The sequence below is a fragment of the Benincasa hispida genome, chromosome 11 (genome assembly GCF_009727055.1).
Source record: "Benincasa hispida cultivar B227 chromosome 11, ASM972705v1, whole genome shotgun sequence".
In the NCBI taxonomy this organism is placed as follows: Eukaryota; Viridiplantae; Streptophyta; class Magnoliopsida; order Cucurbitales; family Cucurbitaceae; genus Benincasa; species Benincasa hispida.
In genome coordinates this window covers 67,278,951-67,351,039 of record NC_052359.1, presented here as the reverse complement: position 1 = coordinate 67,351,039, position 72,089 = coordinate 67,278,951, and the positions used below count along the sequence as shown (strand labels likewise).

General features: G+C 34.9%; 3 protein-coding genes across 6 annotated transcripts; 1 reads left to right on the top strand and 2 right to left on the bottom strand.

The window, feature by feature from the left end:
- The first annotated feature begins 12,806 nt into the window (after positions 1-12,806).
- LOC120090822 lies at positions 12,807-13,813 on the top strand. The gene is made up of 3 exons (XM_039048530.1): positions 12,807-13,016; positions 13,080-13,394; positions 13,493-13,813. Exons 1-3 carry the CDS (start codon positions 12,807-12,809, stop codon positions 13,811-13,813), a joined length of 846 nt encoding a protein of 281 aa, XP_038904458.1.
- Positions 13,814-17,485: 3,672 nt separating this feature from the next.
- On the bottom strand, positions 17,486-19,527 carry LOC120091354 (strigolactone esterase D14-like). Its single transcript, XM_039049352.1, has 2 exons — positions 19,032-19,527; positions 17,486-18,253 (listed from the first exon to the last, which is right to left on the bottom strand). Exons 1-2 carry the CDS (start codon positions 19,424-19,426, stop codon positions 17,785-17,787), a joined length of 864 nt encoding a protein of 287 aa, XP_038905280.1. The 5' UTR covers positions 19,427-19,527; the 3' UTR covers positions 17,486-17,784.
- A 13,615-nt stretch (positions 19,528-33,142) lies between these two features.
- On the bottom strand, positions 33,143-59,596 carry LOC120091066 (splicing factor 3B subunit 3). 4 transcript variants are annotated; one of them, XR_005485646.1, is made up of 16 exons: positions 59,204-59,596; positions 58,019-58,153; positions 57,688-57,767; positions 57,451-57,534; positions 51,972-52,059; positions 51,699-51,859; positions 49,583-51,554; positions 49,060-49,370; positions 43,801-44,116; positions 43,518-43,673; positions 41,507-41,648; positions 40,448-40,524; positions 39,945-40,084; positions 36,705-36,845; positions 35,632-35,740; positions 33,896-33,927 (listed from the first exon to the last, which is right to left on the bottom strand). XR_005485646.1 is itself a non-coding variant. In XM_039048875.1 (15 exons), exons 1-15 carry the CDS (start codon positions 59,366-59,368, stop codon positions 33,730-33,732), a joined length of 4,134 nt encoding a protein of 1,377 aa, XP_038904803.1. In that variant the 5' UTR covers positions 59,369-59,596; the 3' UTR covers positions 33,143-33,729. The 4 variants fall into 4 exon arrangements, 2 of the variants coding, with proteins under 2 accessions (XP_038904803.1, XP_038904804.1); XR_005485645.1 differs by having other exon boundaries at positions 36,705-36,834; XM_039048875.1 differs by lacking the exon at positions 36,705-36,845 and having other exon boundaries at positions 33,143-33,927.
- Between the last annotated feature and the right edge of the window lie 12,493 nt (positions 59,597-72,089).

Genomic DNA, 72,089 nt, shown 5'->3' with positions numbered 1-72,089 from the left:
GTACTGTTGATTGGTTATATCCAATGGACACAAAAATATATCTATAGTGTGAAAAGTGCAACTGTTGGTCTTTATGGAGTGTTCGATAGTTAACGGATGGTGGATAATGTAATTAAAGAGTCTAATTAATTATTCACATACCGTTGGAGCTTCAAGCTACATATCCATAAGGTCTCATTGGTAACTCAAAAGGATTTTGTTGAGAATCAGTTTTTGGGTTAATTTGAATTGTTCAAATTAATAAGAGAGAATTTAATTATATATGATTAATTAAATTGATTCAATTATATATGATATAATTATAATGTATTTGATACATTATAGTTTAATTGGAGGAAATAAATATTTGAATGGGATTCAAATATATTTTCTATGAATCAGATTCATAGTTGTTAAATTTAATATAAATATGATTTATATTAAATGCAATAAAATAGAGAAAATGAACTATAGTTTATATTGTATATGATACAACATTAAAACTATAGGTTATGTGTTATATTTGATATAACATATAGTTTAATATAAGATATGATAAATTAATTATCATATTTATTTATATTATTTTTATTATTTTGGATAATATTTCCTAATTTCTCCCTAATCACCTCAGTGGGTGGTTAATTGGTTTTGTGGCAAAAAGGAATTAAAAGAAAAATTAGTTTTCTTCTTCTTCTAGAGAAACATCTACACGATCGAAGAATTAACTATACCATAGTGTGAACAGAAGAGATCTGTCTTCTTCAATCTTCATCTTCCTCTAAACTCAAAACAAACCCTCCAAACCAAAATAGTCAGAGCCCACCACTCCAAGATTCTCACCCTATGAATACCAAAGGCTCCCAGTGGTTGTGTCTCTTGTTGGTTCGAGAATTCTTGAAGAGGATCTTCAAGGTTTGCTGAGTTTGAGGTTTGTGACCGATCGAGGGATTTACAAGAAGAAGAGTTCTTTAAAAGTAGTATCTCTTGAACTCTATTTCTTTACAAAACATATTGTAATTTGTTTAGAATGCATATCTTGTATATTTATTGTAAATTTGTTTTTCAATCAAAATGGAATGTGGACGATCCGCTTCCACTCACTCAAGGATCTCTTTAATATGAGTTCCTTCACTACCATGCATCCAAAGAAGCCTTAGAAAGAGTAAAATTGATGCACCATGCATTGAGTAAAGGAACCTAAGGAGTAAGGCCAAGTAGAACATGCAAGACACCTTAAACAAGTCTCATACGTTGAGAATTATGCAACAATCATGCGTTGAAAGGAAAAGAATGGCCAATGAAATAAACTATGTAACAACCATACTTTGAAGGTTTTGGCTTGAGGAGAGGCAAACCATGCGTTGGTTGGCTTGCCATAGAGGTTATATGGGCTTGGAGACACGTCATATATTGAGAAGCTTGAAACCTAATGATGGGTTGGGAGCAAAGAAACATCCATGCATTAAAGCAAGTTCCCATGTGTTGAAAGTAAAATGTTGGCTAGTCAAAGAAAAATATTATGGCTGAAGCAGGAGGTGGCATGATAACGGGAAGCCAGATAAGAGAAAATTGACAACTAGGGAGGCTACTTGGCAAAATTGAGGAAGTTGGAATTCATGCAGAATTCTCTATAAATATGGGTTGTGGAAAGAGGATCGGATTGGCCCTTTTTACTCAGCCAAAAGAGGTCATCTCTAAGGCATCTAAAAGCTGAATGAGTGAGGAAGAAAGTATGGCGCTTCTGAAAGAAAACTCCCACGAATTGGTGCTTAAAATAAAAGAAGATTCAAGGTAGTGCAAATTCTAAGTTCAATCGGGCAGCCCATGATTTTTGATGAATTCCGAGCGTTTCAAGAAGACATAAGAGCTCCAATTTTGTGGTAAGTTAGTTATAATAATATGTAAGAGTTTAATAGAAGGAACTTTTGGATTTTAATGAATATATTTTGAGTTATATGTTCTGAAATTTGAACCTAGGATTTAGAGCGGGAGCGGGAGTGGGAGCGAGAGCGAGAGCGAGAATCACGAGAGCCAAACCAGTGAGAAAGCTGGAGAGAGCGAGATTCTGAGAACAAAGAGAGCGAGATTTGGACAGAAGCATGGATTATGCGTTGAATTTGGCCACAATCTTATAGATTATACATGGAGAACCCTAAAATTGAATACAAACAAAGGTTGAAGACGTAAGGGCAAACGTTAGCCAAAATTAGGTGTCTTATTAAGAGAAATTCTTAAACCTAAATAATTTTAAAGAAGACATTTGTAGGATAAGTTGTCACATAGAGAAGAGCTAAAAACCACTATAAATAGGACCCTTTGCCTGAAGATTTAACCCATTCTCAAACAAATCTCAGTAACAAATAATCGTATGAAAGAGTAAGTGTGAGTGAGAAAATTCTGTGAGGTTAGAAGAGATAAAGCTCGGGTGAGGTGCTACCCAAATTTCCTTTTAGTTTAAAAGGGAAAGCTCTACTGATCAAACCATAAGGAATAATAATGAATAACTAGGATCATAGTCAAGGTAAGTAGTTATCTCACCAGTGTTTCATGGTAGTGTACCTTTAATATGTTGCATAATTATGTTATTGTTATGTTGCATTACATATTTAAAATACGTTTATCAACAAGGGACCCCATGCATTATGTTTGTTCATAAGATTAAATTTTAATTAGATAAAGGTTATGCTTCTAGGGGTAGCAGGGCATGTATGGTTGCACCCCTCTAGACCCAATTCTATGTCAAGATTATGCTAGGGACTAACAGGGTATGTATGGTTGCACCCCTCTAGACCCAATTCTATGTCAAGATTATTCTAGGGCTAACAGAGCATATATGGTTGCACCCCTCTAGACCCAATTCTATGTCAAGTTTATGCTAGGGACTAACAGGGTATGTATGGTTGCACCCCTCTAGTCCAATCTTACATTTATATTAATGGTTGATGTTGGATGCGACTCTGGCCCTACTGACTGCATAACCCACTAATCATCAGATGGGCTAGTTTCCGCCTAAGTCCTCATCTTCCTATCAGGGCAGAGAAATTTACGTTAGTGATGTTGGATGCGACTCTGGCTCTACTGACTGCATGACCCAATAATCATCAGATGGGTTAGTTCCCGCCTAAGTCCTCATCTTTCTATCAGGGCGGAGAAATTTACTTTAGAAGCATAACTGACCACCACATGTTATTATATGTTTTCGATCCCAATCATATGTTTTCAGGACATGTTGCATGTGATTGTGCATTTGGTCACTACCTTATGTGAGAACTACTTACTGGGTATATTATATACTCATCCTATTTTTACAGACTTTGTAGGTAAGGACCCAGCTTAGGTGGCAGAACTGGACGTCGCTCAAATAGCCAACCATTAAACTCACTATTATAGGCATATGCATTTTTTGTATCACTACGCTAGTGTTTTATGGATCCTGGTGTTTTGTAAAATAAACTTTTTATATAGTTTTCTACCTAATTAATAAAATCTTAGATATGTTCTTTTGAAATTTTTACCAAAACTCATCCCATGATAGAAAAATCTAAGTATGCATGTCGTAGCGGTCGAATCATAATATGTAAGGATCCGGTCGTTACAATAATGGTGATGTAGAATTATTATCGACACGTATGAGGATGTTTTCAGTTGATATTTGAATTATGAATCTTCCAGTTTAGCATATTATGTTCTAAGTCTGGAGATCTATGATTTAAGTGAACTCTGGTTTTCACTAAATTAGTTGAAAGTACGATGTTTTTATTTAATATATGTTTTAAAAGAGTTTTCTAAGTCAAAGCTAGAAGAACATGCTAATGATTTAAAGAGTTCTTTGGAAAATGGATTTTCCATAGTAAAAGCTTATGTTTTTAATTATGCCACTCACCGAGCTCCCTAGCTCAAGTTTTCCAATATTTTTGTTCCCCCCTCCCCCCAAGTAGTAGAAGAGTTCTAGGATTCTAAGATTTCGGGTTGCTTGACAAGGAAGGTCTAGCCTGCCACTATCGTAAAGTGTTTTTTAATCAAGTATTGATATAGAAGTGGTCGATAATTTAATAGTCATTACAGATTTAAAGTCGGGGTTTGGACTGTAATAAGATATCTCATGAATGATGATGTTGTAATCAGATTATTGTTATGTTGAATTCTGTGACAATTATGATGTTTTACAAGTTCAAATGGCAGAAGATGTCATAAGAGAGTTTGCATCTGCTGTCTCACACCTCCTCTTAGGTTAAAAACATAATCTGGGAGGGGATGTGACAAATTTCCTTTTTGCTATCAATTACTAAATATTCTCTATAGACCCACCTATTCTAGATGTGCTCCCTACTTCTCATAGAACCTAAAAGCAGACAAGAGTCAAATAGGCACGGAGAGAGAAAAATGTTCAAAACAAATGTAATGCCGTTTTAACTTCGCTCATATCTTCTACTAAAGGTAACTAGTATTTTAATAGTGGAAGCTCTAGACACATGACTGATGAAAATAGTTATTTGTTCGATCTCAAATCTGTCAGTTTCAAAAAGGTCACATTTGGTGATGGTGCTTGTGAAAAAATCATTGGGAAAGGAAAACTGAATTATCTGGGACTTCCTCCATTGAAAGATGTAATGCTGGTTGAAGGACTTACTACCAATCTCATTAGCATGAGCCAGTTGTGTGACTAAGGATTGAATCTTAACTTTACCAAAGATAAATTTTTTGTCACTGACAATGTCAAAGCTCTTGTTATGTCAGGTTTGCATTTTTCTGATAATTATTGTCTATGGAGTTCTGATCATACTTCGTAGGTTTTTCATGTCTCTAGACAAGTTGAAGCGAGCCTATGACATAAACACCTTGGGCATGTAAGTATGAAAACTATTCAAAAGGCTCTTGCAACCAACGTTGTATCTGGTCTCTCCTCTTTATCATCTTCTCTTGGAAATATATATGGCGATTGTCAATCTGGTAAAAAAAAACTCATACTTATCATAAGCAATCAGGCCACTCAAGCACTTCTCGTGTTCTGAAACTTCTTCATATGGATCTGATGGAACCCATGCAATCTGAGAGTCTGGATGGAAAATGGCATGTTCTAGTTGTTGTTGATGACTTCTTCGGATACACCTGAGTGTGTTTTCTTCGTGAAAAATTAGATACCTTTTCTATTTTTCGTACTCACTGTCTTCAATTACAACGTGAGAAAAATCTGAATGTGATACATATTCAAAGTGATCATGCTAAGGAGTTTGAAAACTTTCAATTTACTAAGTTCTATTAGTCTGCTAAAATTAACCATGAATTTTCAACTCCTATTACACCATAGTAAAACAGAATTTTGGAAAGGAAAAACAAAACTCTTCAGGAGTTAAAGCATTTACCATTTTACTTCTGGGCAGAAGCACTAAACACGGCTTGTCATATACATAACAGAGTTGTCATACAACCAGAAACCTCGAGCACTATTTATGAAATATAGAAAGGTAGAAAACTAAATTTGAAATACTTTCATATCTTCAAAAGTATATGTTACATTCTTGTTGATAGAGAAACTAGAAGAAAATGGAATACCAAGTCTGATGAAGGGATATTTCTTGAATATTCCACCAATAGTCGAGCTTGTTGTGTCTACAACAAACGAACTTATACTATAATGGAGTCTATTTGTTGGGGTTGATGCCCTAAATCTTATGGGTCCTGTAGTTTGTAATTGTATTGTACAAATAGTTTATTTATTTAATAAAATCTAAGGTATTTTATTTGACATTTAGTAACATTAACCCACAAAACCAATAAACAAACATCCAAGATTATCTTTCGTAGCTTAAACATGTATGTGGAGACATACAGATGGATTTTATTTAAGTGATAACCTAAATGGTCTGTAGCAAATGGATAAGGCTGGATATCTTACCCTGGTGACACTATGAATACAACCCATTTTATAGATGGTACAATTGTTGTAAAGTTCTACAAATGATCTGATCCTAATTATTCATGTAGAGACATGTAAGCGGGGCTGTTCTATACAAAAAAGGATTGTATAAGATCGAACCATGAAATGAGTAGTCTCATTATATAACACCATTAATACTAGAGACCTTTATTTCACCAAAATGACCATAGGTGGCATGACCTAAATCCTGAGTGAGTTGTGAACTCTTTGCCTATGAAGACAGTCCTTTGATATACATGGGTGAGAGTGGCCAGTTCGCCGACTCAATATGCCTACCATTTTAGGTATTCGTTTAATTGATGATCTAGGAACATAGCTACACAAGATGGAACTCACAATCCCTAATATCGGGGTAAGTAGATAAATTGCTCCCTTAAGGGCTGATTCCAGGGCTTGAACAATGTGGCGCCACACCCTCTCTTGGCCCGAGTGGGATTTGGTCATAGTTGAACTATGACTTATTGTTCATTAGAAGGATTAGTGGTACTTAAGGAGTTAGATGTAACTACAAAAGCAAAACAATAATTTTGACCCAACTATACTTACGAGCAATTTATGAAAGGTCATTACTGTTGACTAGTTATATCCAATGGACACAAAATATATCTGTAGTGCGAAGAGTGCAACTATCGATCTTTAGTGGAGTGACTGACAGTTAATGGATGTTGGATAATTTAATTAAAATAATTTAATTAATTATTCAAGTACCATTGGAGCTTCAATCTATAAGTCTGTAAAGTCCCATCGGTAGCTCAATTGGGATAATTGAGTGTCAAATTAATTTTAGGTTAATTTGAATTGTTCAGATTAATTGAAGAAATTAATTATATGTGATATAATTAGTATAATGTATTCGATACATTATTTTGAGAGGAAAAGAACAGTTGAATATGATTCAAATATTAATTATATGAATTAGTTTCATATAATTAAATTTGATATAAATTTGATTTATATTAAATACAACAAGTTATTAAGAGAAGTACAAATTATAGGTTATATTGTATTAAATATAATATAAACTATATGTTATATGTTATATTCGATATAACATAAGGTTAGTTATATTTATAAATATATATAAATATATAACTTTATAATATTTTTTAAAAAATTAGAATTGAGAGGGAGTTATGTAACTTCCTACATGAGATGTAGGTGATTTTAATTTTTTTTTTTTTTTTTTTTTAAAAAAAATCCTTGTTTAGATTTGTTACAGAAAGTTTTTTTTTTAAATAGTGATCTCTCAAAATTGACTACTCTCTGCCAAGAAAATTCTCAGAGAAATTCTCTTAAAATTTTTCCTCTCAATCTCTCTCAAAATTAAGATCACAGAGCCCCACACATTCCTGTGATTCTGAACCCCTATGGAGAATATGGAGGTCTCACTTTTAGTGGCGTTCCAAATTGGAATTGAGTTTTGATCTTGATTCATAAGGAGGAAGATTTGTTCATGACCGATTGAGAGAAAATTTGTGATGAATTATTTGGCTTCAAAGGTAAGTGTGACTAACCTTAAATTTCTTCGATTCTCTATTTTTTTGAAGCATGTTATAACTTTTGTCTTGAGTGCATATTTTATATTTTCTGTACTTTACATTCTGTGAAAAACTAAAATTGGAACCAATCCCACTTCCGCTTCGGACTTCATAGTCCTTCACTATTAACGTTGTAATTCATGATGATGTTGCATTCCTCGGTTCTCCTTCTATTGAAGAAGAAAATCTCAACATCACTCTAGTTGTTAATACTAATGTGCCTAACATCTTGTCTGACATGCTTTCAAACATGAACTCAGAAATTCCAGTGGAGATTACCCAGAATACCTCAAAGCTGGCAGAAGCTAGTAACAAACAACCTTCCAGTAGGGTTCGTAAAAATCATCCCTCTAGTAACATTATTAGGGACCTTGAAGAAGAAGTGACGACCAAAAGGAAGGATAAAATCAATTACCTTGACATGATAATCAATATTTGCTTCACTTCCCCTCTTGAACCAAAAAGTGCCAAAGAAGCTCTTGAAGATGAACGTTGGGTCAATATCATGCAAGAGGAGCTTGGACAATTTGTGAGGAATGACGTATGGACTCTTGTCCTCAGGCCTGAATATGTGAATGTTATTGGTAGAAAGTTGGTTTTCAAGAATAAGACTGATGAGAATTGAAATGTAACAAAAAATAAAATAAAACCAGATTAATGGCTCAAGGATACACTCAAGTTGAAGGTATGGATTTTAATGAAACCTTCGCTTTTATTGCAAGATTAGATGCCATCAGACTCTTGCTCAACATTGCTTGTTTTTTTAAGTTTAAATTATATCAGATGGAAGTGAAGAGTGCCTTCTTGAATGGATTTCTAAATGAGGAAGTGTATGTTGCTCAACACAAAGAATTTGTAGATCCTTCTCACCCTGAGCCTGTGTATAAACTCAACAAAGCCCTCTATGCCCTTAAACAGGCTCCTAGAGTATGGTAAGAGCATTTAACTCAATTTCTTGTCAACAATGGGTATAGACGATGAGGAGTTGATAAAACACTCTTTGTGAAGAGATCTCATGAAAACTTTGTGATTTTTCAAATTTATGTAGATGACATTATTTTTGGAGAAATGTCTCAAGAGATGGTTGAGCTCTTTATGAAATAGATGCAGGATGAATTTGAGATGAGTATGGTAGGAGAATTGTCTTATTTTCTGGGATTTCAAATAAAACAACTAAATGAGAAAATTTTTATCTCTCACAACAAATATGTCAAGAATTTAGTGAAGAAATATGGCCTTGAAAGTGCCCGTGCTAAAAGAACACCAGCTCCAACTCATGTAAAAATGTCAAAAGACTCCGGGGGAACTAATATTGATGAAAGTCTCTATAGGAGTATCATTGGGAGTTTGCTTTATTTGACTACCAGTAGACTTGACATTGCCTTTGTCGTTGGTGTATGTGCTAGATATCAGTTCTGTCCTAAAAACAGTCATTTACTCAATGTAAAGAGAATCATCAAATACATAAATGGCATTAGCGAATATGGCTTGTTGTATACCCTTGATACTAGTAGCTCTCTAGTTGGCTACTATGATGCTGATTGGGTAGGTAGCTTAAAGGATAGAAAGAGTACACCCGAAGGTTGCTTTTTCTTAAGGAAAAACTTGATTTCATGGTTTAGCAAGAAACAAAATTGTGTTTTCTTGTCTACAACTAAAGTAGAATATATTGCAGCAGGGAGCAGTTGTACTCAATTACTTTGGATAAAGCAGATGTTGATGGAGTATGATGTCTCACAAGATGCCATGACACTTTTCTGTGACAATATAAGTGCGACTAATATATCCAAAAACCCAATTCAACACAATCGTATTGAGCATATAGACATCAGACACCATTTTATTCGTGACCTTGTTGAAAGTAAATAGACTGTTTTAGAGCACGTTAACACAAAAAATCAAATAGATGACATTTTTACTAAGGCTCTTGATGTTGATTGTTTTGAGGCCCTGAGGGCAACCTTGGGCCTTTATGTTTTTAAAGCATAGAAATTAAAGTCATGGGTCATACAGCAGAAAATATGGCCCATTGAACGTGGAAGTCATAAAGTAGATCACCCAATTAACCACCTTAATTATGGTTGTTGAGAACTCAGGGAAGTCTAACAGATTTTATTTTCAAAGTATTGTTTGAAATTAAATTGCAGGAGATTCAAACGTGATAGGTTTCCTTATTGCATCGTGGGTTTCTTTCTCCCCCAACTGTCTCTATTCAAAAATTGTGTTTTTAATTATCTTACATAATCTTTTATAATAGTGAGTACTCGTCAAAGGGCTCACACTTCTGATAGCAAAATGGTGAGATATAAAGAAAAAGTCAAGTGCAAGATGCATGTTGTAGATAATGTTCCACCGACCTCTATAAACAAATACGGTGTTCGTGTGCGGGGTTTTCCTGTTGAAAATAAGGAAGTTGGAGTTCCACCTCCCTTAGCAAAAAGAAGACGATCAAGAGCTAGCCAACCATTTGAATCTAAAGAGAAAGAAAATAAACCTTAAGGAATTTGTTGAACTTTTTGTCAAAACTCACGTAGATGCTGAAGGAAATCAAATACGAGGATTTCCACAAGCAGCGGAAAGGATCTTTCCAAATTCCATTCGAATTAAACACAACAATTACAGTCTAAATGGAAACTAACGGGTCATGCAAAAAATGAAATTACAGCATGCTAAACGATGATACAAGGGATAGAGGATGCATACCTTTGAAGAACCATTCTTCAAGAATCCCTCGAACAATCTACAATGTGTCCAAAGACAATAACTCTCGAATGCAACAATCGGAACAACATGACCACGAACACAATGAACACAACCAATAGCTCCTCAACCCCAATCGAATCTAACTCGATCCACGAACTGAGTGAGGACATTACCACAATCGTTACCTTGGTATTCTCGGTGTGAGAATCCAAGAGTTGTGGGCTCTGTATGATCTTGGCTTGAGGAAGAGACTGAAGGTCTATGATCGAACAAGTAGGAGATAAGAAGCTGGTCTATCTTATAGACGACGTGCTCGATTGTTTAGTAAATAGCACCCTATCGTATAGACTTAGCCACTCGATCATGTATCAACGATCAACTAAATGACTATCGTATAGTCAAAGGTAAGCGATCACTTAGCTGATCGTGTGGTCTCTCAATGCTATTGCTTAGTGAAACTCTTTCACTTGATAGTTTATCTCCGTGAGTACTTTCCGAACGAGGCAACCTCTAAAATTAGGAAAATAAATTACATTTTATCTCACGGTTACCATAAACTTTCAATAACCTCCCACTCAATCGGTTATTAGAGAAAAAGAATTTAATTATCATATAATTAATATATTATAAATAAATATGATAACCAACTTATCATATTATATTTATAACCTACAGTTTTAATATTTCATCTCATAAAACATACAAACCATAGTTCTTTTTCTATTTTATGGTACTTAATGTTAATCATATTTACATTAATTCCTCCACTTGATGTATCTTATACATCACACCAATTATATCATATCTAATTGAATTTTCTCTTGTTAATTTGAACACTTCAAATCAACCCCAAAATCTGATTCTCAACTTGAATCCATTGAGCTACCACGGAGACCTTATGGACCTGTAGCTTGAAGCTCCAGCGGTACGTGAAAAACTGGTTAAACTCTTTAGTCACGAGATCCACCATCCATTAACTGTCGGACACTCCACTAAAGACCGATAACTGCACTCTTCTCACTACAGATATATTTCTGTGTCATATTAACCAATCAACAGTGCGATAACCCTTCATAGATCGCTCGTAAGTATAACTGGGCCAATTTACCGTTTTGCCTCTATAGTTACATCTAACTTCTTAAGTACCACAGATTTCTCTAATGAATAATAAGTCATGGTCCTACTAAAACTAGGTCCTCTCTTCCAAAAAGAAAGTGTGGCCACTATGCTCAAGACTCGAATTCAGCCCTTAAGAGAGCAGTCTATCTACTTACCCCTGCTTCGGGGAAGGAGTAATTCCATCTTGTGGATTGAGTTCTCAACTCTCCAATCAGACAAATCCCCAAAAAGGTAGGCTTGTTGAGTTGGCAATCTGGCCACTCTCACCCATACTAATCAAAGGACCGCCCTCATAAGCAGTGTTATACTAATCACCTATGATCATTTTAATGAGATGTAAGTCTCAATTATCAACATATAAAAAAACGAATCATCTCATAATCCGGTCTTATACAAACTCTTTGTATAGGACACCCCTACTCGCATGTCTCCACATGAATGGTCAGGATCGGACTATCTATAGTAGTTCACAACACTTGTAAACCTCTACAAAGCGAATCGTATCCGTAGTGTCACTAGGATAAGGTATCCCTCGTTTATCCTTATACTACAGACTTTTTAGGTTATTACTTAAGGCACGATCCACTTGTATATCTCATATACATGCTTAGTTTACATAAAATAACCACGGATCTTCATTTATTGGATATGAGTAAATGAAAATAAAATAACTCTTATTTTATTAATTACAATGTGTACAATGTTTACAAACTATGAGATTCTGGGAGAATTAAGACATCAATTCCAACAAATGCTAGGGTTTCCGAGGGTAGTTTAGTTGTTGCTGATAATCTTGAATCTGGTTCTGGTTTTGTTGATGCTTCTGTTCATACTTCTACCTCTGATTTGGGTTCTAATGTTACTATTCTGGGTTGTTATGAGTCTGAAAAAATGTTTGTTCTTACTTCAACTGTAATGTCAGTACTTGGTAATGTTGAGACTACTGTTGAGTTAGAAGGAATTGAAGGTATGAATGCTTCTTATGAAATTATTTTAAAGTATATCGTTGAGAATATCGTTTTTACCTCCTTTGTTCTCAATGTTATTGATTCGTAATGTGCTCCTATGGTTTTGGCTATCATTGGTAATGGGCCTAGTGACGAGGCTCAAACTATTGAAGAAAATGTCAAGACTCCGTATGAGTCTTCCACTTTACCAAATCAAAATCTTGATAATGCTGATTTGCTCTACGACTCCTGAGAATTTGAAAAATATTGTTGAATCTAAAGTTGCCACTGAATCTAACTATCCGAGTCATGAGAATTCTCTCCACTCCACTCATTCTAATGATGAAGACAATATCAATTGCTGCTCTTTGATCTAAGAAAGCTGTTGTTGGTGCTAGTATTTCTAGCGTTGTTAATGTTAGTGTTGATACCTCCTCTGAGTCATCTAATAATGATACTGAGCAAACTGCTTCTGAGGAAGCCTTTGACTAGGGTTTCAAGAGTAGCTCAAACAATGAAGCTACAAGTTTTGCTCGAGTCACTAGGTTCACGACTCAGACCAAAAGAAAATAGCCATCCATGTCTAATGTTCCCTTTGTGCCTTTAGATGGGGTCTCTTTTCACACTGAAGAAAGTGCAAGCCTATGGAAGTATGTAGTTAAACGTAATATTGTGCATGAGAAAGAATTATCTGATTGTACTCAAAAGTGTGTTAAGTCTATGGAGTTGATTCAAACTGCTAGTCTTGAAAGAACTGTTTTGAACTTAGGACCCTACTATCCCCCACTGGTGCGTGAATTCATTGTGAATCTTTTTTCAAATTTTTTTGATTCAGCTAGCCCAGATTTTTAGAGGGTACACATTAGGCGCCATTCGTTTGTTTTCTCTGCTACCGTGATCAACCAATTTCTTTGTCGAAATGTGCCTGAAAATGTGAGGAAACAACATCCTTCTCTAAGAGATTTGGTGTTTGAATTGATTGGAGAAGCTCGTTCCACTTGGCCACGAAGGGGTCAATTGCCTACAGCTGGTTTAAATGTTAAATATACTCTTCTGCATAGGATTGGGATTTATAGCTGGTGCCCTTCTTCGCATAAATCTAGTTTATCCATTGCTCTTGCTACTTTGATGTATCAAGTTGGGACTAGAGCACAGTTCAATTATGATGTATTTGTACTCAACCAGATTAAATGACACATGGGTCCACAACTCTTGAATTGTCTATTTGTTTTCCTTGCCTTATATGTGGTATCCTATTATCCCAGAAGCCTGATCTTTTCACTGCTTTAGAAGTTATTGGACCATTTTCAAGTCTTTTCTCCATCGACCCTAAGCTCCTACAGGGCCACTATGTTCTTGATCTAAATACTACCACGATAACTTATCATCTTGATGGCTCAAGTCAAATAATGGCTTCTTCGTTTAGTGGTCATATTCTCCAACTGCTTTCTGTTGAATCTCATGACCTTGAGTCTTTGGTGCACCAGCTTCAGGAGAGAAAAGCTGAAGTGGATAAGGTTTTATTGATTATGTGGTTTGTCTTGTCTAGGGATGTAGAAGCTTCCTCTTCTCAACCACGGAGTTAATGTTTTTGGTTTTTTTTACAGCTAGAAAGGGGGAGTGGTTGGTCAGTTTCAATTATATCTGAATGTTGTTCTTAGTTGGTTATGGTTCTAAATTTTGTTCATGATTTTGGTTTGTTTTTTGTTTGCTCTGGGGACTGATATGTTTTGGCTTATTTTTTGTTTTACTATTGATGTTATTATTTTTGTCAGGACGCTTATTGTTGAATAGTAGTTTGTTTTGTCCTGCCTATAAAAAGAATATAAGCCAAAGGGGGAGTTTTGTTGGAGATATAGTTTATTGGCTTTATAATTTTCTCTAAGATAATGGTTCTGCAGATGTCTCACAAAAAGCCTTAAAATCTAGTTGTGACATCAGAATATTTTTCTTACCTGAAAATATCCGATTGTGATATTTAATCCGATATGTTCTTTTTTTGAAGCATGACTTTTTATTCCAAATGAGGACTCGTTTCCTTTATTTGGATTCCATCTTTTAAAGAAAGTTTTGCATACTATTTAGAGTCGTCACATTTGTTTAATTAAGCAAGATGATTTCTATACTTCGGCCACACTATTCTACATCTTGTTCTTGTTCATTTGCTCACTATTCCGTTGTGCAAGTTGTTCATCCGTTGAGTGCAACACATCGAAGATTTTCAATGTCGTAGAGGGAGCCTAAGCCACAACTGCCATAGAAGGGATTCTCAGTTTTAGGGGGAGCTTAAGTCTCAGCTTCGGAGGAGGAGTTCTCCATCTTAGAGAGATCCTAAGATTCATCAGTGAAGGGAGTTCGCTAACGTGAGGAAAGATATCGTCGTGATTGGAGTCTCAGACACTGCCAAGTGCCAAAGTGTTTATCACCGAACTAGGTTACCAACTAATGTGTGCCTTTACTTGTTTACTTGTTGTTGGTATTTTTCTTGTTATAGTTATTGACAGTGCTTTCTGTTTAACATCCGCATATCGAGTGACGAGTCATCCTATCGTTTTTTCAAATTTTGATTCTATGTAATTTCTATGTTTCAAAATTTATATTTTTGACTACGATTTTGTTTTACATTTTCTATTTATAGTGTTAAAAAATTATAGTTAATTAAGTTTTTTACTATCTTTTATTTCTATTAAAATTAATTACAAAAATGTCATTCTATTATATATTTCAAAATGTATTATGGGAGTACCACTAGCCTGCTTTTACACCTACAACATGTTTCTCTTTTCTTACTATGTTTTCCCCACTATTACAATCTGTCTCGCGTTTATTAACAAAATCAGGTCGAGCATATTTGGAAGTGATTTTAAATGATTGTTATGTTAAAATGATTGTTATTGTTCATTAACAAAATCAAGTCGATCATCTTTTATTTCTATCAAGTCGAGCTTGTTTATTATGTTGAAAATTACTTCAAAACACACTTTTAATCACTCAAAAATAATTTATTTTTAAATTTTATATTTTTAAATGATTAAAGTGATTTTAATCATTTCAGAGTTATCTCCAAAATGCTATAATTTAATCTTTCCAAATTTATATGATCAAATCCACAAGAATAATTAGAAGTTTTGGGAGGAATTCCAAGAGATGAATATAAGGAAATGAGATGCTCTCCTGTAATAATTCAGTTCTTTGGAATAAAAATTACTTTAAATACTGACCAGTAAGGATTAGAAATGTCATCAACTCAAATGACTTGTTATTCAATCTCTTCTAATTAAATGGTAGGAAAAATTACCTTTTTGGACTCAGAATTTTAAATTATAAGTACATTTGATCCCTCATGTTTCATATTGGTCACTTTTAGTGAAATTTCTTATCTTGAGAGAGAATAATGAAGGATTAAAAAATATAATTTTTTTGTTCAATGTGATCTTGCCACACCAGCTTGTGTAGTTAAATTTCTGATTAAGTGTAATAGTTTTATTAGTAGAATGACCTTCTTGAAAACTCATGCACTAAAATGACTAATTTAAAACACGAGAAAATAAATGTATCTATACTTTCAAAACTCAAAGACCAAAAAAGTAATGTTACCTAGATTATATATTCCTTAAAAACATTCAATTAAGCATCAAACTTACAAAGTGTTTCAACTTTTGATTGAGGACGAGTTCTCTCTATTCAAAGCTTTGACCATCAAGATTTAGTCCTTTCTTATTTTCCCTAAGTCGCTTCATGTCTACTATATAGGTGTAAAAAATTTTGTATGGATGACCCTTTTTTAGGATCCAAATAAAAAGGACGAACTAATTAGTTTTTTTTACCTTCTGCGTGTTTCATTATATGGTGAAATTATCGTATAACAACCCTGTGAAATATGTGTAGTGACCCTTGACACTCAATCTCGCTGCACTCTTACTCTCGTTGACTCGACACTTGCTTCCGCTATCGCACTCGTTACTCATTCTCGATTCTTGCTCTATATATTTTAAATTTGAACAGAAACATAACTTATTTACTCATCTGTACTCTATCTCTATAATGAAACAAGAATCGAAAACAAGTAAAAGAGATCGAGCGAGAGTAGAATCAAGTGTCGAGTTAATTAGAGTAATTTGCGAAAAGTGTCTATCAAGGGCCACCATTCGAAAGTTTGCTATAATTTCACCAACAATGACGCAAGTAGATGCTCATTCTAAAAAGAGAGTAATTTTTCATTTGGGCATTGATACCAAATTCCCATATGTGGGGAGGAGTTGTCATGTGTGTTCAAAAGGTGTTTGTTCTTACAAATGTTTTCCAAGTCATTTCTAGTACCAGAGCTTTTCTCAGTTTCTTTGATTTCATATCATTTGGGGTATATTAGAACTCTCTCAATGCCTTTAATTTCATATCATAAATTGATCTTATAGCATTTTTTTATAAATGCTTTTTATTATTTGCAACTTTTTTTTCTATTTGCAAATTTAAAATGAAACCTTGCTCTTTATCCTCCATAGTCTATTTTCCCATCTTGGCAACAATATCTCTCTTAGAATGCTTTCAATCTATTTATCTAGTGCTATGAACGATCAACTACAGATTTTAAGGGTGATATGCTCTTGGTGGGGTTGCTCTCCAAACCTAAGTTATTTTCGTATTTGGCATGTTTACATTATTTATGATTTTTACCATAGGGTCTAGAGAAACTCTCTAATCCTAGAGCAGCATATGTTCTGTAATCTGAATTATTCTTGTTACGAAAATCGACAATTAAAGAACACAAAAAAGAACGTAGAGATAGAGAAGATCGACACATAGATATACATAGTTCACTTACGGTATGTTAGCTACGTCCACGGGAAGGAGAACGGTATTATTAGAGAGAATGTTTTCAGAAAATTACATCAAAACGACGCCTTTAGGGTTAGAGAGTTTATATAGCGCACTATTCTAAACCTTGGGGTCATAATCATAAATAATTACAAATAAATAAATATGCTAAATACGAATTTTGAATAGGTTTGCTAAATACGGTCAGCGAGACCCCTGTACTTGGTTGTTCGAAGCACTAACAAACAAATTCAAGGCATTCCAACAATTCTCTTTAATAAAATTGTTAGTGACCAAATAAATTTGTGTGTCAATTATTCTTTATTGTTTTATATTTTATGTTTTTTTATTTGTCTATATTTTGAAACTCCATTTTGAAGTCATTTCTTTCATAGCATCAACTGTTTAATAACTCCCGGTGGTTGGTTGGTGTAGATCTAGAGTGATTTCAAATTATATTGACTAAAGCATTTTAAAATAATACATTCAATTCATCCCCTTTTTTAGACATCTCTTTTTGTAATAAATATATAGCTGAGAGTCCAAGAAAGCTATGGTCAAACATAATGATGTTTACATTACACAACCAACATGAAAATAAATTTAATGAAAAACCAAAGATAACTTGATCAATTTAATAATTCTCTTCAAACAACAAACACACATATGATAGAAATTCAACTGAATTTTCAAGTGAGATCCCCTGTTCGGTCGATTATTGATATCACGAACGATAACGAGCTCAATCCGTTGTCTCGTCTCGAGAATAATTCTTGTACTCCTTGAGTTTAAGAACTTTACTCAGAACTTTCAAAAGCTGAGGATAAGCTGTTAGTTGAGGGAAATGGCCTTCAGATTTCAATATTTTCACATTTGAATTGCCACCCATATTTGATTTCATGAAAAATGCAACTGATTTTGGGACAATATTGTCCTTTTCTGTAAGAATAATGGATGTGGGAGTCCTTACTTTTGGTAGAAGCTTTCTTAAGTCACTTAAAAACACCATTTTTGCAACATTAAGAGCAATTTTTGGGTTCATTCTTCCCAAAGAATGCTCAAACTCTGCCATTGCTTTAGAATCATTTACTCTCACTGCAAATGGAGCAAATTCTTTGACCCATTTTGTGAAGTTATTATCCATTTGTTTGAAAATTTCATCAACTTGTGGCCTTTTAAATCCCCCAAAATATCCTTCAGCATTGAGATACCTAAGGTAAAAAAAAAATGACAGTAGAATAATCAAAATCATAAAGATTAAAAATTGTTTTCAAATATAGGAAAATGAGTCAACTTATTTACAAAAAAAAAATATAACAAAATGTCACTGTTTATTCGTGATAGACACTAATTGATGTCATCACGGATAGATAGTAACATTTTACTATATTTAAAAATATTTTTAATAGTTTTACCATTTAAAACAATAACTCAAGATTTAAACCTCTTTAGATGTTTTATATTTTGGTATAAAATGGAAAATTTGATGATGAGAAGTTTGGCATACTTTTTATAGTGCTCATGGAGATTATTAAAATTGTTTTCCTTTTTCATCCAAAATTTTAATATTTGGTTAAAAGTTTTAGAAAGTGATTTTACCCATTAAAAGCAGTTTTTAATAAACAAAATTTTTACAAATTTAAGAAAAATAAAAATGAAGTGCTTTTGAGGGAAATATTTTTCACTTAAAAACAAAATATCCAACAATGGAGAAGTAAAGAGGTCGAATAAGGAAAATTCGTACATCTTCTCATATTAAGTGAGAAGGAAAAATAAATTGTCTTAATATTTTATGATCTTGATTTCATTATCCAACAAAAATAGAAAAATTAAAGAGGATCAAACCAATACAAGACCTCCTTTAATCTTGATTCTTTATCCAACGAAACAAAGTAGCGAAAAAAAGATCCTTTAAGTACACCTTAATAACCACTTTAATTCTTTATCCAACAAAACAAAAACAAAATAAAGTTTTAGAGAGGTAATTACCTTGGTGAGGCATTCAACAATATAAGATGGTGAAAGAGTTGAGGCCTATAGGTTGCAGCAACACATCCAACCATAGCAGACATGGAATGTCCGACATAAATAGTTCTCTTAACATGGAGATGATCAAGAACACACACCAAATCTTTGGCATATCCATCAAAACTTGAGTACTTCCTCTCATCATAAAGCTCAAGCTTCACATTTGGAGAAAAAACCAAGTCAAAAACCACCACTTTGAAGAAGCAAGCAAGATAGGGAATCATGTAGTGCCAAGCGCTTTGATCCGAGCCAAACCCGTGCGCCAACACGAGCGTCTCGGTGCCATTGCCATACACATTGACCTTAAGAGCTTCAGCAAAGGCTGATCCAGCTCCACAGTTGAATCCACCATACATTTTGATTTTGTCTTTTGTCTTTTGCTTTTTCAAGGAGAATATGTTTGAGGAAATGGAGATTGAATGGAATGTAGATATAAAGCTTTAGAGTTGGATGTACTAGTTGTATTAGTTATGTATTTATATTATAGTAGAAAAAGGGTTTACTCGAGATATTTTTGTATCATATTTTTAATTGAGTTTGTTGTTAAAAGAAGGCAAATCTTGGAAATTTTAAATAAATTGATTTTTTAGGTTGTTTTTAAGGGGAAAAAAATCATTTGGATCTCCAACCTAGCATTTAAAACTTATTTAGATTAGTCCTTGATAACAATTTTTTAATCCCTAGGTATAATTTGTACATTTCATAAATGAATGGACCGAATTAAGTTCAATAATCTTTATAATTATAAATTGTGTCTTTAGTTTGTACATTTTCATCAATAAATAGTGGTTAGATATCAAAGTAAACTTAACTCAACGATAATTGACATGATCTTTCACTCTACAAGTTGGAAGTTCGATCTCTCACCTCTATAATTATACTAAAAAAATTTTTGGTAGATACCTTCATGGCCCTTAAAGTTGAACCACACACGCTACAATTGTAATTATGATGAAAAGCTTAAAATGAGAATAAAAACAAATCTAAAAAATAGGCATTGATCTATATTGTTCTCTCTAACTCAAGAACACAAAGCATGACATTAGAAACGTGTCATTAATTACACATCAACTTGTTATAAACTCGAACCTTACATTCATTTCCCATCAAAATGGGGAATCACTTTACTCACATAAGAAAACAGAAAACAATGGACAAGAGTATTTGGAACCACAAAAAGGGTTAAACTTGTTTTTTTTTGCTTGTGAGTTGTGTTTTTATGTAATTTTGTATTTAGTTTTGTTCCTCAAGGGAAGATACATTCTTATTGGACTGGTCCGGTTTGGTTAAAGACAGAAAGTGCAAATAACATCATAAATACAGTCCAACAAAGTTGCCCATCTATTTACTAAAGTTTATTGCAATCCACTTTTTGAATTTAATGCTTATTGGCCCATTGATAGTGAAAGAAAGCTGTTTCAACTTCTCTACTTATCCTTCCCTGCTGTGCTCATTTAATGCTTCTCTTGAGGCAAATGAAATTTACACAATTACAGTTGAATCAACATGTAGTATGTATTAACCATTGAGATATTATAGAAGAGACTGATCTCTATTCAATTTCTTTCGAAGTGAATTTCAACCAAACCATTCGAAATAGTGATGTGGACATCAATACCATTGTTCGTGATAAGGATGATGATGTTATATACTTGTTTTGGAGAATCACTTTTCTATGACGGGTCCTGGATGGAGCTCATTAAGGTCATTATCATATTTAATGGTCTTTCTAGAGTGCTTGAAGCTGACATTTTCCCGCTTTGGATAGAAACTGATTCTAAAATACTTTAGAACCTTCTGGTTGGGAATACTAGACAAGCGAATGATATTTAGATTTTCGCTAATGCTATTCGAGATATCTATTTTCGTGGCTCTATTCCTAATTTTCTTTGGGTAAATCGTAGAGTAATGTAGCTCTTGATTTAGCTTCTTATGCTTGTAGATTTCAACATTTGGTTATGTGGCTTGATGATTGCCCTCTATGGGCGATTACATTTGTCTTTAAGCTCTATTGTTCTTTGTTGTTATACTTAGGGAAAAAAATCTCTATGGTATTAAAAGAATTATGAATTTAGCCTATAATGGGATACTAATTTTTTAATTTTGTATCAAATAGGTCTTTATTATATTTTAAGAAAGTGACTAATAGATTTACAAATTTTCAACTTTAAGTCTATTAAGTTTCTAAACTTTAAAAAATATGATAGATGCTAAAACTTCTAATTTTAACCAATAGGCTTCTAATATTTTTCAATTTTGTATCGATATATTCTTAACGTACTCTTTTTTGAATTCACATGTCTATAAATACATAAATTTGAAATTCTAAGGTTTCATTACGCATAAAATTCATGTTGTACCAAATAGATCAATTATCAATTACTTTGAATATATTAATTGAAAGCTTAGAACATACTAGACACAAAATATAAGGTTCAAAAACCATTAAACACTTTTGAAAGTCTACAAACTAAATAAATAAATTTTCAAAGATCAAACTTGGTTAATTGCAATAAATTGATTTGAGTTAATATGGTCTTTACTCAATTTAGTTTAGAGATTAAGGTGGCTCAATGAGCTATGTCAATAAATTGAAGATCTTCTAGAGACCGTACGTGCTACAATTGAAAGCCTGGATGAGAATATTATAATTAGGGGTGTTCAAATAAACTCAATTACCTGAAAAAATCGATCAATCCAACCCAACTCATTCAGTTTGGGTTGGGTTGGATTCAAATAAATGAAAATTTTATGGGTTGGGTTGGTTCATGAGTCACCTAAAATAACTCAAACCAACCCGAACTTATTATTAACTTTAAAATGTAATTTATTTTTTTTTGTTTATGTACAATTAGATATACATATATTTATTTTAGTTTTTTTTTTTAATTTTATCAGTTTTTTGGATAATTTATTTTTCAACAACTCTTAAAAATATATATATTTTTTTTTTGCACTTTGAAAAAAGATTATACATTGTATAAATTTAAATTAAGTTGTTAATCTTAATTCATATATGAAAATAGTTAAATCGAACTTTTACATATTAACCTTTCACTTATTTTTATAAAACCAACCCAACCCAAATATATTTCATGATTATGATTGGGTTGGGTTGGGTTCATTTTTTAACGAGTATTATTTAGGTTGAAAAAAATTTACAATCGAACAATTAGGTCAGATCTAAAAAGTCATTCAATCCAACCCACGAATACCCCTAATTGCAAGAATTTGTACATCAAACCAATGGAAAGGGTTACTGATATTTTGATCAACACGCTTAATAATTTAATATCATGCTTAACTTTCACAAATCAAGTAAAAATTTCTCAATCCATGAGAAGCCTTATTTGGATAATTTGATTACTACATTTTATTTATTTATTACTTGCAGTATCTAAAAGCAACTCTTCAGCCATGAACCATTCAATTTCTGCCACATTTCTTTTTACTATTGAGGGAGGGTCCATGTATTAACTCCAGAAAGTCGATGCTTTTTGTTTCTTATTGCGGATTCTATTGCTCGGATTCTGTTTTATGTTTTCAAATTCATTAAATTTGATAAATATGTATTTGACAGATAATCTAGATTTCGTTTTTAAAACTGTATGTGAATTCTAGATCCAAATAGTAAAAAAAAAATCTACAAACAACATTTTTATGTTTTTTATCGTATTCAGATTTGGAATTTTAAATTTTAAAACATAAAATTACATTAAATAAAGATAAAAACATTTAGAAATACAAAATATCAAGTTATAAACTCAATTCATTTTTTAAAAAATATAATATGTATCGTGTAAATTATTATAAATTATATAATATTACAAAATAATAATTATATAATTTTTTTAACATAGATCATATTCATAAATAAATTAATAATAGTTTATTGCCAACTAAATATTATTGGATAACTACAACTAATTTTATGATTTATAAATGTATAATATCAAACACATTTTAAACCATTGTTTAAATTATAATCAAATTTATTTACCATATCCATTCATTGCTTTTCTAACTTGACCTCCATGGCTATGAATTTCTAAATACCATTGTTTTTGTTCTTACGATTAAAGATATGTTTAAGAATGATTCTAAAATTGTTAAAATCGTTATACAACATATATTTTTAATTATTCAAAATCAATTTTGATGAAATGAATTATATTTAAAAGTGTAAAATTAAATATTAAATTAATTTCAATTTTTGAATTATTTAGAAATATTACGAAATAATTTTGAATACGAAGAAAGTGATGTGCACTCAAATTTAAAGATTTTTTTAAATTATACTCTGGCCCTGAAAGTCAAATATTCATCCCCACCCTTACGTGATAGAGATTGTCTCATCATCCAATTCCATGCCGTTACGTTTCTCGTTAATACAAGAAGATTTCTTCCCAGCAGAATTAAGAGAATTTTCTAATGGTATAAATTTAATGAACTGGAAAATCTAACCCTGATATTAGACAGAAATATGAACAAAGTTTCTTCTTTACAATACCCGTAGTACAATCTTAGAAGACATCTAAAACTTGATCGCAAATCGGGTTTAAACTTCAAAACATCTTACACCATATTTGGTTACCATTTGATTTTTGTTGTTTTTTAAAATGAAGCTTATAGACACTACTTCCACCTTCAAATTTCTTTTTGTTATTTATTTTTTATCAATGGTTTAAAAAACCAAGCCAAATTTTGAAAACTAAAAAAATAGTTTTTAGGATTTTTTTTTTAAAAAAAATTAACTAAGCATTCAACCATCGTACTTAAAAAGATGCAACTTATTGTAAGAAATAAAGAGGAAATATGTTAGCATAAATATTTAAATCTATGTTGAATAGATTTAACCCTAGGATCATTCATGACAAATTGTCAAGAATAATAACATATCGGGTCTTCCCAACCAAAACTCCGAATGCCTTTAGTGGATTAAAAAAAGACTGACGGCTAATTATTTTGGTATGTTGGGGACCATAGCCCTAAAGTCTCTTTATATACTAGTTCAATTAGGATCCCATTAAACCCTAATTAACTAGGAATAGACTTCTACCCATTAAGCCCATACTCAATTAGAAATCGAGTGCCTTAATTAATTAGATCACATAATAGGGCTCAATCTAATAAAATAACCCAATGTGATAAATTATTGATCAACATATATAGCCCATACTTTAATTAAATATATTATTATTTAAATATGTCTAACAATCTCCCACTTGGACTACGTCTATGTACCTGGTATAATTAAATCACATAAACCTTAAGCGAGCATAAACAGGTTATTTCTATAATAGAATTCCCCTTTAGTTCAATCGGATCGGAATCAAGGCGGCTTTCGTCACTACCCTTGTAACTAAACCTTCCTTGATCACCAATTCTAATACATTCAATGACATAAATCAAGTATGAATGGATAACATGGAAACTACATGCAAAGTGATCTAGATCATGCCTGTTTCCAACTAGTCCAAATTCCTTAATGAGATCATTCTCAAAAACTTTATGCTAAACTACATGCATGATAAACGAGTTCTGATAATAAAACATAAATCATTAACTTTATTCTATCTAGAAAATAAACAAAATAAGGTCAAAGAACATCTTCAATAACAAACTCCCACTAAACCATGGAATCAGAAAAATGACTAACACCCATGTGAGCAACATACTCATGAAAAACTTTAGGTGGTAAACCTTTAGTCAATGGATCTGCCACCATAGAGTTTGTTCCTATGTGTTCTATCAAAATTTGACCATTCTGAACTCTTTCTTTAATAACCAAAAACTTTACATCTACATACTTTGACTTCGTATTGCTTCTGTTGTTGTTGGAATACATCACTACCTACTTATTGTCACAAAATAATTTTAGTGGTCTTTCTATGCCAACCACTATCCACAGCCCAGTGATAAAGTTTTGCAACCATATTCCATGATTGGATGCCTCATAACATGCTATAAACTCTACTGTCATGGTAGAAGAAGCCATAAGTGTTTGTTTAACACTTTTCCATGATACAGCTCCCCCAGCCAATATGAAGATATAGCCTGGAGTGGATCGCAAAGTGTCTTGACATCCAGCATAATCAGAATCAGAGTACTCAATGATCTCCAAAACTTCTGATCTTCGATAAGTGAGCATATAATCTTTTGTTCTCTGTAAATACCTCATAACCCATTTTGCTGCTTTCCAATGATCCATCCCTGGGTTACTCAAATATCTGCCTAATACTCCAACTATGAATGCAATATTTGGACGCGTGCATACTTGAGTATACATCAGACTTCTAAGAGTCGATGCATAGGAAACCTTCTGCAACGCCTTGGTTTCGAGTATGATCTTGGGACATTGACCTAAATGAAATTTATCACCTTTAGCTATCGAGGTATCTCCTGGTGCATAATCTTTCATGCCAAATCTACTCAAGATCTTTTCAATGTAGTTCTTTTGTGACAATCTCAAAATACCTTGAGAACGATCTCGTAGTATTTCAATTCCTAATACAAAAGAAGCATCACCAAGATCCTTCATCTCAAAATTCTTTTTCAGAAATCTCTTAGTGTCATAAAATAAACCTATATCATTACTAGCTATGAGTATGTCATCAACATATAACACCAGAAAGATTGATTTACTCCCACTGACCTTGTGATATACACAATCTTCCACTATATTCACCTCAAAACCAAAGGAGGTTATCACTTCATGAAATTTGTGATCATTGACAAGAGGCTTGCTTGAGACCGTAGATGGATTTCTTTAATTTGCACAGCATAGACTTTGAATTACCAGACACAAAGATTTTTGGTTGCACCATACAAATCGTCTCATCAATGTTCTCATTGAAAAATGCAATTTTTACATCCACTTGGTGTAGCTCTAAATCAAAGTGAACTACCAGTGCCATGATTACCCTAAAAGAGTCTTTCAATGAAACCGGAGAGAGAGTCTCTTTGTAATCAATACCTTCTTTTTTAGTAAAAGTCTTTGCAACAAAACGAGTCTTATATCTTTCGATATTGCCATGTGAATCCCTTTTAGTTTTAAATATACATTTACAACCTATGGGATTCACTGCTGATGGCAGTTCGACAAGTTCCCAAATGTCATTGTCTTTCATGGATTTTATTTCCTCTTCCATAGCACTTATCCACTTTTGAGAGTTAGAACTTTGTAAAACTTGTTGAAAGTTGATTAAATCATCTTCCATTATGCCTACATCATCCTGATGTTCTTGAAGAAACACAATATAATCATCTGGAATTGCACTTCTTCTCTCTCTAGTAGATCTTCTTACTGGTACTTCTTGAAGTTGTTGAGTTTGGTTCAACAACAGAGACTTCAATGTTGTCTTGTTTTATATTTGGTTCAATAATGAAGTCAGGAATTGGAGCCTGAACATCATTTATAACCACATGAGGAAAAGAAACTAATTCCTCTTCAAAGACAACTTTCCTTATGTTATCTTCCCCCAAAATCAACATTTTCAAAGAATCTAGCATTCCAAGAGCGCTCAAAATACCTAACAAAATAGCAGCTAATTGTTCTTGAGTCCAATTTTCTTTCATTACGCCTACAAGGCCTAGCCACAGCTGGACAACCCCAAATGTGAAAATGCCTAATACTAGGCTTCTTTCCTATCCACGACTCATAAGGGGTTTTAACTATTGCTTTACTAAGTACCCTATTAAGGATATATGTTACAGTCTTTAGTGCCTCACCCCAGAGGGATTCTAGTAGAGAAGAATGATTAATCATACTTCTTACCATATTCTTAAGTATTTTATTTCGCCTTTCCGCTACACCATTCATGTTGGGTCTGCCCGGCATAGTGTATTGTGGGATGATTCCACATTCCTCTAGGTATTTGGCAAAAGGCCCTAGACATTGTTCACCTGATCCATCATGTCTACCGTAATATTCATCACCACGATCAGATTTGACAGCCTCAATTTTCTTTCCAAGTTGAAGTTCAACTTCAGCTTTGAAAGACTTGAAAACGTCCAAAGATTAAGACTTCTCATGAATTAAATATAGGTACCCATATCTTGAATAGTCGTCTATGAACGTAATAAAATATTTTTACCCATTCCAAGAGGTCGTAGGGAATGAACCACAAATGTCTGTATGTATTAGTTATAAGACGTTTGAGCATCTGTTGGCACCTAATTTTCTTATGTTTGTTTGTTTTCCCTTAATACATTCCACACAAACGTTGAAGTTATTTAAATCAAGGGAATCAAGACTTCTATCTGACACAAGTCTCTAAATTCTATGTTTAGAGATGTGGCCTAAACGCTTATGTTATAACATAATAGAATTCTCATTTAATTTACGCTTTGTACCACATGAATTTAGATAACATGATCTAGTTAAATGAAGCAAAAGAATCAAGCATATATAGACTATCAATTAAAGAACCGATACCAATAAGCTTAGAATCTTGAAAAAGACTAACTTTATTATTTCTAAAAGCACAAGAAAACCAAATTTGTCCAAATTGGAAATAGAAACTAAATTCCATCTAAATGACGATACAACAAAAGTCTCATTTAGATCTAAATAACAACCAGTTTTTAAAAGTAATCTAAAATTTCCAATAGCTTCAACTGGAACTGCTTTGCCATCGTCCACATAGATGAATCTTTCAACATCACTTGGCAGCTGGCTCCACAAGCAACTCTACATTGATATACTTATATGAGTAGTAGCACCAGAATCTTTCAACATCACTTGGCAGCTGGCTCCACACATTCCCTTTTCTTCTTATCACGAGAGTCTGTTGCCAAATGGGCACTTTCTATCCTTTTTCTCTTAATCCTATCCTCTTCTTGCACACATTGTGAGATAAGCTTATTAATACTCCATTTATCTTTCTGAGTATTATAGCTTATCTTAGACTGAGTGAATTGTGCAAGAAGAGAGATAAGTACCAGATGTACGAGTAAATTTTCATTTATCTCGATGTCGAGTGTCTTTAATTTACTTGCGAGATTGGACATTTCCCTAATGTACTCCCTTATGTTTTCATTGCCCTTATACCTTATAGAAGTTAAAGAAGTCAAAAGACTACTTGCTTCCCCTTTCTCATTTTTAGCAAAATATTTCTCAATTTTTTAGCCAGAAATTTATTGGCATTTTCACTTTCCGTGATAGAGCCCCGAAAAGACTCTGGAATAGAGTGCCTAATGATCATCAGACACATGCAATTTGTTCATTCCCACTTCTCTATATTAGTTGTATTTTGTTGTTCCTCAGTAAAAGTAGGTTTATCGATCCTTAATGCAACGTCCAAATCCATACACCCGAGAAGTATCTCTAGCCTTTCCTTCCAAATCTTGAAGTTCGATCCATTCAACTTAGGGATTGAACTCAAATTTTCAAATATTTGAGTAAGACCAACTGAAACAATAAACAACAAAACATATGCTCATAGTTAAAATATAACAAAATAATTTCACATATGTGGTGGGCCCTTTTAACAAGATACCTAGCATAATCTTGATGTCCAACCTTTAGGCAAAAAATACCAACTGTAAATGGTACTCTCAATGTAGTAATTAAAGTACTGACAATTCACTCTGTCAAAAAATAGCCTTACTTTGTGTCACACGTCGCCCCAAGTCCGTCTCCTGAGCCCGAGGTGAGGCGTGAAGGACTGCAAATACTACCCTTTTGTGATACCTACTACCCTTCTAAACCTCTTTACTCTCATAAAACTTTAAGCCAAAGATGTAAATAACAATTGTTTGATTAAGCTCATTTTATTATAATAGTACAATGTTTATACAATACTCAGGCTTAACTACAAAGTTTACATCAACTCTAAAACCCCGAAAGTGTGACTGTGGTATGGCGGACCTTGACCTTAGCAGTACCCTGGAACTCCTCACTTTTCGTTACCTGGAAAGAAAAACATGAAAGAAAAGAATGAGCTTTCAAAAAGCTCAATGAGTAGTAAGTAACTTTTAGAGTTTATTTCAACTTATAATAATACAAGCATATCAAAAACACGAGGTTACATATAAATCTCAGCCTTGTATGAGTCTGATCTCAACTCTATTTACACTCACGGTAGATAGTTAACTGATACTACTTAGAATGAGTCTGTTCTCACACTCTACCTACACACACGGTAGATAGTTAAACTCATACTAATCATAAACGCTTACTCTCTTGTGTTTGCTATGTTTCCTTTGTCTTCTATGTGCACAAAGCTCTTCGCTTATGGGCTCAAAAGCTAGGCTGGCCCTCTGACCATCCCATACGAGGTTCCTCCTACAGGCTTAGGAACTAGACCTCTTGGTCCCCTGACCATCCTGTGAGGTTCTACTCTCGGACTCAGGAACTAGGTCTATTGATCCCCTGACGATGTTCACACAATCTCATTCTCATGTTATTTACTCATTCACAACATAAGCATATACATATATTCTAAAAGATATGCTTAAGACTTAAAGGAAAGTACCACTCATCTTGGTTGGGTAGGAACCTCTCTCTCTAGAAGTTCCTTGGTTTCTTCGGGCTCTCTTTTGAACCCTAAATTCCATATTCAACTTTAAGCTCAGATTACTCATAGTTCTAAGCCTTATTTCAGGATACTTCCTTCTACAAACATGCTTTAAAATGTCTCAGGAAGCTTACCTTAAAATCTTAGTCAAAACTCTTCGTGGTCTGGCCGGAATTCTCAAATCATCAAGACAGGCCCAAGCTTACCCAACAACTCGACCATTATGTATTTTCTTCATCCTCTAGCACGATTCCTTTGAGCTTCTTCTTCGACAGTTCTACCTTGAAAACTAGACTCTCATAGCTTTCAAGTGGCTTTGGAATCACTCAAAACGTACGAGTATTCTGGGAGAACTCCTCGTCCCAAGTTGATGCTACTTCCAGACCTCATTGCCCGACAGCATCTTCTCCTCTTGGAACTTCTTGAACAACGCATGGTTGGTCTTGCTACCAACGCATGCCCTTTATGATCAACGCATAGTCTCCTTCAAATCTATCCTTTAACATTCTTCCTAACGTTCTTTGAAGAGGATTCGGGTTATGAATTGAGGAAACACCTCGTGGTGGTATTTATAGGCTCCTTACCAATCCTTCTCATCTTACAAAGCCTTCAACGTAAGACACCTCCTACTTTGGAGTGTTTGCACCATGTTTTGCCACCACGTTCTTCCTTGCCATTCACCTATTTTCATGCCACTCACCTGCTTGTATGAAATTGAGTTGTCTTCCTCTTGCATAAGACTTTCTTCACATGAAACCCTATTCGTCCACCTCCTACTAATTCAAGCTCAACCTTCTCTCGATGTAGCCATTTATCCGGGTAAGCTCATCAGCCTTGCGTAACGCAAGTCTCAGCACCGCATAAACACTTGGCCCATCGTTTAGTCCATCATGCAGCTCTTGCACTTCATCGCACATCCCCATCGTCTAATGAATCTCTCGTTGTCGCTTAACATCCAGCCCTCTTGTTGTTGCCAATCGTCTAGTGCCTATGTCCCATCGCATAACACTTATGCCTCATCGAATAGCTCAATCATTTAGTGATCTTTCGCTCTCAACGATCTCACTACCATGTATCTCTCGCTCTCAACGATCTTGCTGACGCTCATCGTCTAGCGCATAGCCTATCGCATAGCTCTTGAGCCTATCATGTAGCACTGATGCCTATCGTCTAACGCATCACGCTCATCGTGTAACGCATCCGCTTATCGTGTAACGTCATCGCCCATCATCTGCATCTATCGCACAACACCCATCGTCCAACGTTTTGCCTATCTGTAGCACTCACACTCATCGTATAGCGCCATCATGTAGCGCTTGCGTCTATCACCCAGCGCCCGCTCCTAACACATCGTCTAGCGTCTACGCTTATCGCCTAGCATCTAAACTCATCGTTTAGCACTATCGTCTAGCTTCTACGTTTATCATCTAGTGCTTACACCGATCGTGTAGTGCTATCGCCTATCGTGTAGCTCTATCGTCTAGCGCGTCACTTCACATCGTTTAGCACCGCCTGTAGCTACACAATTGTCTGCCCAACGCCTTGCGCTCAATGTCTCGCTCTCTCACTCTTGCTCACGCAGCCTCAACAAATGAGCAACTTTTGGGCAATGCCTCTTGCCAACGCCTCGGCGTCCAACCTCACAAGCTCTACGCATGGTTGCCCTTGGCTTCAATGCTTAACTTCTTTTAAGCTCTACAAACTTAGTCTCATCTCATGCGTTAATATTTCCTAACATCAAACGCATGACTTTTTTTTTACTTCATACTTAGCCAAATTTCTACTAGTTAAAGCTCAATTCAAAACTACTCAAGAAAAATCTCTTCAACACTTAGAATTTTTCCTTCTCTTCAACATAGTATTTAACTTATACCTAGTTAATTCCCTTAATCTTAGTTAATTCCCCTAGTTACCTGCTTAAGTAGGAAAATTGAGATCCGAATTTCACACTTTGGACCGACTATTTTTCACATGAACAATCCTTATAATTGTCGCATACTCATTACCACATGGATACCCATAACTTGGCCAAACAATTATCTTCCTTTTGACCGATAATTATCTGCATAAATTCATAAATATGAACATCTTATATTTAGAATTAAATTAATCTAGATAACATAGGCTACTTTGGTAACATATTATTTTGACCAATTCAATCTAAAATATAAGATACAATAATATAATATTATTATTGTACAAAAATAAAGGAGGAAGAACACCAAATAGTTTTACCAAAATTCACCCAATAATTGCATACACATAATATAATTACATAAACATGTGAATATCACCAAATATCATTTATCAAAATTTAAGTTTAAATTAACCAAAATATCAATCAAATTTAAATTCAAGACCATGACATGATCGATCAAATTTAAACCTAAAATCACCATATGATTAATCAAATTTAAACCTAAATTCATAGACTTATTCATTTAAAAACTCAAAAAAAAAACACTTAAATTATCAATCACATTTAATTCTACCAGATTGAATTTCTGGCAAAGGAGATTACAATTTAAGATAGACTTCAAGTGACTGAGATTGATCTTGCTGATGAAGATCGCCAACACCAACTTTTCATTTTATTGATAGAAATCCATGACACTGAAAAGAGATTGCCGACAAAACTTCAAATGGACAAATACTAACTCCTTTACACCAGCAACCCAACTCCCTCACGCCGGCAAGACCTGTGTTTGAAACTTACAGCAAGAAAACGAACAACACCCCGCCGCCAGTTGCTTTTGCCTATTACCAGCGTGGAGTGAGTGTTCCAGTTTTTTTTTTTTTTTTTAATTCTTTAAAAAACTTTACTAAAATTAGGGATTTAATCTCATGCCCAGTGGAAAACAAAAAGAAACCAACAATTCAACAAGAAATTTATTCTCTGATACCACTTGTTAGCATAAATATTTAAATCTATGTTGAATAGATTTAATCCCCAGAATCATTCATGTCAAATTGTCAAGAATAATAACATACCGGATTCCATTGAGAAACAAATGATAACTTCAAGATGATGATAGATGGCTATAGTCTTCCTCAACCAAAACTCCGAATGCCCTTAGTGGGATCTCTCTCTAGAATGGTTTCCATTAAACCTTAATTAACTAGGAATAGGCTTATACTCATTAAGTTCATACTCAATTGAGAATCTAGGCCTTGATTAATTAGATCACATAATAGGACCCAATCTAATAAAATAACTCAGTTGATAAATTGTTAATCCACAAACATAGCCTATACTTTAATTAAACATATTATTATTTAAATATATCTAACAAAACAGACTTGATTTTTAAAAATAAAAATTGAAAAACGAGGTGGTTACCAAAAAGAGTAAAAATTCTAATGGATAGTTTTACTTTCAATACAGTCAAAAGGAAACAATTTAGTGTCTGGGGAACAACACTTTAAGAAACGATTAAATATATGACAAGTTAGCAAGTAGATCCTTACCCTCATAATGCAGCACACGATCACGCCTGCAAAAACATGCTGCTACAACCAACTCGGAAACTGCGGTTCTAAGAACAAATATCCTGCATCGAAAATAGTATTTGGCATCCAAAAGAAATACTGGAGCTATACATATATTGATACACATTGGAGCACAAGTTATTAAGGAACCACAAATCCCCCAAATGATACAAAGAAATCCAATGCAGGTACAAAGAAAAATGTGTCTATCAAAACCCTGAATCAACACATAAACACAGATAACAACAAAGACGCAACTAAAGTAGCCGATCGCTTAGATAAGGTACAGCGATTTTCCTTTACTAGCCACCTTTTTCTCTCTATTTATCTCCACTTTCAGATGATAAAATTATATATTTATATATACTACAGGCAGCTTCAATCGGTAAACACACATTTATTCACCTGTACAGGTATCGCTCTGCTCTTTAAAGAGAGCAACGCAACTTTGAGGAGTTGCCAGTGAATAACCGTTACACAGGCCAATCCGAAAAATAAAGTTGCAGCCGTATGTCTTGCCACCCCCGCAATAGTTAGTATAGTACATTATCGTATGTGAAGGCACCGAAGGTATTGACCCATATAAGCTTTTCGTGTTAGGGTATTCCAATTCCAAAGCTTAGTCGCACGAAAAAGTTAATGAGTTATAGCTAATTGAGTGCATAATGAATTCTTTCAAGAAGCTGCACAACCTGATTGATGGGGATGGATGCTGGCATTGACTTTGAGCTTGGTTTCACTGAACTTGCTGAGCCAACAGATGACGATAATACCGACTCTTGTTGCATACTTGTAAGTTCCAAAAACTGAGTTAGGATGTCACCATCAAGTATTTTCGGTACTCCAATCTGAAAATCGAAACAAACAAGGCATAACCAATTTCATTAGAAGGCGGCATAGGATTTAAGTTTTAATCACATTTAATAAGCAACATGAAATAACAGGAATTAACAGGAGTCTGAGATAACAGAAACACATAAAACTCAATGTGTTGTATGATCTTGTGCATCAATTTATGTTCTGCTAGTTACAGAAATTAATGGTGAAAAGTCACATGATAGGAACCAGAAGAGAACCAAAATAGATTGAGATATAAGAGATGAATCAGTATAAAAGATAAAACCCAAGTGTTTCAAAGTGATAGAACCCTTATCTCTTGAGATCTCTTGCAAACCCTAAATCACTAACCAAAACAATGCCTAATTTCACTCTTCCTCACCCCTCTATTTACAACCAAATATCCTAGTAACTTTTCTAGCTAATTATGAATAGGAAAGATTGTACAAACCACCCCTGAATTATGAAGCTTGTTACAATTAGCTAAAGTACGCAAATAAGATATGATTTCATTGTTACAATTATACTCTTAAACTTTTAATTCAATCAATTAGTTCTATGTAATTTGTTATTTGTTGCAACCAACAAATTCAACAAATTCTCTTCTGGTTTCTTTTTCTCAGTTTTATGAACCATTTGTCTTCAAAGAAACGAGAGAAGTTTTCAAATGCTTGATAGGTCATGGGAAGACGTGTGACCTCTTACCGAGGTTAATGCCTCTCTCTTCGTCAGTTTCTAAAGACTTGTGTAATTATCCTCTTGACCTTATTCTTTTAGATTGGAGCCCCTCTTTGTCTTATTAGGTCTATAGTCATTGTTTTGGCTCCCTCTCTAAGTTTTGCTTGTCGTGAGTTCTTTTTATATTCTATCATCTTTCACAATGACACCAAAATAATTATGCAAATGTTCTACTACCTATTAGTGGAAAACAGATGGCAAATGCCAGATTTTTTGGACTAAGAAAAGAATAAAGTAATACATCCTCCTCCTTTTACTTTTTTTTCTCATTAAGCCATATATGTGATATGATCTTGACCATACATTTGGTTGACACAAGACTTAAACAGTTAGGGAACCCACGGGCTCCCTTGGACTATTTTCTCCCATTCCACTGGGTTTGATGTGAAAAACTCAAAAAGCTAGAAGGCCTCGATTAAAAAGGTTCTTTTGTATCTAACAATTTGAAACAAGACCCAACAGCCAGGCACAAAAATGGCGAATAGATGCACACCAGTGAGCAGAGATTCAATATTGAATCAAGATGAATCAAACATGAATAGAAGTTAAAAGACCGAACAGATATCCTCATTTGTTGTTAATCTTATACTATTGCTTAAAGAATGACCAAAATTCTAAACAATAAATCAACGGATATAAAACATTGTGTCAAGCAGCTTTTCCCCTAAAGATAAACTAAGTGAAACTAACAGAGAGTTTGATTTTACATATATATATATATGACAGATGTATATTAATCGCAAAGAGTTTAAATATTATTTGGTCTCCAACTAACAAAGATATTGTCATCATCTTGACAGAAAGCTTTTAAAAAAGATGAGTAACAAAATTAAACACCTGACTAAAGTACTAGGCTTTGATCTTCCAAATTTTCGTATTCCATTTTATCAGTTCATGATCGGTACTCTAACTTCATAGTCTCACTGATAAAAGCACGTCACTACAGAAAAAATAAAATAAAACAAAACATCTCTTACAGGATTTTCACGGCTACGATACTCATAATGATCATTCCCCAGAATTGGGCAAGTTAGTGGATGAACTGCAAGTTTAGCCTGGACAGCTTCCAAAAGTTCGTACTCATCCCTGAAAAACCAGATGAATAGACAATCAATGAGATAGACCTACCTAATATTGATGGAAGGTCCAAAAGCCTGATGAATTTATCCGCACGGAAATTTGAATTCGATGATACTTTTGTGCCACAGGCATCTCTAAAGGTTTTCTTAGTGATATAATATTATATGGAAGCATCAAACAGATGAAAAAAGACACTCCTCAAGAACCTTGGGACTCCTTGGGTAAACCATCACCTAATTGGTGATTTAACATGGTATCAAAACCCATAAAGCCTAAGTCGGTATTTGGTAAAAAAAAATAATAATAAAATAAAATAAAAATAAAAATAATAAAATAAAATAATGAATGAATCCGATCCAAGAATGGCGAACCTCATGTTATCTAATTTGGTATCATGACCCATGAAGCCCAAATAGGTATTTGGTCAAAAAAGAAACGATATAAGTTGAAATTTGATCCAAGAATGGTGTGAACCTAAAAACATGTTAAGGATCCCATAATAGAGAAGTTTTTGAGACCTCATACTCTTTATAACATACATGGGTTACTCCTCTTATTGCAAATTGGTTTTGACAGGAAACCTTTTGTTTTTCTAATATGGTATCAACACACATAAAGCCCTAACGGATCGATTTTAAAAAAAAGAAAAAAAAAAAAAGGGAAAAAACAAAGAAAAAGAAGAAGGATCTGATCCAAGAATGGTGAACCTAAAGAGACATCATCTTGAAGGAGCATATTCAATATCTCAAATTAGATAGGGAGACCTCACAATCTTTAAGAGTTACATAAGCTACTCCACTTATAGCTAATTAGTTTTGAGATGGAACTCCATCTTTACTTAATGATCCCAAGATGTAGTACCCTACCCCATTATTTAAGTGATCTTACTAGGGAAAACATCTTTTGTTTGAAGGTACTGCGACTTTTGTTCTCTAATCAATTATTTAACCAAAATATTTAAATGGCTTACCTAATTGGCTTATCACCCAACGGTCCAATCCAGATAATCTCCCTCTAGAGAATAATTTCTCAAGCTTGATAGTGCCAATATAGGTCCATTACTTGATTTCATGCGTCAAACTTCCATTCCTATGGATCTCCTAGTTGAAACCTCATGTTATAAAACAAATGTTAAAGGCCGGTGGTGGTAAAATATTAGAAACCCAGAGTAATTTTTCCAAAAACGCGGCCAATTACAACTACAAATGTTAATTGGGTACTGCAAATATGCATTTCTTCATGTTAATTTACAAGTCTTTATATCTGAGACAAAACCTTGGTAAATATTATAAATCATTGTATCGAAATAAGATTATTCAGAATTACTTTGTCTCCTGATGGCTCGGTTTTTCAGAATGAGATTCAAATACTTTACCGTGGTCAATCAATTTCAGACGATTTTTAAAAGATAAAGAGATGCTGGATTTACAAAATCTTTTGTTATTATTAGAAAGGAAAAGGATAGTTGAAAGGCAAGATTGTAGATCTTGGTCTTTAGATTCTTCAGGTGTCTTTTCGGTGAAGTCATTATTCAGGCATTTGAACTCATCTTCCCCGATGGACAGTAAGTTGCACAAAAACTTGTGGAAATCAAGCTGCCCAAGGAGAATAAATATCATAATTTGAGTAATGATTTTTGAATCACCCAATTGTTCACAGACTCTTCAAAAAAAACTATCAAACCATTATCTCTCGCGCTCAATTTTCCGTGTATCCAGAATTCTGCAGACGGCCAGCATATATTCTTTGATTGCCAATACTATTTGGAAATGTGGAGGAAGTTATTTGCAACCTTTAATCTTCATTGGGTTTTTAGCAATATTTTTAAGGAGAATGAGGCTCAGATTGTAATTGGTCCTTCCTTTAAAGCTTTCACTTCAGTTGTGGATTAATGCAGTCATAGCAGTCTTGACAGAAATCTGGTTTGATCACTCTAAGATTGCAAGAGTCAAAGCTTCTCCTCGATGCTCCCTTTCCAAGAAATTTTCTAATTATTTTGTTCAAGAAATTTGTTTTAATTAGCGTGATTTCATTCAATCTATGTAATTATGACTTTAAGATATAGTTTTCTATTGTAATTGTCCTTTTGTTTTGGGATGTGATGAGGGTGTGCCGAACTAGTTGAGATAGTCAGGTACACCAACTGATCCCTAGTTCTTGTAGTTTCTTGAAATTCGAGCATTAATCGTTTTTCATTTCATCAATAAAAAGCGTTGTTTCCGTTTGGGGGTGGGGGGGGGAATCTTTTGGTTTTTTCCCAGGGCCCACAAAACTTTGAAATCCATGAACAGATTACAAAAGAGGATCCCAGATCTGCGCCCCCCAAACAAAGCTACCCTCATTGTCCAACATAAGTGGAAGATTCAACTAACTCAACACTAATGCAATAGAGTAATGTGTGGACAATTTTCTCGTAAAGAAGCAAAGTTTTAAACTTTCGTCACACATATTATTGACATTTTAATATGTCTATCGTTCGACATGAGGAGTAAATTGACATTTTCATTATATCATAGGAAAAGTGGGGAAATATAAACAAAAATATCAACTAGATATCACTAATGTAAAACTAGTATTAATAATGAGAAATTTTATTTTTTCTTTAAATGAAACAAGACTTTTCGTCGAAAAAATGAAAAGAGATTAATACTCGCATTACAATTAAACAAAATATAGCAAATATGACCATTAAAGCCAAATACAACCAATAATAGCATTCGAAAAGAAGTTGAAGCCCTTTGTTATCAGCCAAGCAAAGAGGGTCGAACTTATTTAGAAAGGGTAAAATGCTTACTTGCAAGGGTAAAATAAGTTTAAAAAGTCCATCAACTAACAGAACAGTAAAACTCAAACAGAAGTTTAACTGGATGGCTGATGCAACCAAAATGACTAGGAAAAAGAATTTTTTATTCATGCCACCATGTATTAATCTATTCCTCCTCTCTTTTCATTTAATCAATGAAAACTTGTCTCCTTTCCAAAAAAAAAATAATAATAATAAAAATAAAAATAAAAATCTCCTCCTCTCTCATCTTTCTCTCTCCTTCCACGCGCTCTTCTCTTTTTCTCTCTCTTACCATTCCTCTCCTCTTTCCCTCCCTTGATTTCATTGTCGATCCTGTTCTCTTCCTCTGCATTCTGTTATCGGCCCTTCCCTGCATCTCTCTCTTCTTTCTCTCTCCTCTCTTCTTCCTCATTTTTCAGCTCTCTGCTAGAACTTGAACAATTTCTTCTCCTTTCTTTTTCATTTCTCTCTCTCTTCCTCCTCTCTCTCTCTAATTTCATACCTCAGTTTTCAAAATCTGGATTTGGGATTTGACTATAACCCATAAATTTTAAAAACAGCATTTTTTTCATACAATGATTCTTGAACTGAATAGATTAATCAGCAACCTGAGGAACTTCCAATCTGTTTTAATTAAAAAAAAAAAAAAATCATTGATAAAAGAAATTTGCATCTTCCAAAGTTTCAATAAATACAGCTTCAATACTTATCCAGAAAAAACAAAACCCCCATAAAAAATGCCTCGTTTTCGCTTGTGAAATTGTTGTTTCATCCTTCTTAGTGGCAAAAAAAATATCATGGTTCATTTTTCCCTTTTCATCAATTTTGAATCCATTTCCCTACTATTTATGAAAAAAAAAGATGTGAGGAGTTGTGCAAGGTACAGAAGACAGACTATGAGAGAGAAAGAGAGAGGAGGGAGAGGAACGAGAGAGAAAAAAGATAGACAAATGAGGGAAGGCTAGTGACGGAACCTGGAGGGAGAGGGAAGGTCAATAAGGGAAGGGGAGGGGAATGGCGGGCATCGAGTCAAGAGAGAAAAAGAGAGGAGAGGAGGGGAGAGATTTGATCTATATACGTTGGATTTCCTTTCTTTTCTCTTGTAATATTGGATTGTTATTATGTGTATATCCATCATTTATGTCTAATATTCTATAATATTTTTTCCTTCTTGGTAGATGGTCTTTCTTCTATATAAGAAGACCTTGTATTTGATTCATAAATAAGAGAATAATATGACACTATTCTCCTCCAACTTCAACAATATATTTCTTTTTCAAGTCATTAGCTGCATTGAAAGTTGAGAAACAAAAATCTCTCTTTTCTTTTTTATGGGATTGACATTGCATAGATAAAAGAAGCACTTCCATTCATGAAGGGTGAATGGACATTGAAAACATCAATCATATGATCAAGAATATGTACCTCGATAGAGGAGTGAAGATTACAATGCTCCCTAATAATGTACTGGCAATAACAGTGTTGTGTGATGAGTCAAAATCAGAGCCAGGGACAGCACAACCTCTCAACAAATCATCAGCTGGAAGTTTGTATGAAAAATATCCCTACAAGTAAAACCGCAGAGGGTAACTGCTATTAACTTAATTATGGATATCAACAAGGAAAACGTTATCTTCAAGGCATGTCATGTAAAGCCAGTTTCTTCCATGAGAAAACATGATAACCATCCAAAATTTAAAATGGTGGAATCTCACAAGGATGATAATAGATTAATTTAGACATCTTGGAATTTCATAGTATTATGAATTAAATTCAAGATAATGCTATAACAATAAAGTTTTGCTAAGATCCAATTGCTTTGACCTTTTTATAAAAGTATTATCCAATAACGAACTAGTCTAAGAACTATTAACATATAAATATCACAAGAACTTTCATGCAGTATCTCGCAAAGTGCAACAACTTACTTTCCTCAAGGTCATGGCAATTTCACCCATGTAATAAGCACAGTTCAGGGTTAAGTTGCATTCCGGACTTGCATTATCTGGCAATAGAGAAATAAAAAGTATGCACGATTCTCAATTTGGCCACAATGCATAAATGTAAGAAAAACAAAAAATATGCACCATTTTCCATTTAGCCACAAGGCATAAACGCAACTGAAGTTCCGGTGCAACAGAAATTGGAAAAGAAAAATTATTATTCTACTTGTGAATTAATGGAACAATATAAAGATAACGTGGTGTCTTTGAGTAGGCTTTGAGTTACCAATGCTATAATCCTACAATTAACTTTAAACTCCTACAGAATAGTGTAGCAATTATCACTAGGGTCTCTTACAACTTCCCCAAAAAATTCTATTATTTCTTTTACCCACGAGTCTCTTAACAACGCACATACCCTAGCCAGACATAAGAAACAACCCTTCTTCCAAAAAGGGAATGGATGAGGAACTCCCCAATCATATACTTAATCATTCATTTCAGTTTATCTTATTTATCTCCAACTGGAGGCTTTTGATGTAATCACCTATTGGTTGAGGTTTTTTCTTTATTCATCAAAGAAATGTTTCTTATCCCCCAAAAAAAAAAAAGTCCTAATAAAACACCTTGGTGTGCGAACGAGAAGCTAATTCTTGTTTTATAGAGAAGCTAATTCTTGTTTTATAGTGTTTAGGCTGTGGGTCATTCTATTTGCACACACATCCTAGCAGTGCCCATTTTATAAAAAAAAAATATCATTTCACATTTGCTTGCCCCATATTCCATTTTAAAAAATCTGTTTTCACTACTAAATCTGCTGAAGAATTAGTAAAATATCATGTTAAACGGCTACGGTGGGCTAAAATAGAAGAAATTACATCAAGCTTTTTCAAAGTTTCATATCAAGGGGAAAGACTGAACTCTCCAAGATAACATTTTAAGTATCCATACAGTAAAAACTATTGTTGAACTTCCAGACCATCAAGCACAATACAGAAAGAATAGTCATATTGCCAAAATCTTGAAGCAGAAGATAACCTTTACCTTCTAAACGATCAGAACATGATAGAATAGCAATACTTCCCTTGCGATCTGAAACAACAGCAGTGTCGACATCCAAAAGAGTACAATCAGCAACTAGCCTCTGTGAAGGATCAGAGTAAATTTGCTCCAGCTTTTTAGCATCCTACAATCCAAGAAAGGTAATGATTCACCAGTGCAGCTCAATCTCCGACAACATGCCATCAAACATTTAAGAAAAAATTTCGAGCTAAAAATTTAGCATCATAAAAAAGGTACTCCCTTCCTACCCAATTATCTTTAGGAGCTAATCGAGAAATTCTAAGTACAAGTTTAAGCGGGCATAACCAGATTTTCCAGTTTAATAGTTCAGGAGGACTTGGGTTGGTTGGATGAGTATACATATTCCAGCAAAGAGAAGGGAAACGGATGGAAACCAATGGAATGAGATGTTGGGATTCTTGGTGGAATGTGTTTTAGGTCTCTGGGTTATTCTGCCTTCAATCTCATGGTGGTTGAGCAGGTTGATATTTGGTCTGTGAGGGTTCAAATTGAAACTTGAGCAGATTTAGATTTATTGTTCAACTAAAAAAATGTGGAAAATGGGGGAGAAGAAGGTTAAAAATAAAACATAACATCCTCCTCGTCTTTAATTATAATTTGATTTGGAGGAGAGTAATACTTGGATGCTACTCTGGCTACACCTATCTTCATAGGTTCCCTTCAACCACAAAATGGAAAAAATATTTTTTTTAAAATATCTTTTTTAAAAAAGAAAAGTTCATCATGTGGCAACTTATGATTGGACACTTGGGTGAGCTTATACAAACATGGGTGCAGCCAGTATTTTTCTTTGGGAAAACCAATTGATCAACTGCACCCCTTGGACAAGTGTGTTTTAGAGGAACGTCATTAATATTAGGGTACTAAGGAACACCTTTTTTTTTTGCAGGGCATACTAGTCATCAACAAAGTGTGTTAGTGAAGTAGCTTTTTATTTTGGCTATACATAGGTGCCTAAGCTAGAGTCAGATATCCAAGCTCCTCAACCTGCAGAAATCAAACTACAACGCAAGAAAAGAACCAACAACACAGAAAGAGCCCAAATACATCTCTGATACACTGTTATATTGAGTGTTCTTCAATATACAGTGATATTATGAGTCTGCAATTGGAAACCAAGAATCTTCCACAAAAAGGAACTATCGAAATATCCCTCCCCAATCTAGAGGAGAGCTGGTTCTCTCTGCTCATAGACACCAGACTACCCACAAAACAAGCTACCTCAAATGTCCCCAAACGCCCATACAAATACGTCTCACAACACAGGCAACATACTCCCAGAATCCCAGGCTTGGCCCACTAACCATTCTACCTATCACTCCCAAATTTGCCCCTCCTAGAATATGTCTTAATAATAGGAGGCCTCATAGCTAGCTCACATGCCCTTTGACTAATCTCATACGACAATCATAGTACACTTTACATGGACCCAGTGACCACTGGATCAAATCATTTAACTAAATAATATTTCATTATCAGAAAAATCAAATGATTAATATCTTAGGTAGGTGGTCAGCCACCATGAGATTGAACTCGTTCTCCAAAAGTCTTTCTTTATCTTTTTCACCTGTTTCACTTCCCTCAATAGTCACTATGCCAGGTGCCAGATAAAAAAGATGGGAGCGTTTAAAGGCAAGAAAAAGTGTGGGGAATGATGTGTGGGAGAATCCCACCACTCAAAGAGCTTGGGATCTTGTAATGTTCTTTTCTTATATCAACAACACTTTCTACTTCATATCTGGTTCCTATCATATTTATGTGACGGTTTTGGTTTACTAAGCAACAGATTTAATAGTATGATTGGAATTCTTTAAGACAAATCTTGTTGTTGAATATTTGCAGAAGCCTGTTCATCATTTGAGTAAATACTAAAAAAGCATCAAGCCTTAACCTAGAAAATTTTGAGAAGACAAAGCTTTGTACAATAAAAATAAAAGGCGAGAATGAATAAGAAACTACCATTACCAGTTACCTCTTGATATGAGAAAAAAAGAATACCATCACGACAATCACCAACAGCAATTCTAGTAACATGAGCCGTCAGAGACGTTATCATAAAACGTGTCCTCCCAACTGCAAACCTTTTCACTCTTTGGGAACTATCGTTTGGGAAACCACATACATAAAACTGAAAATAGTAGATAGTATGAAGAATGAATAATCATGTGATGTACATGAAGAGATATTTGAATCTCAAGGTCGGAAAAGAAGAATCTACAAGAGGCCAAAAACAGAACAGAAGGAATGCAACTTACAGCACTACCAGCAGATGCCAAAAAATAACGATCAAGATAAGGGCAGATAGCAAGAACCATTCCTGGCAAGGTAGTTGAATGAACTACTCGTAATTGCCATGCTTCTGTTTCCTCAAGTTTTATACCATCAGAGCTTGCATCATCTGGACTGCTACAAAGACTACTGCTTGATAACTGTTCTGTAGCATATCCAACAATTTCACGAAATGGCGAGGCTTGTAGAGATGATAATCCTGCCTTTGAACAAAAAGTCATTGAGCCGGTATCTGAATTTTGAACGTGTTCAAGGCAGAGGACAATCATCCGACCCTTGGTACTGTTAAAGGATATATTCAGTTAAACTAATGAAAAGAGAGACTTGAAAAAATCTTTAATGAAAGAGGAAGATACTACTGAAATTTACAGGTTTGACCATCATAGTAGAAAATGTTGCATTATGGTGCTAGAAGGTAATGAAAAAGGTGGATGAATCAACTTTCTTAAGCTTATCACCAATAATCCAGAGGATGAGGAGAGAAGAATTTAGCCTTGATTCTCATCCTTTGCAAAGTCATGTTGAAGATTCAAGAAGCAGTTCTTCATCAGACTTCATACTCTGTACTCTGTAGTCGTCGAAGATTCTTAGCCTTCAATTCTACCCTCTCTTAAAAGAAGAATTTAAACTCAAATATGGCATTTTAATGTAAATGTGCCCCGTTCTCCATCCATTGTTAAAATGATCTCTCGAAGGTTTTTTCTTTTCTTTTTTTTTTTTGTCAACCATCACTTTCAGCTATGCCATTTTTAACATTTCACCTCACCAATGAAATGTCATTTTCTATGAATACATTTTTTTATTATTAAAAAAGAAAATAAATAAATAAAATCTGTATCAAGAGAGAGGGAGAGAGATAGTTTTATTGAAATAGAAATAAAATTTCTCATTGAGCATTTGGCCGAAAAGAAATAGGAGAACTTTTGGAAACAGCGTTTAGGCATTTGGGAATCTGCCAAATTCAACACCTTCTGACCAAACTCCTCCCATTCAATCACCGTTCTTTTCTCTTCTGTTTACCCATCATCCACCTCACCACCCTTCCAGCCTTCTTCCGGTTTTGCCCATCGTCCACCTCACCAGCCTTCTTCCAGGTTTTTTCCCTAGCCGTTTCATCCGTTTTTTCCCAAGCCAGAGTTCGTTTTTTATTTAGTATAGTGACGAAATTCAAAAGCAAGCATGGAGGTTAAAAGCTGCAAGCCTGCAATATCAATAATCATTTCTTCTGTATGTAGAAAGATGGAAGTGGTTACTTTGTCGAAGATATGAAAAAGGGTCACAAGGTTCTCTTCTCGATATCAATGGTAAGATGGTTTGAAACTAGTTTGGAAAAACTGATAAGTGCCCCATCTTTTGGGTTCTTTTCTCTCAAAGAAAAAGCTGATGAAGGAGTTCTCCAACTTTTATGGAGTGTGCAGTCTGGCCTTCGATGGGTGGGAGGAAGAATATCCACGTCCCTTTTGGAGCTGACAAGAACGGATGGCATGTATTCAAAGAAATGGTCAGTTTTTGCATCAATAGCTCCCCTGTTTCCCCTGCTTCCAGGTTTATTCACGGTGGAAATTCACAAAATTTGAACTGTGGCTTGGAGAATAGTTCCGGAAAGAGGCAATTCAATTCAACAAGATCTTATGCTGATGTGACCGACCAACCTTAATCACTCAAAAGCCTCCTTCATCAAGCCTTGGCCCTGCTGTGCAGTCTTTCTGGATTAAAAAAGAAAATGAAGTTTCGGATCTGACGCTTAGTGATTGCTTGGTTATAACTAAATTAATGGCTCATTACTCATGGGGAGAGATTAAAACAGTTCTTGAAGATCAATTCAAACTCACTGCTTCTATTAATCCTTTCTTTGATGATAAGGCACTAATTTATGTCAAATTTAGGTATTTAATTTTATAATTTCTTTTCTAAGACCTTTTTTTCCAGCTACTACCTGCTGAGCACCCTTTTTGTAGGAAAAATTGTGTGTTTTTTTAAGTTTATATTTGTGTTGTACTTTTGTGGTGGCGGTGTTGGCTTGGCCTTTCTTCCAGGGGTCTTTTTCCTATTTTCATTTCCCTAAAGAAAGCTGATTACTTATTTTTTTTTTCTAAATTTAAGAAAAATGGTCAAATGCCAGCCTCATGACTGATCAATCACTGTTGAAAAATTTTCAACATAGACTGATCTGAACGTATCCTTTTATTCTATTGAAAAACAAGGAGCCCACTGGTTGATTTTTTCTTTCTTGGGTAAAAAAACATAGTTTTCATTTGGATATACAAAGCATGTGACAAGCAAGCTAAAAGAAATAAACAAACAAACTCAAATCCAACAGGATCTAATTACAAATAGGTTAGGAGACAGACGCATATAAGGACATGTAAACCTAGCAACCTCCGAACCCTCCTCCCTCACAGGTCAGATCCCCCACAACAATGCAAAGAAATAAGACTACCCCAAAACTCTTCCTTTATCTCAAGGGGGGATTCACGAGCACCTCTTCAATCATGATGCTGCACTCCCTAACATGAACCGAAAATAAGCCAAACATTACTCAAGCATTTGCTCCACAAGGAAGGAGCGAACGGTCAGCCCCACACCAGATGATCGATATTGTGGGCTCAACATAACAGAAGATCGTCTCTCAATACAATCCAAAGTGATCCCGAGTCATGTGTCGTTCTCTTTCAAGTACACATCTCTTGTACTTTCTTTTTATGCATTAATAAAAAGATTGGTTTCCTTTTCAAAAAAAAAATTCTTCCGTGGAAAGCCTGCCACATAAAGAGCTTGACCTTCTTGGAAATCTTTTTCCATAGAGAGGAGAAGATAAAGGCATCGGGAGGGGATCAAGTTTATACATAATATGAAAGAAAGGATACTACGAGAAACTTCCTAAGGGATTAGGGGTCCAAACTCTAACGTCTCTTCTCCCAAGTGCACTTGAAGGTTATGAAGTGCAGAAAGCAAGGCCAACGCTTTTGTGGTGTTCTCTATCAAACAAAAGGCAACAGAAACCAAGAGAGCAAAGATAGAAAGTCAAAGGGGGGAAAAATAGAAGCCATTCAAAGAAGCTTCTTATCGGATAAGTGGGGTAGATGGGGAAATACAGCACAAAGAGGGGACTGCCTAGCCCACCGATCCTCCCAAAAATCTTAGAGCCATCCTCAACAAGACATTTCCTAAACCGAGAGAAAGGGAACCAAAAGAGATAGCTGAATAGAGGTTTTTACTCACACCCATAACACCATGCTGTGTACCCCACACAAAAGGGTGAAGGTCATATCTGCTTATAATAATCCTATGTCATAAAGCATTTGCCTTCAGAAAAACTACCACAACCATTTTGCCCATTACACCTCATTACAGAGTTAAGATTTCCAATACCTAGACCCTCCCAAGGCCAAAGGTTTTGAGACCCTAACCTCTTTCCACACCAAATCTCTCATCACCTTCTCAAGTACCATTTTGCAATGATCTTATATAAACTCAAAACAAAACTATCTAAAATCTTCTTATCTGACTTGGAGATAAGACACACACAAGTCTCATTCATGGTTGCTACAACAAGGCCTCTTTCATAAAATTCATAAAAGACCTTCCACAAATCTTCTTTTATGCAATTCCACCTATTTGGGAAGAAAGCCATGGAAAACTCATTCAATCATGAAAATCATTTCTATCAAAACCGAAAACCAATCTTTTAAGCTCCTCCACAGTACTCAATAAAATTCTCACTGTCTCCCCCTAGCAACATCATGAAAGAAGAAAGTATTATTATCATCGTGACTTTGGCTTTAGCCCACTTTACCTTACCTTTTTGTCTCTCCAAATAAGGGTTCCAAACACACCCTTTAACATAGCCCTCTTCTCCCTCAAACCCACCCGCTGGTAACTCTCCAAGCTCCTCCAACTCATCTAAAACCATAATACTTTCAATAATCTCAATCTTCCTAGCCTTAATAATCTCAAAAAGTGATAGGTTCAAATCTTTTAGGATTTTCTTTGTAAGGTTCCCAAGTTCTCTCATGAAACGAAAACTTTCCCCACCTTCCCTCCACCCTAGAATTCCACCACAAAAAAATAGAAACTTTAAAGGAAGGGTAGAACAATCACATATTCATGAACCTAAAGGGACACGAACCCGAAGAAATCCTACAAGAGTTTAGGCTAACAGGCTAATGATCAAAAGTAACTCTCGACCCAATAGACTTTCTAACATCTGAGAAAAACTCCTGCTAATCCCGGCCCAACCCAACACACCTTATGTTTTTTTTTCAATAAAAGGAAAAATAAATTAAATAGTTTGAACTTTTAACCCTCATTCTATTCTACTCTTCTTCCACACAAACAATCAATCTCAAACTTTACCTCCTTCACTCTCCCCATGCCCCATTGTCGTTGCCACCCACATCATCACTGTCGCTGCCAAAAAGTTGGTGCGCTCTTCCAGAAGAACTGGTAGTGGGTATATGTTGTGTGTCTATGTTGTTTCTGCTTTATTTCTAAATAATATTTAATATATATATATATATATATATATATCTTTTGTATTTCATGATTGCGTTTCTATTTATAATTTTTTAATTACACAAATTGGGATAAGAAACAAACTACCATCAATTTTTCCTCTTTATTTTTTGGAAATCTCATCTAATATAGATTTAAATCAATTTCGGATTATTCAATTCCGCTTGTGTTTGTTGTGTGTTTGTTGTGTTTCTTAATCGCCAATTGTTTAGAATTTATGTTGTTTTAGTGTCTTTTTTCAACCTACAAAAGCAGAAACAAATCCTTCTGGAAGCGCACTTCTTGATGGGGAATATCCCTACCTCGCCCCATTGTCAACCGTAGTGTGATCAAGACTATAGATATGACACATCACGATCCAACAATTGAGATACCTCTATACGAACCTGACCTTTCATAAAAAGTCACTCTAACAGTTAAATAATTGAAATTTTTAATTCAGACTACTTATATAGATTTTCAATATCTACACTAAATTTTGTTCCCAAAAAATATAATAAACAATACGCTAAAATTTAATATTTTGTACAAATGTGCATTGCATGTGAGCAATGGCTAATAAATTTTAAACATATACTTAAAAAACACATTGCAAAATGAAATTAATTCTAAAAACTGAACTTGCAAGAATCTTCATCCACTACGATGAAAAATTACAAACGTTTCAATTTATCACATAAAATGAACAAAAAGTGTGAGAAGCACCAAACCTTTCAGCTTCACCACTGGGCATTATGGCAGGACCAGAAGACAAGCTTGTTCCAACCACAAGAACTTGTTCATTTCCATTCCTCACTAACTCCATGGATTTCCCTGTCTCTCCAATTTCAAGCTTGAAAGATGATAAAATTGACCCACTAAGAGGATCTACACAGCATATGTCAGATGAAGATGTATCATTAATCAATTGAGTCCTCATCACAAGTAGTAATTTGCTCTCGCTGTGATATAAAACCTTCCTTGGGGTGCCCCCAAGGTGAAATTTCTGCACATTAAGTCTCTTGGTATGTACCATCTCTACCTAGAATATTGCAAGCATTATTTAGATGGGAAATAATGGTCTACTATCATCAATGTACAAAACTCATACCCCAAAAGATACCATGAAGAAACAGTAAACTAATTCATCATCTGAGTGCGATGTATACATTTACAGACTAACAATTAATCAAAAGTTATACGTATACATGTAAAAGATATGTGTGTACGTAAAATATTCATAAGGGTCCTCACCAAATGTAGACTGCTTTCCGCAACAAATAGTAGTCCATTTGGGCAGTCAGCAGAACACACAGAAGTTACATGTGTTGACGGTTGAAATGATATGGAAGTATATGAAAGACTGTGTCTTGCACTATGTAATAACCACGGCCTATCACTTAGAGCAATTATATCAGAATCCAGCCTATCAGTCAAAGGAACCAGAAAAACAGGAGTGATCCCTATACGCCGAATAGCAATCAATTGAAGACTAGAAGGAATTTCATCCTCGTGCTTCTCCAATATAGTAGCATTATGCAATTCCTTGCTGAAAGAATCGGGACAAGATAATAAAAAGGGAATAACAGGACTCTGACAAGGCATATCAGATGAGTTCATCGTAGTAGTATGAGGCCACTCAAAACGAAGCAACATTCCATTCCTGAGCCCCGTAAGAATATAAAACCTGTCAACTAAAACAAGTCTCACATCTTGGGGAATGCATCCACTAACAGCATTCCCTAAAATATTCATCAATGAAACAGTTCCCGAAGCAAGAACCGTTAGTCCTACAGAGGGAACAAAAGATAGAATCTCCACGGAAGGCCTATGGGTGCCTATAACAATAATATTATCACAACTCACCCCATTCAGAAGGGTGGACATAATGCTATTTTCAACTGAGTTCATAGGAAAATTTGATTCTTTTTGAGCAAAATGTTTTTCAGGAATTGAAATGCATGATAATTCATTCTGCAATCTCAAATATTGCTTTTCATATATTTCATAGTCATATCCTGAAACCTTTCGAACTCCAAGGATAAATAAGAAGCATGGGTTAGAAGTGGAAACAACAATCACATTATGTCCAACTGCTCCCAAGCTTATACCAATATTATCTGGAAACCAAGATGTGCAAGGTGGAGAAGATAATTCAATGCCTTCAGAATGGGCGACCTTGGTGGGTAAACATAACCTTACACCATTTTGATGTATTTGAACCAATAAACCATCATCTAAAAGACCACATGCCAAAGTACAGGTGTCAGACTGGAAACCAACTGAATCAGTGACATCAATAAAACTCAAGCCAACTGATAGAACTCGGGTCTCTTCAACAAATGACAATACCAAATATGAATGATAAGCATCGCTTAGTTTCATTTTAATAGTCCATATACCCGTTATACCTTGATAAATTGGAGATGTCCTCAACAGATTTTCTACACTGATACCATTTCGAATAATCCTTAAAGACCCTTCAGGTGCCATTCCACAGCATGCAAACATTTGGTCTTGTTTTTCATCATGCTTGTCAACAACTGACATATCCAAAATTGGGGCAATGTTCTGGATGGGATTTGCATATATCAGCCTTCCATTTTCTAATTTCAAGACCATTCCATCCCCCATTTCCACTAATGCAGCCAAATATCCGCCTTCAACCCACAGAAGTGCCTTGTATGGTTGACCTTTGTAAAGACAAGCAGACTGATTCACTTTCAGGCCATCGGAGTCGAAATTCATTTCTATCATGAAGAGTTCTCCTGTATCCATACAGAAAATCATCCTACGGTTTCTATTATTGCCCGGTTCCCAACTCCAAGAACACACGTGATTCTGGTTTGTATTCAAACTGCCATCATCACTGTCAATGCACATGGGATCATAATCCCTTAGTTCCAGCAGAGCACATGCAGCGACGTTAAATAGTCCTTCATCATCTGCATCTTGTACTCTATATGACTCTTCAATAAAATTTTGTTCCACATTGGGTGGGAAGTGTAAGCCTATTCTATAAACACAACAGGGACTATGAGCGTCTTTAAGATCCATCAAGAGAGCATCACCAACCCTAAATAGAAGAGCAAATCCATAAGATTGAGGAACTTCAACAACCTCGTATGCCAGGGGTCCATCTTCCAAAAATTGAGAGATGATGTGTATAGTTTGTTCCCTGATATTCCATCCCAATAATAGCAGTTCATTCAAAATCGCTCCTCTCCTGCAGTATAAAGTTTTCAGTACATAACAAACCTATTCCAACTATAATAAAATACCAAACACATATTAATTTACATTCAAATGCTAAGTAATCGACAGAAATTTTGATATTTCATCTTCTAAAAGCATGGCATCTGTACCATACCTATTAAGAAGAACAGCTAGTACAGGATTGTTGTCCTGTGTAAGGTGGCCATGAACTTTTGAAATAAAGCACATACTCCATATGGTACCACATATACTAGCTTTCTGCATGCTTCGAGGAGCAACTGAATCTCCTTCACTATCAGGAGGATAAGTTATTCTCTGAAACCAGGGTATTAAAACTTCTTAACGGAACATTCTTCATGAAATAACAATTTATAGAATGTTAATATCCGGTATGCATGAAAGTAAGAGAGCAAAAAAGTGTTCCAACCTTATCAACGATATCACTACCAGCAGATATTGAAGTGGAGAATAAAGCCAAACGATTTTCATATGCACTAGCAGCAATAAAGCATCCACTGGAAAAAATAAGATCATGGAGTAAGGAGTAATTGAAAGAATGAACGAGTATGCACAAATATAATTACGTTCCCCTTTCCTTTTTATTTTTATTTCATTAGAAAAGAAAAAGGTAGAACTACATTTCCAAAGCTATCAGAATCAGGAAGGAGAAATAGTAATCGAACATGGATTGTTCAGAAGCTTGGAATAAAAACAAAGCAGTGGTAGACATTACCACACGTGATGCATCATGGAAATGATGCCATGCTACTTACTGTAACATAAAGCAACAAATTAGAACTCAAAATGGCTCTAAATCTATGTGCCTACAAAGCTATGATATCCCCTTATAAGAGTTTCAAGATAAAAAAATAAGAAAGATCATCGCTAAATAGCAATTAGCAAGCTCCGACCTGCAAGCATCACATGACAACTTTTTAGTTGTTTGTTACAAGCTTGAAAAGTGGTAGAAGACCCATTCCAATGGAAATGACAATACAAGAGTTTGATTAAAAAGGCGGTCTAATACCATATCAATTTCAATGGAATAAAATATTTATATTGCTATTATTAAAAGGCAAGATACATAGCTCTCTTATATAGGAAAAGAAGGCTAAAAGAAGAAAAATAAGAATAAAACTGTTGAAATGGTGTTTTAGCCCTAAGGGTATTTTAGTCTTTTATTTAGCGTCTACTGTCTAGGGTTTCTCCCAGTTTGGTTATTTATACTTGTCTTGTGTTGAGTACTATGTATCAGAAAATTAAAAAGAATAAAAATCTCTCATCGTGGTTTTTCTCCCTGATCTAGGGTTTCCACGTAAATCTGTGTCTTTTAGCTTCTTGGTTGAAGGAGATGAATCTTGGATTCTTGATTCAGGAGCAATGGACCATCTAACTGGATCATCTGATCAATTCCTCTCTTATTATCCAAGTGCGGGAAACAAGAGAATACAAATTGTAGATGAGTCCCTTGCCTCCATTGCTGGGAAAGGTCACTTATCTCCAATTCAAGGGTTAATTTTACAAAATGTCCTGCATGTGCCAAAGATATCTTATAACCTACTATCTGTCAATAAAATAACCAGAGATCTGAATTGCAATGTCGTTTTCTCACCAGACAATGTTTTGTTTCAGGACCTGAGCTCAGGGAAGACGATTGGCATTGCCCGACACAATAGGGGGCTCTACTTCCTCTCGGAGGATGCTTCTTCTAGAAGTTTATCTAGCACTTGTTTACTGTCTTCCTTTACTATTTCTAAAACTAATTTCTTGTTATGGCATTTTCGTCTTGGACATCCAAAATTTCATTATATGAAGTATATGTTTCCTCATTTGTTTCGTAATGTTAATGTTTCATCTTTATCTTGCGATATGTGTATTCATGCAAAACAACCTCGGGTGTCCTTTACTTCCCAGCCTTACAAATCTTCCCAACCTTTCCACCTGATACATAATGACGTGTGGGGCCCATCTAATATCACAACCGTGTTAGGTAAACGGTGGTTTGTCACCTTCATAGATAATCACACCCGTCTTACATGGGTGTTCCTTCTTACGGATAAGTCTGAAGTGACTACAGTCTTTCAGCAATTTTACACTACTGTTGAAACCCAATTCAATACCAAAATTGCTATCCTTCGGAGTGACAATGGCCGTGAGTTCGTTAACCAGTCCCTCCGTGATTTTTTAAAATCTAAAGGTATCATCCACCAGAACTCTTGTGCCTATACACCACAACAAAATGGGGTGGCCGAATGGAAAAACCGTCACCTTATAGAGGTTGCTCGGGCACTCATGATCCCTGTGTCCCTACCCTCGTACCTATGGGGAGATGATGTACTCACTGCAGCCCATCTCATAAATCGAATGCCTTCCCGTGTGCTCAAGTTCCAGACTCCCTTAGCTCATTTCAAAGAGTCATTCTCTTCTGCCCGTCTTTTCCCAGATGTTTCTCTTCGGGTGTTTGGGTGCACGGTTTTTGTCCATAATCATGGTACCCAGAGTAAGTTCGCTCCTAGGGCCCAAAAATGTGTCTTTGTTGGGTATCCACTCCATCAACGAGGCTACAAGTGTTATCAGTCTTCTTCTCGAAAGTACTTTGTCACCATGGATATCACCTTTCAAGAAGATAAACCTTTCTTTCCCGTTAGTCCTCTTTAGGGGGAGACTCCGAGTGAAGAGGCTAACACGTCGTCCACTTATTCCATTCTCATAGACTTGTTTCTTGAACCCATTCCAGACACTAATGATCCTGTCCCACCCATTCCTGACACTAATGATCCTATCCTTCCTACAAAACAAGTTCTTTGGATAACCTACTATCGGAAGAATCTACGAAAGGAAATAGTTCCCCCTGTTGCTCCGCCGGAAGGTGTTCAAGAGTCGGAACCAGAGCCAGCTCAAGAATTTCCTATAAAAATATAAAAAGACAAAAAAAAATCATAGAAATTGATGATTACCTTGTTTGCAATAGTGATATTTAATTTGCTAGAAATGTATGTTTTATAAAGATGTAGTTTTTACAAAAGTTTCCAGATTGGGGATACAAGGAAAAAAATAGGAATCATTAAAAAGTTTCACGCAAAAATAATGTAAAATTAAACGAAAAAAGAAAAATGTTAAATAAATTTATATATAATATTTACCTAAATATTGAAGTTGTATCTCCCTCCCCTTCACTTTAATTAATTCTATACGGTTGTGGCAATTGGACCAACTTAGGTTAGGGGGCATTGTCCCTCAGTTCTTACCAACCTCCGGTGTGTAATCGACATGTTGCTAGCTTCAACTCGTTGGAATAAGAATCATTGATTCCCGGAGCTGTCTATTTCTTATTCATTCAGAGCGTTCGGCCAGTGCTCCTTTCTCAAACCAGAACAACTCTGAACGTTAGGGAAGCCCACGGAGCGGGAAGACCACCTGAGCGAACCGACCGAAGGGACTTGAATTACTCTTGATAATAATAAATCTATTGAAAGTAATGCAGTGAACACTGGCGATGCAACGAACTCTGGTGAAATTAAGGAGGATGAGAGTAATGAATTTTCACCTAATGATGTTCAGGAGACTGAAAATGTGTGACAGGACCAGTGAGATTGATGCTACCCTGGACTTACCGATTGCTCTACAAAAGGGCACGAGGTCATGCACCAAGCACTCTATGAAAAGCTTCTCATCTTACAATAGCTTGTCAACAAGATTCAAGGCCTTCACCACTAGTCTAGACACCGTGACAATTCCAAGAAATGTGTACAAGGCTCTGGAAATTCCTGAATGGCAAACCGCAGTTATGGAAGAGATGCGAGCCTTCAAGACCAACAAAACATGGGATCTAGTTGCTCTTCCCAGAGGTCACAAAACAGTCGGGTGCAAATGGGTGTTCACAGTCAAATACAAGTCCGATGGGACTCTCGACAGATATAAGGCCAGATTGGTTGCGAAAGGATTCACTCAAACGTATGGGGTGGATTACTCAGAAACCTTCTTACAGGTGGCAAAACTCAACACTATCCGGGTTCTCCTCTCTGTTGCCGTGAACCTAGACTGACCTCTACATCAGTTGAACGTAAAAAATGTGTTTCTAAATGGTGAGCTGGAAGAAGAAGTATATATGACTCCTCTTCCAGGTTTTGAAGCGCAGTTTGGGAGTCAGGTTTGCAAGTTAAAGAAGTCTCTGTATGGTCTGAAAGAGTCCCCTAGAGCCTGGTTTGATCGTTTCACTACCTTTGTCAAAACCCAGGGATACATCCAGGGACACTCTGATCACACTCTGTTCACTAAGAAATCAGCACCAAGGAAAGTAGTTGTGTTAATTGTATATGTTGACGATATTATTCTGTCAGAGAATGATTCTGTAGAAATTGACAAGTTGAAATAGAAGATGGCAGAAGAGTTTGAGATTAAAGATCTCGGTACTTTGAGATATTTCCTAGGCATGGAGGTAGCAAGATCAAAAGAATGGATCTCAGTGTCTCAGAGGAAATATACATTAGACCTATTACGAGAGACTGGGGTGACTAGATGTAAACCTGCAGATACTCCTATTGAGGTTAACAGTAATCTGGTAGAATCAGTAGACGACGTCCCGGTGAACAAGGAAAGACATCAACGACTTGTAGGGAAGCTAATATATCTCTCACACACCAGACCTGATATTTCATATGCAGTGAGTTTGGTAAGCTAGTTTATGCAAGCCCCGTATGTGAGACACATGGAAGCTGTCACTCGGATTCTGAGATATCTAAAGTCAACACCTGAAAAGGGCTTGATGTTCAGAAAAATGATAGAAGATGCATCGAAGCCTATACAGACTCAGATTGGGCCGGTTCCATTACTGATAGGAAGTCAACCTCGGGGTATTGTACCTTTGTATAGGGAAATCTAGTTACATGGAGGAGTAAGAAACAGGGTGTCGTGGCTAGAAACAATGCCGAAGCTGAATACAGAGCTATGAGCTTGGGTATCTGTGAGAAAATTTGGTTGAAGAAGGTATTAGTAGATCTTCATCAAGAGAGTCATGACCCGATAAGACTCTACTCTGACAACAAGGCTGCCATTAATATTGCTAATAACCTTGTTCAGCATGACAGAACCAAACATGTTGAGATTGACCGACATTTTATCAAAGAGAACTAGACAACGGTAGCATTTATATCCCCTATGTCCCGTCCAGTCAACAGATTGCGGATGTCCTGACCAAGGGGTTACCTAGACAGACGTTTGACACTTGTATTAGCAAGTTGGGCCTCCTTGATATTTACATCCCAACTTGAGGGGGAGTGTTGAAATGGTGTTTTAGCCCTAAGGGCATTTTAGTCTTTTACTTAGCATCTACTGTCTAAGGTTTCTCTCAGTTTGGTTATTTATACCTGTCCTGTGTTGAATACTGTGTATCAGAAAATTAAAAAGAATAAAAATCTCTCATCATGGTTTTTCTCCCTAATCTAGGGTTTCTACGTAAATCTGCATTTTTTTCTCTCGTCTACTTTTTCAATAAAAACCATCAATGGTCACACCTAATTAAAATATTTACAGCTAATATAAACCAACAAAACTTCCCAATAAAGAAATAGTATTTATAAGAAATTGCAACCAAGAAAGAGCCACTCTCACAATGCTACTCTCACTCTGCTACCATACCAAGCAACTGCAGCAAAAGTTACACCAAAGCCATGTGCGTAAAGAATAGGATACGGAATATCTGTCAAATATAGTGATCAAACCCAAGCAACAGCAAAAGAATAAGAAGATAGCCAAAGTTGAGGCAGAACTTTAACCAAAATCAATGAAAGAACGGATACAAGAATGTTCAATCAGATGCAGAAAATAGATAATCTAACAACATCGACTTCAACAAATGGAATATGAAGAAAAGAACAATATATTTTCCATTTGCAAAAGCTACAAACCTTGAATCTGAGGCCAGCAATCTCCCTATCTGATTCCTTGAATTTCCAGGATTGGAAAGTTGAATGTGTGTCATAGGAAGAAACCTATACCAACAGTAAGGGAATTAAGATTGAACCTGGTTTTCTGGAAATAAACTCACTGAAACTGCAGCAAATCCAAGAGTATACTTTTATAAGAGAGTCAAAAAGTACGCATAAAGATAATAATAATTATAATAATAATAAATCATAGGTAACCTGTGCATTTCATTGCAAAATGTGAGAAATGAAAGCTTTCCAGAATCGGAAATTACAATGAGAAGATCCTTGCCCAGCATCTGAAAGAAATGGCACATATTATTGGAGTTGTCAAAAGTAGAAGTAGAACATCTCCAATAGGACCATGCCATGAATAAGTATCTTATTCCCTATGAGAAGGTTTCATATTGAACATGTAGCATGTAGCAACAATACACTCTAAAGTACTCATCATATGTGAGTTCTTATTTTATCAGCTAAATATTAGAGAGTGAACCACCGGTCCCTGATCTTTGTAAATCTCTCAATTCAGACATCAATAAAACCTAACCTGTGTATATGACGGGCGAAACCTCTCATTCCATGGTAGGATGGCCATATCCTTAATAGTGCCAAATACAGCCTGCTCACATACAGATTGTACAACCCCATCTTCGCCTATAACCACCAACTCTATGGATGTCTCCTGAATAAAGTTTCACCAACATATTGTTGTTAGATCTATCCAAGGTTAAAGATATGTTTAGTATCTTAATAATGACAATTAAATTGCCCACAGAATTTAGAAACTTGGGAGTCCTCTGTTATCTCAAACTTGCTTACAATCACCAACGGTATGGGAAAATATGTTGATCAAGCTAGTTATTTTACATGGCATCATACTGGATGTACAGTAGGAAACGTTTTAACAAATAATGAGTATTCATAAATGAGATGAAGATTGATATATATATATATATATATAAGAACTCAACAGTTACACCAACTGTTCAACACTATACTTCTCTTCTGCTCTTCAAAAAGGTTCATCAACTCTTTTTCCAAAAAAACTCTTCTTAGTGCATCAAAATTTCCGATTTGAGTTTATATATACATATATATATATATCGTTTACAAAACAGCATTTTATGGATGCATCCATAGTACTTCCGACATCAAAGTTCTTTTTAAATTTCAACACCACGAATTCTGGCATAAACACTCTGATGCAAGTCAACCTTGTCCATGTCGACATCTTAACATGCCGATGATTATAATAAGAAGCGTTACCATACAGATTCATGATGAAATATACATTCTGAACTCCCTCCATTGCAGAAAGCAATTGGCAGGATGCAGAAGCTCCACATTTTTGCTCCACTATAAAAATTCATGTCCTGTAAACGATAAACCTACTTCCTAACATTAAAAAACACACGCCAACCAACCACGTGCCCTCTCGGACAGAGAAATGCCTCTTGGTTTCTGAAGCAACGAACAACACTCGTCATTCACTACTTGAATGACGTGACGCAAACCTATTCCAGAAGTTAAATAATTACAAGGGGAAACGAGCTTCAATCCAATTGAAGTACAGAACAGTTGATTGCTATAAATAATGAATTCGTTCTGTAAGTCCTAACGACTAAACCAATGCCTACCAATCGAACAAACCGATTCACTTCACAAAGGAAGAGTTCATTAGAAAAAAGAACAGCAAAAAACATCAACCAAAAAAAAAAAAAAAAGAACGAACCTTCCCAAAGACAACATCGAGAGAGCTCGGAGAGCGTATGTGACCGTAAAGAACCTGGAGGACGACACTGCCTCTGAGAACGCACTTAGCCAAGTAATATGTGGAACTGGTGGAAGATGAAGATCGCGATTTCGCAGACGAACATTCCTCCTCCGAAACCGCCATCAGCTAGCACATTGAAACTGAAACTCAAACAATAGGATTATAGTGGATTCACAACCAGAGAGAACAAATTCATCAAGAACAAGAGAAATATGAGCTATCGCAAACACAATAGTGTTCTTGAGAGAGAGAGAGAGAGATTTTGGGGAAGAGGAGAAGAAAAGGAGATGATTATTCCATCAGGGAAATTATCATGGTTTGGGAGGGGCGAGTGTCCACGGTCCCGCATCATTACACTTCTGCCTCAATCTATTGTTTTTTAATATTCATTTAATTTAATTGGTAATAAAATAGTAATTATTTTAAACCACAAAATTACTATAAATATTTTTAAATATAACAAAATTTTATTGTCTATTAATAAAATCAAGTAATCGATACTAATGAACATCTATCAATATTTGTGATAGATATTGCTATATTTATAAATAAGTTTGTTCATTTTTCTATATTTGAAAACAATATGTAATTAAAAGTCGTGTGATTAAAATTTAATAAAAATGATATTTATTTATTTAAACAATATCCTTAAAAAAATTATAAAATAATCATTTATCTTAAATGACCATTTGATGAAATTATGTTAGTGTTTTTTTAGTGGATTTTCAACTACTTGACAGGGAGTGTCTCGCCCATCAACTTCAAATCGGTGTTAAATAACTTAACTCATCAAATTCAACAATGTTCTCTATTGAAATTTGCATATTTATAAAAAAAATTACATCTTTTATCTTTCTCTTTTACGCATCATCGAAAAAACTCTAACTAAAGAACTTTGGACTCCAAACACAAACTTTCCAACTCCAACATATTAACTCCATCATTTTCTAATCACACAAGATATATAACTCAAACAACGTTGAGGTGATTATGATTCCTTATTATTTGTTTTCTTCTTAAATAAACAAGTTAGAGAGTGTCTGGTTTATCTTCTCAAATGTTTAATATTGAAAATAAATCATTTAAAAAAAATCAAGTATTTGAAAACCACTCCGAATAGTTTTTGAAATACTTTAAAAGTTTAGTTTAAACGGCTCTTATCAAAAGAATTTAAATAAAAATAAAATGTTTAAAAAAATATTATTTTATTTGATCAACCTAAATAGACCGTTAATTGATTGTACTAAACATTTTTGTTTGAGATTACAATGGTGGAGATTTGTTGCTCTATTAGGACAAGCATAGGTTTTTTTTCCCTTGTCGTTGTATGATTTTGTAAAGTGGTCAACGAATCATGGGGGAGGAAAAGATGTTACTAGATTTATTACGTAGGCATCCCCCTTTTTTTTTCCTTTTTAACTTTGTTTAGTTATCAAACTTGTAGTATTTTATATGATATACTATTTTCACTACAATTAGCATGTTGATTTTCTTTTTTGTGGGGCTAATTTTGTAGTATGTCCTTGTATAATATTTGATTTCCCCAAAGAGAAAATTGGTTGTCTGAAAATAAAATGAAATAATAAATAAAGTGAGCGAGTGAATACTAGAAATATCATTTCAATCAAACCAATTCTCTTATAGTTTGTAAGGAGCTGTTCGGACATATATATATATTTTTTAAATTATATTGACTTTAATTCTTTAAATTACTATTTTTTTCGTTTTTTTAATATATATTTTATTATTCTCGTTTTTCAACCAAACTAAGGGGGAAATCTCGAAATTTTGATGGAAATTTCGAGATTTCTATAGGCTCAAAATTTCGATTTTTCCACATTTTTGAAATCTCTTGAAATTTCAAAGTTTTTTTCTTTTTTTCTTTTAAGGTTTAGGATTTATAGCTTAATTGAAGTTTTTTTTCTTAATTAACATAAAATTTTTATTTTAAAGAAACCACATTTATTTTTACCTTCATTCAAACCCTTTTTTCATTGATTTTTACATCATGTCCACGGTCCCGCATCATTTTTAACTCCATTCAATTTTTTTTTCATTAAATTTTCAGTTCATTCCACTTCAAAATTGAATTGATGCGAATTTTTGTTTCTTTTATAATCTAAAGGTTTCATTTCCTACAAATCAAAATTAAGGAAAACAATATATATTTATTATTAACTTCGTCCAAATCTTTTACATTGAAATTTTACATTATCTCACTTCAAAATTGAATTGATGGAAGTTATTCTCTTTTCACCATCTAGACATAACTTCATTCGATTTTTTTGTATTGAATTTTATATCATCTCACTTCAAAATTGAATTGACGTGAGTTATTCTCCTTTTACCATCTAAACTCTAGAATTTTCATTTAAAATAAAAACCCATAACTCATCCTATAAATATCTTCCACCAAATCACTTCTTTCACTCCGGTCTCATATCTCAAGTTCTCTAGTATTTCTCTATCTTTCTCTTAAGCTTTATTTACTTGTAGAATTTTCTTTTTATTGTTTATTTTATTATTATTTTTTCTTTTCCATTATATTGTGTTTTGTTTAATGTTATATTTTTGTATCTTTCTTATGTTTTAATGTAGTTTAATGCTATCATTTTTGTTTGTACTCATTTCGTTTTTGTAATAAATAATTTACAATTATTTTGAATGCAAATATTTCATGTTGTTTAATTTTCTAATTGATTAACTATATTCATGTCATCTTGTAATTATTTTTTTACTTTTGTACTAAATTTATGCTCCTGCATCATCAATTACACGAATATTTTACCATATACATCTAAATGTTGTCTTATTCTATAAAAAAACGATGTTAAAAATGATCAATTATAGTACAATTCATCCACAATCAAAGTTTTATTAACTAATTACACAAATTTTCAATAATTTCCATCAAATAGAGACATCGATATTTCCATTGAGATTGATATTTCCAACCTTTCTCATACCCAACATCACTTTTTAAACATACATAACACGTTTAAATCAAATCATACTCCTTTCTATTTTTTATTATTAAAAGAAAAAACATTATCACCAACTAACAAAATAATTACAGTCTGTAAAGTGGAAGTTGATTATGCCGTTAAAATTTTGAAAACACATAGTATATCAGAATTCTTAAATTTTGATATTTCTCATGTTAAATACGTGGCAAACAAGACCAATCACACCCCAGCCCATCTTCAAAACGACAAGCCATACTAATAAATCCATTAATAATGGGCCAAAATGAGACAAGCTAGATAGTAATTGACATATTAAACAAATGAGTATACATGTATTTATATATTAATGGTTTACTCACGTGGATATAAATGGTTAAACCAATCATCAATAATTGACCAAACAAATTATACATTGGAAAGTTATCATTGTCTCTATCATTTTTGCTGCATCCCACAGTCTGGCGCAACGTTGTATTTCAAATAATAATGCATTGTGATAGACACATTACAGAAGCCAGAGATGCAATAACCTTAATTCCTCCCAAAAGTCTCATAGTCATAGTCACTCTTCTTGTACCAACGAGAATTCTAAATTCTACAATCTATAGAACAAATTTTTTCAAGTACGCTTCATAGTCACTACACCCAACCAGTGGATTAAAGCTAACAAAGTAGTTAGTTCAATTAATTACATTCCACATATTGACAATCTACTCAAGTAATCACAATAGGAGGTTGTCGTCCCTTCTGGATCTTGCACAGATTGAAAGATGATGTTATACTTAAGAATTACCTAGATATGTCATCGATGTACCACAGTGTTGCTTTAGAACTGATCGAACCGAATCCATGAATTCAGTTGGTGCAGTTGGATATGAGGATCTCGAGTTTGAAACATTCAGCATGGACAAGACTTGTACTTTCTGAAGTCAACACTGATTAAAGAGCTAGTACTAGTGTCCATCCAAAGTTTCAAGGGACTCCATGAGTAATCTTTGTGCTTCTTCTCTCCTCCTAGACAAGAAAAATGCATTATTGATGGTGGTACTATTAAGCCAAATCGTGTTCTAAAAATTAGCAAATAATCAATGAGAGAATGCATAAGTTATAAGCTAAAACAGAAATAGGCCTTAAAAAGGTGCCTCAAAATAGAAATCGAGATTTCGTGATTAGAACATCAAGCTAAAAATTTTACAATAGCATATCCATAACACTTCACCTACTAGACTCATACCACCAAGAATAAGATCATATTGATAAAGGGACCAAAAATCCTAAGTTGTAGATTTAATAAAGTTTTCCCGAAAAATTATAAAATGTATCAAAAAGAGACGTGGCGAAAGGGTGTGTGGCTACATAAATTCATCCACGTTCATATTTTTTATATATTCCATCAGAACCTCATTAGAATAACTTTTTATATCCTCAACAGCTTGTCTACGCCGCTCTATCTGAAGTTCTAGTATATTAATCAACGTTGCTCTAGCCTACAAGGTGAAATAAAGACCACAATGAAATGATTTCACCGATATGAATTGATTGAATTTAAATGTGTGAAAATATCCACCTGATGTGGTCGCAATGAATTAAGCAGGTGGTGTAGCAAGCTTCAGAATGTGAGGCTGCAGCTATTCAGAGCTCTCAATTCCTTCTTAAAATCTTAGAAAGAACCACAAATAATAATATTAGCTAAATGAGTTTGTTTAGGAGGCAGGCCTGTCAGGGAGAGAGTTACTCTAAGCAGTCTTTTTATTTTTGAACAATACTCTTAAGTAGTCTATTCAAGTTCACTGAGTATCTTTTTATTTTTGAACAATACTCTTAAGTAGTCTATTCAAGTTCACTGAGTAAGTTGTAGGTGAAGAGAGTCTTTAATTTAGATCTACAAAGAACATTACAATCATTACCACTTACACATTTTCATGTCTATAATTACAGTATCACGTCTTCACGATAACAAACAGAGCCATCAAATACTCACACAACAATGGAAATGGGAATATCCCAGATCTCGTTATTCCATGCTGGTAACTTTAAAACTGTTGGAAATAGGGTTTTTCACCTAGGGGCATTTATGTAATTATGTAAGACCTCTAGGGTTCCCTACTGTCTATTTATATAGTGAGTCCCTGTGTATTTAGGGTATCAGTTTTTAAAACAAATAAGAAAAGATTTTATATCGTGGTTTTTCTCCCTACACTAGGGTTTCCATGTAATCTTGTTATCTTTCTCTTCCCTATTCTCTTTTTTTTAACATGGTATCAGAGTACGGTGACGAAAACCTAGCCATTATGGAAGAGAATCAACCTCAATCCTCATCTGTTGATGGGTCTTCAAGTTTTGACATGAGAACGGCAATCCAAGCAGCGGTAAAGGAATGTTTTCAGGATGCCCTACCGAAATTAATATCTGTCATTTAGGTACAATTCTTGGAAAATCGCCCTCAGCTAACCAGGTATCACCATTCTGAAACCAGTCAGAATCCGATTAGAGCTAGAGTCAGCCGCGAGGAACCATTGATTCACGATCGGAGCTATCACGATCATGGCAGAGTCGTCAGTAGTATCAGACGTGAAGAACAGACTAGCCACGAGGAGGGGTTGACCATCGATCGGAGATATCAGGGCAGAGGGAGAAGTGTCGGGGACGAAGAGTAGAAGAGTGATCTGATTAGGGTTAGTACTGGTCTGGAGCAAACCAGACCAGTTCGAGTTGAACCAGGGCAAACCAGCCAGACCTGGTATGTTGATTTTAATTCCGACCCGATCCGATCCGAACCACACCAGGCCCGACCCAAGAATGCAAGCTTTAATTCTGACTCACAACCCGACCCGACCTAAAAGCTCAACCCTTAATTTTGACCTGCGATCTGACCAGCGCCTGGCTCGACCCGAAAACTCATCTCTCCAGTTTTTTGCACCAACTGATCCACTTTCAGCCCATCCAGCCCGACCCGGTGATCTAGTTTCCTTCAACAGCCGACCCGATGGTTTTTTCACACCCATTAGCTGAGGTCTCGAGCAACCAGCATCTGTTCCAATCAATTGTGGTTCAGCTTGTTACCTAAACGATGTGAGACAACGGTTAGCTTACCTACAACAGCAGATTTCAGATTTGGATACGATGTTCGGTGCAAATCCTCAACCGGTTTATTTAGAAAATCCGGTAAACTAATTACCTATAGTGCCTAACATTTCTTGCTTATCTGGTTCAGTGGGTAATACTACAGGATTTATCGTCGGAGAAAAATTAAATGGCCAAAACTATTTTTCTTGGTCTTAATCGATCCGGATGGCCTTGGAAGGGCGTCACAAGTTTGGATATTTGACAGGGGAAATTCCAAAGTCGGCCCCAGGTTATGGCATACGAAGGCTATTTGATTTTTATTTTTAAAAATTAAGCTTATAAACACTACTTACATCTCCCAGTTTCATACATTGTGATCTAAATTTTGAAAACTATAAAGAGTAGTTTCTAAAAAATTGATTTTGTTTTTGAAATTCGGCTAAAAATTCAACAGTCTTTAAAAAAAGAAAGATGCAAATCATTATAAAAGATGGAGAGGAAATAAACTATGATAGTGTGGAAACATAATAAATAATAAAAAGGATAAGTATGAAAAAAAATTAGATAAAGTATTATTTGAAAATAAAACAAGAAAAAAATGGATGGATCAACAAAATAAAGATGAAGGGTTCGTTTCTTGGGTGAATCTAGGCCATCAGTGAAGAATTGAAGCTCTAGGACGACTTATGAAGCGTTTTGAGCTAAAAAATTGAGATAATAATGTTAACTCAATTATAAATAACTTTGTAGAATGAAACTTTTTAAAATGAGGCCTGAAAATCGAGTTATATAATTTTGAAAGTTGAACTTGAAATTGTTGAACAAGCAGGCAGCTGCTTGAATTGGGGCCAATGATGAAATTTTGAATCTCCAGATTAAACGACGAGGAATTTTGAGCTGAAATTTTAAAGTAATGTTGCTAACTCAATTCTAAACATGTTTGTAGAAGGAAGTTTCTTCAAAAGAGGGCTGGATTTTGAGTTATGAATTTTTGAAGTTGTCATAGAGGATCTGGGCATAAGCAGACAGCTGCGTAGGAAGATTAAGCAGGCAGCTCAAGAGCGAGAGTGAGCGAGAGCGAGAGAGAGCAAGAGGAAGCGAGAGCGAGAGAGAGCGAGAGGAAGCGAGAGCGAGAGCGAGAGGTGGATCTCGCTAGGGACGAGAATCTCGTTGGTTTGCATTGGATCTCGCTGGTTTTGTGTTAAATCTCACTGGAAAGTGCCAAATCTCGCTGGGAATGGTAAATCTCGCTCATAATGATTTTCTCGCTAGTCATGCTGATTTTGTTGATAAAATTTCCATTAGTAAATGAACTATTTGAGGTATTTTGCTAAGAATTCTAAGTAGTTTAATTGGGAATTATGTTCTTTCGGGCAAAGAAGAGTTAGGAGAGGTGTATAACCCGTTAAGAGGCCAACGAGCTGTGAGTGACTATGTGATGATTTATTGTTTTAATAATTTAGAAACTGTGATTTCTTGAAGATATTTCTCATGCTAAGTGTTTAAATGAAGTGCCAAGCAACGTGTTTGTGAAATTGTTTCTCATGCTAAGTAAAGCATGTTTTCCATGGAATTGATATGATTTAAATATGTTATTTTGTCCAAATACTTTCAGCATGTTTAAGTAACTCCATTTTTTATGATGAACTAGTATGATGATTTGAGCACTAAGCCTTAGTTTCAACTAAATGTTAATGACTAGTTTTACTTAAAACGCGATACCGAAAGACATTTGAGAAGGTATCTGCCCAAATCTCAGTACATTTCATCACTAAAGAAGAGAAGATATTTTAACCTTTGGCACTCATAGCCTTAAAATTATAAAAGATTAATGGAAATAAGAACAAAACAAAAAGAGAAAACGAAAATGTAATAATAGATTATAAAATAATAATAATAATAATAATAATAATAATGTTTTCACATGAAAACAAAGAAAATAAAAAGCAACAGTTCATCTCAAATATTAATTCAAACGGTTACATGTAATTCCCATTTCACACCTAATATAATATATAAATATATATTTTTGGAAAAATAAATAATAATAAAGTTTTTTCTTTTTAGTCAAAATGACAACTAAGATGATAAAGTAATATTTAATTTTGGGTTAATTGCTATATAACTACCCCCACTATTCCAGATTTTCCTTAGTGTCATCTATTGAACCAGAACTGCCGACTCCAGTGTAGGAGTCAGACTTGCCATCAGGTCTAGATACGTATATTTCTAATGATTTTGATTTATGTATGGATAATGATGAAGGGAGGCATGACAAGGGGGGAGGAAGTAGTGATACTAGGAGAGTGATAGAAAGGGAAACTGTAGAGGATGAAATGATTAAAGCTACGGAGGATGAAATGGTCCGTGCTAATGATGATGTGGAAGATACTACTGAAGTTTCTGATACACAGATAGTAAATCATGGTGAGAAGCCTGAAGAGGTGAAAGAACGTGATGCTTCACTTGATCTTCCTATAGCCCTAAGGAAAAGTACTCGTTCATGTACTAAATATCCTATGCATAGTTACATGACATATAGTAATCTGACTTCCGAGTTTAAGACTTTTACTACTAGCTTGGACACTGAAGTGGTTCCAAATAACATAAGTGTTGCAATGAAAAAAACCAGAATGGCGATCTGCTGTTATGGAAGAAATAAAAGCTCTGGAAAAGAATAAAACCTGGGAACTGGTGACTTTGCCTGAAGGGCACAAAACAGTAGGATGTAAATGGGTGTTTACTATAAAGTACGAGTCAGATGGGACAATTGACCGATACAAGGCTAGACTTGATGCAAAAGGTTTCACCCAAACATATGGAGTGGATTATTCTGAGACGTTTTCACCTGTGCCTAAACTTAACACGATCCGAGTGCTTCTGTCAGTAACTGTGAATAAAGATTGGCCCCTACACCAGTTTGATGTTAAAAATGCGTTTTTGAACGGGGAACTTGAGGAGGAAGTCTATATGAGTCCCCCTCTCGGGTTTGAGATTCAATTTAAAAATAAAGTGTGTAGATTGAGGAAATCATTATACGGATTGAAACAGTCTCCAAGGGCCTGGCTTGACAGGTTCACGACGTTTATGAAAGCACAGGGATATGTTCAAGGGCATTCCGATCACACTCTTTTTGTAAGAAGATCAACATAAGGGAAAATAGTTGTTCTTATTGTCTATGTTGATGATATTATTTTATCTGGGGATGATGATGTAGAAGTCACATGACTAAAAACAGAGATGGCTAGAGAGTTTGAAATTAAAGACCTCGGGAAGCTAAGATACTTTCTAGGAATGGAAGTGGCTCGCTCAAAAGAGGGTATATCAGTTTCTCAACGAAAATATACACTGGACTTGCTAAAGGAAACAGGTATGACTGGGTGTAAACCTGTTGACACGCCAATAGAATACAATGCGAAAATCGGTGATAAGAATGATGGAATTCCTGTTAATAAAGAAAGGTATCAACGGTTAGTTGGGAAGTTGATATACTTGTCTCACACAAGACTAGATATTTCTTATGTAGTAAGTGTTGTGAGTCAATTCATGCAAGCTCCTTGTGAGGATCATATGATAGCAGTTGAACATATTCTTCGGTATCTGAAAGGACTCCTGGTAAAGGCCTAATGTTCAGGAAAACCGATAAACGATCTGTTGAAGCTTACACTGATTCTGACTGGACAGGGTTTGTATAATAATAATAATAATAATAATAATAATAATAATAATAATAATAACAATAATAATAATAATAATAATAATAATAAAACAATTAACAACAGTTGCAAGGCGATAATGGATGCATCTCAAGCTAATAAGAGCTGCTTTATGTCACAATCGCTCTTTCGAAAGCTTCTCTTAGCGATTGTGCGGCACTTGTTCCGCTCACGAACAAGTCAGCCAACTCGAATACGGACTGCCGATGGCACACCGAGTGCCTCTTGCAACCTCTACCCCCGTTTGAGGAAAAACGGTTTTAGAAAACGGGTTTAGAGAAAAAGGTTTTCGTAAGAAGATTTGAGAGTATGAATAAGAAAGAAAGATTGTAGTAGACTAGAAAGCAATAAGCAACAACAACGGCTTTATAGAGCACTATCCGGGTATGAGGAAGTGATGGTTAGTCTTATCCCATATAGTGCATTCTGAACAAAAAGCCAACTGGCGCCCTTGCATATGCAAAAGTGCGAGTGGTCACTTACAACGAAAATGTAAAGAAAGCAAGCTAACTAAACTAATACAATACAGGATATGAGAGTATGCTAGAAGGGGGTTGGATTGGGCATGCGGCCAATGGGCAACAGGCCCTGGACAAGCATGACCGTTACACTTTGCGTTCACCTAACTCAACTGTATTGAGTTGAGGGGTGTGTTGTGCTCGCTATATGTTCTTTGCCCGTCCTTAGCTAAATGCACTATGTTGAGGTATCCTCCAGAAATGTGTTTGGTTAAGGGGTGTGTTGCGTGGATATATGCGTTATTTCCCGTCCTCAGCGAAAATGCATTTGCGTTGGTGAGCACAATGCGTTAATCTTTATCTTGCGTCCATTCGAATAAAATATTAAAGAAAATTCCTTCTGTAATTTGGGTGAAGTCCAATCGTTTTGTATCCCCAAGCAATTATGATCCGGCAGACAAAAGGACAGCTTTATCTAAAATTCCATAAATGAGGGAGGTGGAACGACGCGCCTTTTGAGCTACTCGAGGCCTATCGCCACAAAAATCGCGTTGGGCCCACCACGGCCCAACTTATAAATAGAGTCCCTTCCCTCGTTGTGAAACTTTACCTCATTTTGAAAATCAGAAACCCTAGCGCCTTTGCATCCAGACCTTCCTTCTTCCCCAGCATTCCAGCGTTTTACCAGTCCTCCCAAGTTCGTATCCATGGCTGACCAAACTCCCAACCAATCTGCTTCACCATCCACCCCTAACCAAGTAGCCATGCGAGAGGCAGCATTTTTGGTTGCCAGTCACAGACTTGCCGCTCAAGCTCACACTGTCCCCATACTTGCCGAGAGAGCCCGGAGAAACCCTTTGGTCGTTAGGCCTCCTCTGTTCAAAAAGGAGGAAGCACTGAGAGCATTTCTGTTCCAACACCTGCCGTCTCGACTGAGAGTGAAAGGAAGAGACGTGACGATACGGAGTGTTTGACAACATTCTGAGTACTTTGGAGCTAGGAGGTGGACTGCCCGAGGCTGGGGTTGTAAATCAACCACTGCCTACGGAGGAGGAGACACTGGTGGTGGCGGATGGAGTAGTGGTGGCGGAGGCAGTGGCGACTGAAGAAGAAACTAGAAAAGGTGTTGGAGAATTAGGTAATATTTAAATTTGATTTAAATATTAATTACATGAATAGGGATTCATGTTAAGAATTGGTGTTTAATTAATTTAATATTTGGTATTAAATTAATATAATTAATTAAATGTTTAATTAATTATTTTTAAAAATTAATTTTGTATAAAATTAATGTTTTTTAATACTAATTATAGAATTAGTATTGAATTTCTGATTAATTCTAAAAATTAGTTTCAAAATTAAAAGAAAATTGAATTTTGTTTTTCTTTAATACAATTTTTAAAATATGGAAAAACCCATTAGTGGGGTTTTCCAACTTCTAACATACAATTCCACTTAAATCTCTAAGGAGGTGGTGTCAATCTCAGAGGCATTCTAAATGCATGAAGAGAATTGAACAAAACCAACTCCCAGTTGAAATTTGAGGATATGAAAAGTGATTTTTGGGTTGGTGAGGAAAAATAAGAGTTTTTTAACTAAAACTAGAAAATTCAGTCTTCTTCTCTCTAAAATTTGCTAAATTCAGCTCATTTTGAATTCCACAATTAAATCTAAGGTCCTAAAGAATAGTAGGAAAGATCAAGTGGTGGTCTACATCTTGCTGAAAAGGATATTCAAGCTATTTTTGAAGATTGAAGTTCTTCAAAGGTAACTTACGAAACCTTATTTTCTTATTATGAGCATGCTTATTTAGATGCTTAAATTGATGAATTAGAATTCCTAATAAACTTGATTTCTTCCGTTAAAGGCATGCTAACTCCAACATGCTTTGCGATGAAGTTTTGTATAAGATGGAAATTGTGAAGGTTGTCAAAGGGTGATGTTAAACTTAAGAATGTAAGTTAAGCTCAAGAGGGAGCTAATAGTTTTAACCAAAGGTATTTACTAATGTTATGAGACAAACGCAAATTGGAGAAGCCTATCATCCTTTGAGAAAGTAGCCTAAGACAGTGAGTGATAAAGTTTATAAATGTTTTCTTTTATGTGTTTCCAACACATGATTTACTATTGAGCTAGTTTTCAAGATATTTTCTTAATAATGTACCACGCATGAGCTTTTAGCTTTGCATTGAGTTTTTGAAGTAAAGCGTGAATTTTCTTAAGCATTTCTTCAACACATGCCTAGTATGAAGGTCAATGAGTAGACATATAATTCAACTTTTTCTTGAAATTCCAAAGTTTGTAAAACATGCGTTAATTAGCATTCCTTGACTTATGATAGTCTTTCATGATGAATGCGTTTAAGACTTATTGGAATGCTTGATGTTTAGAGATTCGGTTTTTTTTCCCAAAGAATAGTTATAATGTTATATTGAGGAAACTCGATACTAAAGGTATGAAGGTATCTAGGTCCCCTAATATTTAAGGTATGAAGGTATTCAAGATATTACCACATGCACGTAGATACAATTCTATCGATGTTGATGTATTTAGATTACTCTACGTCAGCTGATTGATGTTTGAGGGAAAATTAATTTGTTTTGCGTTAATGGGATATGCATTGATGGTCATGCGCTGA

What these genes read in the sequence shown, in the direction of transcription:
- LOC120091066 (XM_039048875.1), bottom strand. Translation starts at nt 59,368, where the DNA reads ATGGCGGTTTCGGAGGAGGAATGTTCGTCTGCGAAATCGCGATCTTCA. An exon ending in TTCGCCCGTCATATACACAG is followed by an intron (nt 57,768 to 58,018) that starts GTTAGGTTTTAT and finishes CATTTCTTTCAG; the next exon opens with ATGCTGGGCAAGGATCTTCT. An exon ending in TTTTGCAATGAAATGCACAG is followed by an intron (nt 57,535 to 57,687) that starts GTTACCTATGAT and finishes CTGTTGGTATAG; the next exon opens with GTTTCTTCCTATGACACACA.
- LOC120090822 (XM_039048530.1), top strand. Translation starts at nt 12,807, where the DNA reads ATGTCTAATGTTCCCTTTGTGCCTTTAGATGGGGTCTCTTTTCACACT. An exon ending in GACCCTACTATCCCCCACTG is followed by an intron (nt 13,017 to 13,079) that starts GTGCGTGAATTC and finishes CCAGATTTTTAG; the next exon opens with AGGGTACACATTAGGCGCCA. An exon ending in GAGCACAGTTCAATTATGAT is followed by an intron (nt 13,395 to 13,492) that starts GTATTTGTACTC and finishes CTATTATCCCAG; the next exon opens with AAGCCTGATCTTTTCACTGC.
- LOC120091354 (XM_039049352.1), bottom strand. Translation starts at nt 19,426, where the DNA reads ATGTATGGTGGATTCAACTGTGGAGCTGGATCAGCCTTTGCTGAAGCT. An exon ending in TTGTTGAATGCCTCACCAAG is followed by an intron (nt 18,254 to 19,031) that starts GTAATTACCTCT and finishes TTTTTACCTTAG; the next exon opens with GTATCTCAATGCTGAAGGAT.